The sequence below is a fragment of the Asterias rubens genome, chromosome 17 (assembly GCF_902459465.1).
Source record: "Asterias rubens chromosome 17, eAstRub1.3, whole genome shotgun sequence".
Classification (NCBI taxonomy): Eukaryota; Metazoa; Echinodermata; class Asteroidea; order Forcipulatida; family Asteriidae; genus Asterias; species Asterias rubens.
This window is the reverse complement of record NC_047078.1, coordinates 11,274,410-11,346,314: the sequence shown is the minus strand read 5'-3', so window position 1 is coordinate 11,346,314 and position 71,905 is coordinate 11,274,410. Positions and strand designations below refer to the sequence as shown.

The 71,905-nt window shown below is 39.0% G+C and overlaps 5 protein-coding genes across 6 annotated transcripts; 4 read left to right on the top strand and 1 right to left on the bottom strand.

Moving 5' to 3' along the window:
• The first annotated feature begins 3,904 nt into the window (after positions 1–3,904).
• On the top strand, positions 3,905–4,888 carry LOC117301810 (microfibril-associated glycoprotein 4-like). The gene has a single exon (XM_033785813.1). The coding sequence runs from the start codon at positions 3,905–3,907 to the stop codon at positions 4,886–4,888; it is 984 nt and encodes a 327-aa protein (XP_033641704.1).
• A 7,771-nt stretch (positions 4,889–12,659) lies between these two features.
• Positions 12,660–19,902, top strand: LOC117301415 (TLC domain-containing protein 5-like). The gene is made up of 3 exons (XM_033785389.1): positions 12,660–12,851; positions 16,214–16,447; positions 18,932–19,902. The coding sequence occupies exons 2-3, from the start codon at positions 16,240–16,242 to the stop codon at positions 19,543–19,545; spliced, it is 822 nt and encodes a 273-aa protein (XP_033641280.1). The 5' UTR covers positions 12,660–12,851; positions 16,214–16,239; the 3' UTR covers positions 19,546–19,902.
• A 5,497-nt stretch (positions 19,903–25,399) lies between these two features.
• On the top strand, positions 25,400–31,031 carry LOC117301416 (TLC domain-containing protein 5-like). Of its 2 annotated transcripts, none has more exons than XM_033785391.1 (3): positions 25,400–25,486; positions 28,842–28,962; positions 29,628–31,031. In XM_033785391.1, exons 2-3 carry the CDS (start codon positions 28,857–28,859, stop codon positions 30,137–30,139), a joined length of 618 nt encoding a protein of 205 aa, XP_033641282.1. In that variant the 5' UTR covers positions 25,400–25,486; positions 28,842–28,856; the 3' UTR covers positions 30,140–31,031. The 2 variants fall into 2 exon arrangements, with proteins under 2 accessions (XP_033641282.1, XP_033641281.1); XM_033785390.1 differs by having other exon boundaries at positions 28,842–29,067.
• Positions 31,032–33,730: 2,699 nt separating this feature from the next.
• On the top strand, positions 33,731–56,519 carry LOC117301809 (zinc finger HIT domain-containing protein 2-like). The gene is made up of 11 exons (XM_033785812.1): positions 33,731–33,816; positions 37,147–37,296; positions 39,070–39,227; positions 40,698–40,822; positions 41,818–42,101; positions 44,111–44,180; positions 45,497–45,589; positions 47,132–47,288; positions 48,602–48,781; positions 49,535–49,704; positions 56,443–56,519. The coding sequence occupies exons 1-10, from the start codon at positions 33,731–33,733 to the stop codon at positions 49,651–49,653; spliced, it is 1,422 nt and encodes a 473-aa protein (XP_033641703.1). The 3' UTR covers positions 49,654–49,704; positions 56,443–56,519.
• Positions 50,500–61,161, bottom strand: LOC117301417 (NADH dehydrogenase [ubiquinone] iron-sulfur protein 2, mitochondrial-like). Its single transcript, XM_033785392.1, has 13 exons — positions 61,037–61,161; positions 60,226–60,329; positions 59,391–59,500; positions 58,440–58,641; positions 57,541–57,653; positions 56,498–56,572; positions 55,950–56,027; positions 55,416–55,501; positions 54,935–55,054; positions 53,845–53,974; positions 53,067–53,162; positions 52,264–52,405; positions 50,500–51,602 (listed from the first exon to the last, which is right to left on the bottom strand). The coding sequence occupies exons 1-13, from the start codon at positions 61,141–61,143 to the stop codon at positions 51,565–51,567; spliced, it is 1,401 nt and encodes a 466-aa protein (XP_033641283.1). The 5' UTR covers positions 61,144–61,161; the 3' UTR covers positions 50,500–51,564.
• Positions 61,162–71,905: the final 10,744 nt, after the last annotated feature.

Here is a 71,905-nt window from a genome sequence, read left to right as displayed (position 1 = left end):
TCTCTAACGACACTTTATAATGCATGATGGCCGTTGAGAGTCCTAATAGAGATAGCTTAATCCTACTGGCTAAGTGGTTTGATGCATTAAACTTTTAGTCGGATGGTTTTGAGTGCTCAATCCATTAAGGAATTATTTAATTATTAGGTGTTCGGGCCAACAGCCCGGAACACTTGTTTATGTATTTCTTCTTTTTGTTTTCAAGTTCTTTTTAAAGCCAAGGCACGAGGCATTGTATTTGGCATTTTGCTTAGTTCTTGTTATATGTCCGAATTGTTATCAATTTAAAGACACGTTCAACCCAAATGTTTTATCAACCTTGCTAGGCTTTATAATGTTTAATCCCACACTTACCCGGCTTACTGCATTGATGGATGTTGCATTGACCACTTGAACGAACCACTGTGAGTCTTGTCTCCAACAGATAAAAGTCACTCGCGCCTTAATCTTTCAAAACCATCTAAGTCCTCAAGATGTTTGAAGGATTTCAAAAGGTGATGACATACTCAAGAGCGCAAAAAGGACCCAAGCGTTCTTCATTTAGGTCCATGTTACAGTAAGGTTATTGTCTAAATTTATGCTAACAGCTCTAGCTTCAGTTCGATTATGCATTATGCTTTGAAGTTTTGGATAGAGTAAGATGCAAGGTTGTCAGCAAAAAGGTTTGCCTAATATTGAGGAAAACTAAGAACTTCGGGTTCATGGATTTGAGGAGGAATGGCCCAAGGATGTCCCAATCTAAGAATGTTCTAACCTTAGAAGTACTGGCCCAAGGATGTCCCAGTCTAAGAATGTTCTAACCTAAGAAGTACTGGTCGAAGGATGTCCCTGTCTAAGAATGTTCTAACCTTAGAAGTACTGGCCCAAGGATGTCCCTCTCTAAGAATGTTCTAACCTTAGAAGTACTGGCCCAAGGATGTCCCTGTCTAAGAATGTTCTAACCTTAGAAGTACTGGCCCAAGGATGTCCCTGTCTAAGAATGTTCTGACCTTAGAAGTACTGGCCCAAGGATGTCCCTGTCTAAGAATGTTCTAACCTTAGAAGTACTGGCCCAAGGATGTCGCTGTCTAAGAATGTTCTAACCTTAGAAGTACTGGCCCAAGGATGTCCCAGTCTAAGAATGTTCTAACCTTAGAAGTACTGGCCCAAGGATGTCCCAGTCTAAGAATGTTCTAACCTTAGAAGTACTGGCCCAAGGATGTCCCTGTCTAAGAATGTTCTAACCTTAGAAGTACTGGCCCAAGGATGTCCCTGTCTAAGAATGTTCTAACCTTAGAAGTACTGGCCCAAGGATGTCCCTGTCTAAGAATGTTCTAACCTTAGAAGTACTGGCCCAAGGATGTCTCTGTCTAAGAATGTTCTAACCTTAGAAGTACTGGCACAAGGATGTCCCAGTCTAAGAATGTTCTAACCTTAGAAGTATTGGCCCAAGGATGTCCCTGTCTAAGAATGTTCTAACCTTAGAAGTACTGGCCCAAGGATGTCCCTGCCTAAGAATGTTCTGACCTTAGAAGTACTGGCCCAAGGATGTCCCTGTCTAAGAATGTTCTAACCTTAGAAGTATTGGCCCAAGGATGTCCCTGTCTAAGAATGTTCTAACCTTAGAAGTATTGGCACAAGGATGTCCCAGTCTAAGAATGTTCTAACCTTAGAAGTACTGGCCCAAGGATGTCCCTGTCTAAGAATGTTCTGACCTTAGAAGTACTGGCCCAAGGATGTCCCTGTCTAAGAATGTTCTAACCTTAGAAGTATTGGCCCAAGGATGTCCCTGTCTAAGAATGTTCTAACCTTAGAAGTACTGGCCCAAGGATGTCCCTGTCTAAGAATGTTCTAACCTTAGAAGTACTGGCCCAAGGATGTTCCTGTCTATGAAGGTTCTAACCTAAGAAGTACTGGCCCAAGGATGTCCCAGTCTAAGAATGTTCTAACCTAAGAAGTACTGGCCCAAGGATATCCCTGTCTAAGAATGTTCTAACCTTAGAAGTACTGGCCCAAGGATGTCCCTGTCTAAGAATGTTCTAACCTTAGAAGTACTGGCCCAAGGATGTCCCTGTCTAAGAATGTTCTAACCTTAGAAGTACTGGTCCAAGGATGTCCCTGTCTAAGAATGTTCTAACCTAAGAAGTACTGGCCCAAGGATGTCCCAGTCTAAGAATGTTCTAACCTAAGAAGTACTGGCCCAAGGATGTCCCTGTCTAAGAATGTTCTAACCTTAGAAGTACTGGCCCAAGGATGTCCCTATCTAAGAATGTTCTAACCTTAGAAGTACTGGCCCAAGGATGTCCCTGTCTAAGAAGGTTCTAACCCTAGAAGTACTGGCCCAAGGATGTCCCTGTCTAAGAATGTTCTAACCTTAGAAGTACTGGCCCAAGGATGTCCCTGTGTAAGAATGCTCTAACCTTAGAAGTACTGGCCCAAGGATGTCCCAGTCTAAGAATGTTCTAACCTTAGAAGTACTGGCCCAAGGATGTTCCTGTCTAAGAATGTTCTAACCTTAGAAGTACTGGCCCAAGGATGTCCCTGTCTAAGAATGTTCTAACCTATAGAAGTACTGGCCCAAGGATGTCCCAGTCTAAGAATGTTCTAACCTTAGAAGTACTGGCCCAAGGATGTCCCAGTCTAAGAATGTTCTAACCTTAGAAGTACTGGCCCAAGGATGTCCCAGTCTAAGAATGTTCTAACCTAAGAAGTACTGGCCCAAGGATGTCCCTGTCTAAGAATGTTCTAACCTTAGAAGTACTGGCCCAAGGATGTCCCAGTCTAAGAATGTTCTAACCTTAGAAGTACTGGCCCAAGGATGTTCCTGTCTAAGAATGTTCTAACCTTAGAAGTACTGGCCCAAGGATGTCCCTGTCTAAGAATGTTCTAACCTTAGAAGTACTGGCCCAAGGATGTCCCAGTCTAAGAATGTTCTAACCTTAGAAGTACTGGCCCAAGGATGTCGCTGTCTAAGAATGTTCTAACCTTAGAAGTACTGGCCCAAGGATGTCCCTGTCTAAGAATGTTCTAACCTTAGAAGTACTGGCCCAAGGATGTCGCTGTCTAAGAATGTTCTAACCTTAGAAGTACTGGCCCAAGGATGTCCCTGTCTAAGAATGTTCTAACCTTAGAAGTACTGGCCCAAGGATGTCCCTGTCTAAGAATGTTCTAACCTTAGAAGTACTGGCCCAAGGATGTCGCTGTCTAAGAATGTTCTAACCTTAGAAGTACTGGCCCAAGGATGTCCCTGTCTAAGAATGTTCTAACCTTAGAAGTACTGGCCCAACGATGTCCCTGTCTAAGAATGTTCTAACCTTAGAAGTACTGGCACAAGGATGTCCCTGTCTAAGAATGTTCTAACCTTAGAAGTACTGGCCCAAGGATGTTCCTGTCCAAGAAGGTTAATAAGCATAATACAACGAGAGAACTCGGCATAATACCAAAGACAAATAAGGTGTGTTGCTTTGGCTGCTTAAACATTTGTTTAAACAATCAACAATTACATATACACATTATTGACTGCTCTTCCGTAATGGATTGAGCACTTAAAATCATAGGACCTTGAGTTTATTGCTGCAGACCACTTTTAGCCAGGATGATCAATTTAATAATTCAAACTCTCAACTACCATAAGGAATATCTAGTATCGTTTGAAACACTTTGCAATTAGCTGCTCTAAATAAAAATGCCTTCTCTCTGTAGGATGAATGCACTCAATAAACTAAAAACACAAAGAACTGAAAGCAAGTCCATGAATGATATATTACCCGATTCAAAAAGGCGTTGTCCTTAAAAGGAAGTGCGGTCCTCGCTGTGGCCTCAGAGCACACATAATACTTCATCAGACGAGTAAGACTGTATCGGTAACTGATCAACACGTGAAGATAACTTTATAACATCCGACAACTTTCAAATGTACCTCATCATGAAAACCTTCATAGCTGTTGTCATGGTTATTTTCATTGTGGAAAGTTGCAAATGTGACTGCACAAAAAGGTTCAGTGAAGACTTCAACGAGGCCCACAACCGTGCGTTGGTGAATCATGGGTTTACATGGAAGAATGTTTCATCTCCTGTGATATGTGGGCGAGACTGCTCTATGGATCCACACTGTGCATCATTCAACTACTACATATGTAGCCATGTTTGTCAGTTATGCAATGCGACTCAATCTCAAAGCCCTGATGACTTCATTGAGCTGCAAGGAGTTGCCTACTTTGATGACAACTTGGAAACTCCTTCCCTTTCAGCACCAGACTCTGTACGATTTGGAAGTTGTCTGAAGTTATACCAGGCTGGTAGCTGTCAGAGTGGCATTTACACCATCTACCCTGCTGGTCTGACTGATGGAGTGAAGGTCTACTGTGATATGGAGACAGATGGAGGAGGCTGGATCGTGTTCCAGAGGAGACAAGATGGATCAGTTGACTTTTACCGTAATTGGGCAGAATACCAATCTGGGTTTGGTAACCTCTCTACTGAATTCTGGCTTGGTAATGACATCCTACGTAAACTTACTGAGTCAGGACAATGGCAATTAATGGTGAATATGGCTGATTGGGACGGAAACACATCTTGGGCCAGTTATGATGGTTTTGCTGTATCAGGTGATAATTACTGTCTCAATGTTGGCTCCTACGATGCAGACAGCCCAGCAGGTGATTCAATGGCAGTCCACAATGGCCAGTTTTTCAGTACCAAGGATCAGGACAATGATAGTTTCTATGGTGTCTGCACACAGATACATGAAGGAGCATGGTGGTTTAATGCATGTATGGATTCTAATCTGAATGATGAATACTACCATCAGGGTCAAGTAGAATACGTACGAGGTGTACAATGGGAAACCTGGAAAGGTAACTACTACTCCTTAAAGACTTGCTCTATGAAAGTACGAGAAGTTATGTAAACTGAACAGTGAGCAGTGAACACCAGTTTGAACAGTTGAACACCAGCGAATCTGGAGAACTTGACTGTTACTGTTGGGGTTTTGCATAGAGCCAGCCCACAATTCAGATTTTATCGTGTAAAGGTGTTGTTTTAGGTCTGCTACGCAAATTTTGTGCGGCCATTTTGTAAGTTGAACAAACAGCATCGCGTGAGCTTTCAGTAAAAAAAAACTCAAACGTGTATAGACCTTATTGCAGATAGCGATTTTGAACAACTGCGCATGTGCGCGCAAAGGACTGTGGGAAAAATTTGGCACCTCGCTCAAAAAAGTAAACAACGTTCAACGTTCGTACACGATCGATCGGTTTGCAAAATGGATGTGGCAGGAGTGACCGAGAAAGAGCTGCTTGATAGAATAAATAGTTCTGGCATAGACGAACTAAGGTAATCTTTAGCTAAAGTGAATGTGCCAAGACACAGTAGTTAAAGACAAACTCCAAAGGCGACATTTTTTCGCGATAAAATTACTGTTTTTAGGTTTGCCCGTCTACGTCTGTAGGACGTCGGAAGACTGACATTGACAAGGTCAATGGCGAGAAGTTGCAACACGGATCAGTGACCCTCCCGCAACCATCAGTCACCCTCGAGGGATCGGAAATAACAACCAAAACTTCCCACCAGTGACTCCGATTTGTGCTGATAAATACTTCGACAAAAGCATGGACGACCTCCATGACAAAAGTAAGACATTTTTTCTGTTACAAAACAGAGAAACATTGCCAAGGTCATGATGATCGAGGACTTCATGACTGTTTTACAAAAAAATACAATCATTTCTTATTCCTGGTATAGACTAGAGTCTAGATATAGCTCTATGGATAAAGCCCACTAATCAGCAATGACGTGAACGTAAATAGAATAGCTTTCAATCATACATGGTAGTTGTACATTTTTAAAACTTTCCGTGGCAGATGATACTTTTTCCTTATTTCTCACACCATCAACTTTTTTGGTCTACCCCTGATATGGTTCAAAATTAAAGTGACCAAAAGTGACTAAGTAATTGTGGTTTATACTTATATTTATTAATATAAATCTATTTCTACCTCCATTGTTATACCGTAGATCATGACATGACAAGTACGACAAGGTTCTGGTGTAGGTCCTAGCATACTTCTAGTTTCTAGAACTTATAAGTAGTCCTAGCATAAACATTTTTTTATCAAGGGTTCAGTTTATACAAGTTTGATGTACACGGATTGTACGGACATGATTCTGTGCATAATATAATTACATGCTTTGTGCTTTGTTTTGTGCATGTATTACAAAAATGATACTTTTAGTACACTGTACCATAAAGCATCAAGTTGTAGCTTTATTGTTAGACCCTACTGGTACTGTAATAATGGTATGTTTGTTATGTCTATAATTTTATCATATGATATGAGACTATGAGTTTTTGTAGGTTTGTAATTCGAAAAGCAAGGACTAGGTCACATGAGCGAATTGAAAAAAAGAATATAATTATTTTTACATTTTTGTTTTCAAATAAGTTTGATTTATTCAATAAAAAAAATAGATTCTGCATTGGGCATCCTCAAAAAATAAATCCTTTTGGTTTTACTTGGAAATTGTTACCATTTAACTTTATTATTTTGGGGGCAACTATCCCAATTAATACATTTTTGGTTATAATAGACTAATAAAAAGTCATATTGAGAGGACTATTTATACAGTAATTCGCTTTTATATTCTTTATAAACAATAGGCTATATTTTGTACATCTGTTAAACCTGATTCTAAACCTATATACTGATAGGTCTCATTTTGTAGTTAAAAGTGGGTGAAAAGTCATTTCAAACCTTGCCATCAAAGAAGAAGTATTGTGAGCACTTAAATGTGATTCTCTGCAAACTCTGCATCTTCAAAATTTGGATTTAAATTAACAAGTAAGTAGACTGGCACTGTGGTCAGGTGGTTCAGGGCCCACTAATAATGGGTTCAGTACTGCCAGAGGCAATTTGTAATGTATTAAGCTCTCTCATGACTTCACAAAGCCATCATTAAAACAATTGATATTTATTAAGCTGCAGCCACCTTTGGCAAACACGTCATGCATGTCAGAGTCCTTGTTCACAAAAGGACTCTAGAAGAGGGGTCAGACTAGCTGCTACATCCACCCACAGGTTGGAATGGAATCTAAAGATGACTGTGCCATGATAAAACTGCAGCTATGTATAAAACCTGTGACAAATTCTAGTTTGTGAATGCTATATCATGCATGTTGTGAATTTAACTCCCGGGGTTGGTGTGAAAACAATTGTTCACATTCTAACCAGCATCTGTAATTATTTGACCCATTTTATGGTGAGAGTTTAAAGGTTTCATTGATAACTGTGGGTACACATAATTTAACTCTTGCTAAAAATAAATCCAAACCTGTCACACTTTTTGTTCAATATTATATTTGTTTACAAACACTTTTTTATTTACAATTTCCATCCTTTAATTTTTTTCTTCAAATATTTAAATTGGTAATATTACTTTTATAACACACTTGGTATTTTCATGGCCCCTTAAAAACACTTACATTGCAGTTTACTTCACTCAATTATTATCTACCCTTGTTTGCCTCAGGTATTGTTCATGTTGACTGTACTGAGGCGGTTAACTACAACCCTCTAGATCTTTGCAATTGCAACCCTTGGTATTATTTAAACCTTTGCATTATGAAGTATTATTGTATGATTTAAGTAACCAGAATAAATGAAGCTTTAAACTCTTCAAGACAGTGGAAATGGACGTTTGGACAGTGTTATTGTTTGTATTGTACACTTCTACTTTCTCTGAGAATTGTAGCCTACAACCGCAGGACGCCACGCACAGGCATATTTAGAAGCACTTGCGATACCTTTAGGTGTTTTCAAAGCCCAACAGCCGACAGAACGCTTGCGTCACAGTTCACTCTGCAATTAACATTTATCTCTTCGTCGCCAATTTACGTGTCATCAGTCAAAAATGGCCTCAAGAGCATGAAGACACACACACACAGTCACACACAGCATTTAGTCAATTCAGAAGATGATCAATGAGCTCTCCTGCAGCAAAAGAAGTAGGATGTGGTTGGTCGAGTCCACAAAACAACAGTACAGACCACATCTTTGGAGTGAACACAGAACTGGGAGAATAACTGCTTCCAATATGAGTGCTGTCACGAAGCATGTTGATGCACAAGTATTTATCTGAAAGATAAAGCAGACAAAAACTAAGGGAATAAATGAGTGGTTACAAGTTCTTAAAAAGGCGTTTAAAACAGGCAGGGTCGTGGTCGTTCAGCCCTTGTTTCCTCTTTTACGTATCTTATTTGATGACCTGACATGTGTTGCATTTTAATGACTGAGACAGTTTTCGGATGCATTGTGTGGTGTGTGCGTAGTTAGTCTTGGTGCAAGATGTTTCTTGTTTTGCTTTCACACCCAGCGCGGCCAACTCACCAACATCGCCCGTAACGGTGAAACATCTAGCACCAAGACCAGCGCATATTATGCATCTAAACATATCCGAAAACAACCGGTTATAAACAGCTCCAGCTGGTCTTTATCACTCGTTAAATTTAAACACCCCCACCCCACGTGAAGCGCTCTCCACCACAACAGGAATGCAGTAGCGAAACTGATTGAGGTATTTATGAATGATCTTTTGCCTTGGAAATCATTACCAAACACTCTGCCCTGAAAGTCGGTCATGACTAATATGACTATGAGCTAATTAATGAGCAGTATCATTATCAGAATATTGATATTATATTCTGAATATAATATCAATATCTCCAAAAAAAAATTGAGGAATATAGAATTGAATAGGCCTATGTTTCTTTCTTAGTTTCTACCACCAATCACACATACAATAAACATCTAGCCTATACAATACTCAAATTGTAGCCTACAGCTTGTTGGGCTTGACATGCTTGATGATTTAATCATGACCCGGTCATGATTAAATCATCAACAAGCTTTATTGATATTTTATTAAACTATTTTGTGTTCATTCAAAGACAAAAAAACATGCATGGACCTAGGCCTACCAACGTATGTACGTACTTCTTCCGTTGAGTCGCAAAGCACACTGGTCCGATGGCATTGTCGTAGTTTTTTATATTAATAATAATAACACATCTGACATGGCTAAATAAAGCATGGAGGTACACCCATTCGTGGGTGAAACTGCCTTCCGCCACTGAAGCATGACCGTCCACCACAAACAATGTCAATGTTTACAAACTTATTGTTTACACAAAAACTTTGTATATACGACCGTATAACTGGAGGTGCAAAATATTTCCCACAATCCTTTGCGGGACGTCGGATTTTTGCTATCTGCAATAAGGTCTATTTCATATTCAACGCGCGTGAGAATAACTAAATCGGCCGCGCGTACAATACGCTGGTTCAGCCTGTGCGCTGCCATTAATCACGTGCTGACGGCAACGCGCAACATTTGAAATGATGTGACGAGCATGCTTTCGACGACCAAACACACATTTTGACTAAAACGAAGAGCCAAACGTCTTTAAATTTCCGGATACTGTAGTCTCTTTCCATCCATTTTAGAATAGGCCTAACGTTTACCGAGTATTTCTTATGGTGTATATGAAGAGAGCCTGGTATGTGGTAACCAGCATCGCTCGCCAGTATCTTCGAGTCGGGGCGTATGACTTCGGCGGAAAAAATACAGAGAAGCTTCAAGGCCAAAAGTTCCCAAGCGTGTATTCTAAGTTGGTTTTGTTCAAAGGGCAATAAAACTGCAAAGGATATGACTGGTTTCAGACGATTGGTGATAGTTTTTACAAAATGTTGTAGTCAATATTTAAAAGACTATTAGGACGCCAGTTGTTTAAATCATGACGGGTCCTCAACTTCTTTTAAGTTTGACCAGAGCGGACCTCATAGAATTGCTTTCAGCGAAGCAAAACAGTCATTGTATTATTCCAAGATGTCATTACAAAGAATATACCAAAACGTTTGGTAAAATTCTACCGTGGGGCAGTTTTCTTATAGACTTTTGTTTTCGTTCATTTGAAAGAGAGCATGTTTTATCTCTTCTTCGGGGATTTTTTTATCCGAATCTTCAAGGATACTTTCAGGAATTGCTTAAGCTTCAATGTTTGACACAATTTCATCTAAATGGGCTTTGGATAAATTCTCTGAATTGTACAGGTTACTTTGGAACTCAGTATCAAACATCGATCATTTTATTCAATCATTTATTTTATTTTTTATTTTTTTAGGATGTAAGTTATTTGTTTTTTATTACAATGCAATTCACATTTATCATAAATCATTTATTTATTTGTTTATTTATTTATTTATTTATTTATTTATTTATTTATTTATGTTTTCATTATTTAATTTTGTTTATCTTTTTTTTAACTGTTCTTTTTTTTATCAATATTTTGTTTTTATTTATTGTTAACAACTATTGTTTAAATTGTTTAAGGGGTGCCGTTCTTTATTGAGAACTTCATAATACATGGGGCGTCTTTCGATAATGATGAGTTCGGTGAAGCGTCTCTATAAATCTATCTTGTTTCAGCTGTCATGTCTTATGTTCGTCTGTTCTTTTGTTTGCATGTCTGTCTGTCTGTTTGTGTTTTTTGTGTTTGTCTGTCTGTCTTTTTTTGTACAAGCTTCTACTTATCAAAACAGTCACATACTATTTATATCTTATCATTACATTTATCCTGATTAGGTCTTCATTGCTTTACTCCCTAGCTTCATCTTGTCGACCCTTTCACAGAAGTATGGAAATAAAATGTGTTTCTGAATGGAACTGAATTAATTGAATTTAAAAACTTTACTGGTTAATTGGTTAGTTTGAACTGCATTGTAGCTACCCACAAACATGTTAAGTCAATGTTAAGACGATCGTTTAATTATGTACCCTACTTGTTAGTAACACGAAACTGGCATTGTCAATTATTTTTATTCTGCGCGTTGCCGTCAGCACGTGACATTTTACCGCGTCCATGGCGAACCAAAACTGTTTCTACACAGGCAATGACGCGTATGTACGCGCGGCCGATCTTACTTACTTACGTAGCTGCGTTGGAGGACTGGGTGTCCCTTGGCCTCCTTTGAGAACCGTCCCTATTCATGTCTATTTTTAGCTAAGTGCTCTGCCTCATAAAGTGGAATGTTGGCATCTTCCTGGATTTGCACCTTCCAGCGCAATGGCGGGCGTCCTCGTTGGCGTGGAGTGTGGAAGTCATTGTAGTAGACCAGGTTGGGTAGCCTGTAGGCTGGCATTCTGATGACATGGCCAAACCAGTTCAGGCGACGTCTGGTCACTACATCCATTATTGTTGTGTTCATGTTAAGTTGCCTGCGTATTTCTTGATTTCTCATGTTGTCTCTTAAAGAGACACCTAGTATGGAGCGGAGGCATCTCATCTCAAAGACTTCCAGTTTTTGTTTGGTGGCCTTTTTGAGAGTCCAGGATTCCGAACCGAATGTTGCTATTGGGAGGATGAGTGATTTGTAAATTCTGGTCTTAAGTGATCTTGAGATGTTATGGTTTGACCAGATGGTGTTTTTTAGACGACCAAATGACCAGATCAGCGCGTCTACCAGTGTTGAAGAAAAGGCAGACGCGCGCGATCTACTAGCCGTAGCTGTAGCCGAAGTCGCCGTTTCCGCCACGGCCTTATATATAACTCTATGGTTATAACGCCCTTATTTAGGGCGTAATAACGCCGTATAGGGCGTTATAACGCCATACTGAAAAAGTGTTTATTTTGTTGGCGGAGATTAGTCTGGTTCCCAGACCCAAAAATCTCCGACTAGGCTCTGTCGAATTTAGGGTCCGGTATCACCCAAAATCACGTGACCAAAAATGAGGAATTCCTCCTCTTTCAAAGTTATCCGAAATGTTCCGAACGTGTTGTCGTTAACATTCGGACAGCATCGTTGATGTTCGGTACGGACTCGTAATGTCAGTCCTGTCGGCCGTAGATCCAGGAGTTTTTTGTGCCAGTTATTGCTAATGCAGGCGTTGTGCCTAAATAAAGCGTTTGCAAAGCGATGCGACAAGTTCAAAATATATAAACCTGGGAAATCGCTCCGGGATCTGGTAAGTTTTTGTCCTTTTTCTCATAATATTTTTTCAAAGGTGTTTTGACTTGTGAGTGTTCTCCATGATTAGACATTGATTGAGGATTAAGTTTCATGATTTTTAAAAGTGGTAAAAATGGGGCAAAATCTGGTGACTAGCTGTCGAAATTGTACGTGTTGAACCAGATTGTAATTAATTGACGATCAAGATAATCTCGTAACCCTCCGGCCTGGCGGCCGTTGGGAGGAGGGTTACGTTATCGCAACTAGTAGTACGTGCAGACATGGTTTCCCTGGAGATGACCCCCGACCCTGACAAGTTGCGTCATGCTCTATTTTTAACCGTGGGTGATACCAGCTGACCTAAGATTTTTAACAAAAGACGTCAAGGAATCTTTGGTCAGGGAACTAAGATTTTTAACAAGAGACGTCAAGGAATCTTTGGTCAGGGAACTAAGATTTTTAACAAGAGACGTCAAGGAATCTTTGGTCAGGGAACCAGACTAGGCGGAGATCAGCCACCGTAGGTACGCTGGTCTTGTTTCGTGACATCTGAATCAAGGGGGTGCCACCGCTTGCGCGCCTTGAATAAAGGCTACAATATTCAAGTTGGTAAAATCATACCGTAAGAGGTCGCGCTTAAGCTATTTACTGTCTCTTGTGGTGGTTGGTGGTGCTGTTTATGATTGGTAACAAACCCGCGGGGTCAAGTTGCGATCGGGTCACGTCCAGGCAGCAGTCGAGTATGAAAAGTCACGCCTTGTTCATTCATACTGTGATGATCAACAGATAATAATATTCTACAAAACAGTCAGTAGTCGTACTACAGTGTGTGACTACTGCCCTGGTCACTGATGCATGTTGGGAGAGGATGTAAGTTTCCAAAACATAGATTGGGGAAGTTGCATACATGTATATCGTAGCGTCATATGATATCGACCCTCATATGTTTTCGAACCCCCAACTTTGATTACCGTTTACCGCAAGATTGTGCAAGCTGCACCGGTTGCAGAAGCTATGGAGTTTACTCACGGTCTGTATTTTTATCAGGCTTAATCATGCTGAGAATAAAGTTTCCTGACGTTGGTTATGCTCAAATATTTATAAAATGATTGATTTTTGGTACAAATCACTAGTATAGTGCATTATTATGCCAACATTCAAATGAGTCAAAGAAACATCATCCAACCTCGAAAGTTCAAAACAAAATTAGGATAACTTTCCGTATGGCGCCACCACTTTTTCACAAATTTTTACAAAAAGGGATATCTCATTTAAGGTAAACTAGATACTATATTATTTCATATAGAATGAAAAAGTGGTGGCGCCATACGGAAACTTTTCCCAAAATTACTATCTGCAAGATTGAGTTTCATTCTGTTTTAGTCACTAGATGGATCACGTGAGGTGGTTACTATTTGGGATTCTATGGTGTGCCAACATGAGGAAAAATGTTAAATATTTTAAGCGAAAATGACAAAAAAAAAATTGTTTGATTAACTGCATACTGTAATAAATTCCGATAAGCGTAAAAAAATATTACATCTACATTAAAGAGAATATATCATAGATTGGTTTCTTATCTCCTGAAACAAAACATTACTGGTCTAAAATGAGGGAAAATGGATTGTTATGAAGTGTGTGTGTTTTAAAGCCATTGGACCCTTTCGGTACAGAAACAACAAAAAAAGTTCACAGATTTACAAATAACTTGAAAACCTGGAATCAGGTGAGCCAAAATAGTGTTGCTTTGATCAAGTCCTCAGCCTGATACAAATAATAATAATAATATTGGATTGCTTTTTCGGGGGATACAAGAATATATTGCACTCGCTATGACAATATTGCACTCGTCTTCGACTCGTGCAATATTGTCATAGCTCGTGCAATATAGTCATAGCTCGTGCAATATATTCTTGTATCCCCCTCAAAGCCATCCAATATTATACAATTATTATTCCCTATCTAGAGTCATGAGACTCTGAAGGCTCCCGTGGAGACTAAATAGATTCTAGAAGTAATTTCCATACCGTACGAATTTGAACATGATGATTGAACGAATCATGATGTCTTGATACACAACAATTTGAGAGTAAATTTGAGTAAATCTCGCTTGAATTTTGAAATGGTGAGAGAGTCATTGGGACTGAGTGAGGCTGAGTGTGAGAGTAGGCCTATCTTGTCGATTGTCGGTTCTCATCCATAAATGATGACATTTTTTCTGGCATTTTTCAGATAAGTTTCCGTATGGCGCCACCACTTTTTCAGTAATTTTTGAATTTTACAAAAAGGGATAGCCTATATCATTGAGGTAAATTAGATATTTCATATAGAATAAAAAAAGTGGTGGCGCCATACAGAAACTTCTACCATTTTTCATTTTATGCTGCCATCTTTGTAACGTATTTTTGTTGTACATGCATGATGAACAAGGTCCATGCATACCGGGCATGGTTACGGTTAGCCCCATAAATCGGTCCAATCCACTCCGTATCCTTGGCCCCAGCACCACTGATATAGAAGACTTATATAATGAACGCAGTACGGTCCATTGCTAAATCTGAAGGAACCCGACTAATTATGAGACCATGTGCGCGCTTCGAAAAAAACAATTTGTCAAGATCGTTGAGAAAGTTCACACTCAAAATTCATTTGATTTTTACTCAAAACTTGTGATGCATTGAACAATTCCAGGTGTAGGGCTATCTGCAACTTCTGAAGCATTAATAGATCGGTAAGCTTTATGATGCAGATCGTTGCAGATGGTTTTTCAAAAAAAGCGACAGATTTTGATATCAGACGTGCTGGGGCCAAGGATACTAGAGAACTATGACTCTTGCTTCTTATAAGTTGCCCTGTTCTTTATTTAATTTCAGATCCTGTCAGCATGGCTTTAATCAGCAAATAGTCTTATACTTATTTATGCTGACAGGATCCGAATCTGCAGTAGGGAAGGTATCTTGGAAGTTTATTCCTTGTTTTCTCTTCAATTTCGTTGGAATTTTATGTGTCTTGGAGGGGCAGTGAAGCCGTGGCAACCTAGATGGACAATACGTCCATTATTACTCAAGTCAATCGGGATGAGGAGCCCTTGAATACCTTCCCTACTGCAGATTCGGATCCTTATAAGAAGCAAGAGTCATAGTTCTCTAGATACGGAGTGGATTGGACCGATTTATGGGGCTAGGTTACGGTAGTTGTTGCTCCGAGCTACTCTAGTCCAGGAGTCCTACTCCTAGAGTAGAACTATGAGGCTTGTTAAGCTATCGTCTCCGAAACGATAGAGGAACGAACCTCATAGTTCTAGTAGAGTAGGTAGGAGTTCTCTAAGGATAGCTAGAACTATGAGCTTCAGTCTGCTATCATCAGAATCGCCTGTTGAAGAGACGATAGGCATAGCGGACCGAACCTCATAGCTACATGTATACAGTACTTGATGGGGTCGAAGCATGGTTTTTCAAGGTTTTTCAACCTCGGACAACGTTTCAGTAAACGAGGTTGATGAACGAGGTTGAGTTTCGAGGTTGATAAACCATGTTTCGGCTTTGTTGTACGCGGTTAGTCATAGAGCGGCATGTTCAAAATCCTATTGGAAATTGTTTGCCCATCATGTTTAAATACACAGTTAAGCACGGTTTATACTTCCTGCGAATGCGAAGCGAATTTTACGTGAAATTGCTGTCACAAATATTCTTATTCCCAAGTGAGTTGAGCGGAGCTCAATTGCTGCGAATATTCGTTGCGAATTATATGACACCAACATTCTCTTCGTGATCAGTCCTCGACTAATTGGAGCTCTCTTTAGGTCAGTGGAAGTGTCGTGGCTGAGCGGTTACGAGCTACGAGTTCAAACTCTGGTATTTGTAATCAGCAGAGTCCGGGTTCGAATCCCCCAGTCGTGACTCTTAAAAGCAAGGCATATAACCATTGCTTCTTCCTTCGGATGGGACGTAAGCCATTGGTCCACTGTGTTGTGTAACGCATGTAAAAGAACCCAGTGCACTTATCGAAAAGAGAAGGGGTTCGCCCCGGTGTTTCTGGCTGTGGCTGCTAAATGCGCCTTAGCACCTTGTAAACTCTTATTGTATATTTGATTGGGTCTCAGAATTCATAACTTCCATTCACCTATCTTTCTGTATACATACATGTAAGCGCCTTCAGGACCTTGTTGGTAGACGTGCACCATACAAGACTTTGATATTATTGTTAAATTATATAAATTTGATTCCCAACAGAAACTTTAAGCTGAAGAGATTACAGAATGGAGCTCTCCTCATCTGCTGTGACATTCCTCATCTTGACGTCGTTTGCCTTTTGGTCGTCCCTCTATGGTCTCTTCTGTTATTTTAATCCTCATCGATCGTATGAATGGAACTGTCGTTTTGTTACGTTGATACATGCTGTGACCATCGTAGTGCTATCATATGTGTTTGGCATCTACTACAACCCATGGCCGTTTACACACCCTGGTAAGACCCCTTATAAACAAGGGAATAAAAGAGTAGGTGACGAGGTTTTAAGCTGTTTAAAATCGGCAGGGTCGTGGTCGTCCATAAAGAACTGAGCCGAAGGCGAGGTCCTTTATCAAACGGCTACGACCCTGCAAGGTTTTAAACTTACGCTTAAGACGAGTCACTACTCTTTTATTCCCAGTCATAAAGTTGTAAAATCTGTAAAACAAATTTTTAAAAATGTCAATTTCTGTCACGAATCGCTCTTTGTTTCGCAAAGGGTAAAACTGGTATTGACGGTTGTGCATGTGATACGCACGCATAATTGACGGGTTGTGCATACGCGCGCATGTTAGGGATTTTTTTTTTTTCATTGAGTACCGTCGATTGATCGCGTTCTGCTTCGAATAACACTTTTTACTGTGTTTTATCATAGTAAACACCCCCTCGAGATGCCCTCTCGACCAATCAGACTAGATGAACTATCCCGGGTTTTTATGAATAATTTATAAAATACCTTGGACAGGTTTGCAGACTCTGATCACGTTTGGATGTATTAACAAGTGATAAAGGACCGGCTCTGGAAACTAGTGAACAGATAACCCCTAAACCAGCTTACACTGAGTACAACTAGTGTTTGCACTTTGCACTGCATCGCATGACTGTTCATCTTAGTTTCATTGGCATTTCAGGCCTATATGAGCTTAGTAAGCAATGATAATGTGCATTAGTAGTTCCCCCTTGCATAATGTGACACGCTACAGGTACGCTGAGTTATGTGCACGTTTTTAAGCACAAAGAACTGCATTCGTCCAAGCATTTGCCCCCTTTGACCCCAGTGAGGGCGCTTAACGGACCATACAAAGTCACTAGTATTATCAAAGTATCAGAAATGTGATAAACGCGCGAAAGAGACGGAAGCCATCGAAAGCAAAAATATGGCCCATGAACACACTTCTAGAAGTATCGCCGGGAGAGAAGTCACAACATTTTAGAAATTTTAGCCGTTAATTATAAAAAAAGGTATTTATTATTGGGAATAACAGTGCGAGGTTGGTTATCAGCGGTGAACCACCAACCCGGTCATTACCATGCTGTGAACATGGTGAAAACCGGGCAGGGGGAGACTGGGTCCGCGCAGTCCGTAATTATCCCTAATTATTGTTCTACTTGTTAAATTTATCCGGTGTCGTGGCGGAGAGGTCTAGGGTGGTGGACTCGAGTTCTGTAAATTAAATTACTGAATGTGTATTCGAAGCCTGGTCTGGGCTTAGTTTCATGACTGCTTACGGTAAGCAAAGAATCGGTGTTACGGAAGCAGGGAATTCTGTGATTATGTCAAGCGTATTTCACAGGTTAGCGAGGACTTTTGGCTTGTGCGCATGCGTATTCCAAAATATTAGGCATTCTACGCTTGCACAGCTAGCGCATATATTCGGCGTTTGCAGGTAAGCGGCAAATTGTGATCGTAAGCTCATAATTTCGACGGTAAGCAGAGCCATGAAATTGGGCCCAGGTCAGTTGCAAGACTTTTATACTTTTATGATAAATTGCTTCTCTCCACCGAGGAGTACAATGGGTACCAGTGAGAGCTGGGATGGACAGACTGGTATCCACTCAAGGGGGAATAGAAATTATCGTTTAAAGGCACTGTACACGCTTGGTAATTAAGCAAAATATATTATTAGCATAAAAACTGACTTGGTAACAAGCAACAGAGAGCTGTTGATAGTACCAAAACATTGTGAGAAACAGCTTCCTCTAAAGTAACGTACTTTTTGAGAAAGAGGTAATTTCTCACTAAAATACATGTAATAAAAGACTGCTGGCCAGAAGCTTTTTGTTCCTATCTGAAAGCACACTAGGTTGTACAACAAGGTTTTTTTTTTTTCATCATTTTCTTGCATTTTCAATAACCAATTGAGCCCAAATTTGCACAGCCTCGTTATTTTATGCATATTATGATGGGATACACCAAGTGAGAAAACTGGTCTTTGACAATTACCAATCACGTTCAGTGCCTTTAATACCAAGAAAACTAGATACAAACAATGACCTGATGAGCCAGGACCGACTTTTCTTCACTTTTTACTTTTGTTAAAGTCCCCTGTACATGTTGCTATTATTTTTTTTTACTCAATTTCAAACCACTTGTTATACATATGTACATATGTACATGGTCCCACATTGAATGGTTTCACACAATTTATGAAATTCTGCAAAAAGCCATGTAGCTCACCACTTTTATTACAAAATTTATTAATAATACATTACTACATGTATGTTCATGCTGCAATGCATCTTTGGAATAATAACTTAGTCACTCTTAGGGACAGAGTCGCAACTACTACTGTACTTGCATTACTTGAGGCGCAACTTGGTCAAGTAGTAAATTTCACTAGTCGCCCAGGCTTAGTTTCAACTCCTAAGATGTAAACTTAGATGGAAGATTTCCTGTGATTGCAAAATATTGAAGTGATGTATTTTTGTCCTGCCCATCAGGTGGTAAATCCAGTTTTCATGAGATCTGCACTATGGTGGTATGCCTCGGTTACTTCTTATATGACATCTGCTGGTGCGTCTGGTTCTTTAATGCGCAGGACTCCGAAGCTGTCATCATGCTTGTTCATCACCTCATCACCATCATAGGTATCCTGGCTGCATTAATCTATGGACACTCTGGCACTGAAGTAGGAGCTACCATCTTTGGAGCAGAGTTGAGTAACCCATTCCTACAGATTCGCTGGTTTATGCGTGAATCGGGCTTGAAGGAGACTATACCCTATGAAATCAATGACTTACTATTTGTATTATCTTTTACCATATGTCGTATTGTCATTGGCACATATTTCATGTACTGCGAGTTGACGCATCCTTTACCTGCGTTGTTCTTCAAGTTTGGTGCGTTGGCACTCTATCTTGTGAGTTGGCTTTTAATGTATAATATAGCAATTTTCGTCTATCGTAAGTATTTCAAAGTACTCAGTAAATTTTGGCAGGGGACTGTGAAGTCGGACAAAGACAGTCTCGATATTTCTGCAAATAGTTCTGTGCCTGTGAGTCGAAACGCTGAAGATGTAAGACATCGAAATGGTCATGCCTCTAGCAGTAGATAATCAAAAGTACTTTCTATTATTTTTTTAAACGTCTTTCTAATTTTTTATTTTCTTGCTAGATTAAAGAAACATACTGAATGAAATCCATCTATTAATTTCTTTATTGGGGGGGGGGGGTTGGTCTTGGAAGCGCGTTTTAAATCCTTAGTTTTCACTATAACTGTACCTTGGCTACTTCTTGCAAGACATCTGCTGATGTCTCAATATTTTATGTAGAACTTTATCTCAAAGCACTCACTGTTTGTAGAAACTGTTTTTGAATGTAAATGTGTACGAGAAGGTGCAGCCATAAGCCCCTTTCACACTAGAGCCATTAACAAGGGCCCCTTGCTAAATTGTACCCTGTGTGAAAGGACAACAATTTTTCTTCTGTCCAAGCTCTCTTGCAAAATCTTGTCAAACATTGCTTCATTTTACAACCATGCTAAAAATAAGCAAGGGACCCTTGCTAATTTTGCTTGTGTGTGAAAGGGGCTATATGAGCACAAACAACACAAGGATGGGCCCTCTTCTTTACACAATTAGTTTTTATTTGAATCCACATCCCAACAGCACAATTAGCGCCAATAACTGGACAAATAGGAAACAAGAAGAAATGTTCAGTTTTAGATGTAGGAAGCAATACCCCATGCAATCCAGTAGGGACTGAGGTGAAAGTAGGAATAGAAACTACTGAGGCAACCTAGGCCCAATTTTATAGAGCTGCTAAGCACAAAAATTTGCTAAGCATGAAATTTCTTCCCTGACATGCCTGATATAAACAGGATTACCAACCAAATTTCCATTTTGTTACATTTCCTAGTTACTGGTATTCATCTGTTGTATGCTTATCTTGAAAATCATGTTGAAATTTGGTTGGGAAATCCTGTTTTTATCAAGGCAAAAATGTCTTGCTAAGCAAATTTTTGTGCTTAGCAGCTCCATGAAATTGGACCCAGATAACCAGCGATTCACAACAAGAAATGAAGGGGCCCACAACTTAATTCCTGTGAATAATTTCCCTTGCATAGAATAGCCAGATGCTACACAAAATGTATCAGTTGCTACTCAATTCAATCAGCACTCAGTGTCCAGTTCCTTTAAATCATTTTGGTACCGGCTGCTAAAGATTCGATTTTGCCTCAGGCAAGCTCAATGGTCTAGTGGGAAGACGTACTCTAGCAATACAATGGTCATGGGTTAATTTAGGCCTAGTTCAAATCCCTCGTGTGACATCAAATTGTTATTATTAATCAAAAGCTGTTACACAGGTAAACTCATTTAAAGATGAATCTTTGTGAGATCCAGACTATAGGGCCCAATTTCATAAAGCTGTTAAGCAGAAAATACTGCTTGACAATTTCTTTGATTTATAAGCACAAACCGAGTGGGCCGCCAGTCACAACAATATAAACTTAATGTAATTTTGGCTAGTAAATTGTTACTGTTGAGCAATGTTTTCTGTGCTTGACACTTTATGCTTACAGGCTTTATGAAATTGGGCCAAATGAGCTTTTTCTGTAATAGTAGATTTGCCTGGGCCCAATTTCATAAAGCCTGTAAGCACCAAAACTTGCTAAGCACAGAATAGTATTGCTTAGCAGTAAAGGGTTACCAGCCATATTTACTGGAACTTTGCATTTGTGGCTGGTGCCCCACTCAATTTTGCTTCACAATGAAATTTGCCAAGTAGTATTATCTGCTTAACAGCTAAATGAAGTGTGGCCCTGCACACATTGTTGAAGTAAATTGATTTTTTTTTCTAATACAAGATATAACCATCAGTGAAGGTATTGTGATAAACTGTGAAGTACACTTATATCAAATAATTATGTTCTTTTATTAAGCAGAAAAATGAGGTTACCAAAAATCCTCGGTATGTAATGAGCCCTTGTGTCCAGTTTCATAAAGCTGCTAAGCAGAAAGTTGTACCGAGCAGCTTAACACAAATAAACAGGGAGCCAGTCACAAACAAAGTACATTGGATGATTTTGTGGCTGGTAACCCATTTCTTTTAAGCATGCTTTTGGGGGAACTAAAGCAATTGTTTGGGCTTGGCAGCTTTATTTAGAAGCCCCTATGCTAAGTGCCATTTTTATAATACACTGCAATGCATCTTGGGAAACCATGTAAAAACCTTTCTTTTGTTTATAAACCTTGACCACCATTTTGTATGGAAGGTGTTGACACAAAAACAAACATTAGCTTGGCAAAAGTTTTCCTCTTTTTTTCCCCCCATGTTTTTTCTTTGTTTACTCATTTTGATGAAACGTGTTTTTTTTTTAAACGTTACAAAATTGTCTATAAAGTAATAGGCAAATTTTTTGCTTTGGATTATAATTTTTATTTATTTACAGTAATATTAGTACTAATTTGATAGTCTCATTAGTCAAAACAATGAACTGTTGATTTTTTGTGCAGTGAATGCCCGTCCATACTTTTGCCAACCACTGGTTAGAGTAAGTAAGCCAGTTCGTGTAATATAAAAAGGTTTGCGGTATAAAAACCATGTAATGATAATCTCTAAATAAGTTCTGAGAAAAGCCGTTGGTTTCAACTCGACGTTTCGATCAGTATGCTCTGATCGTCTTCTAGAGAAAGTTTTGTATAGTTGTGTTTTGCACTACTTCTCCATAGTGAGCATTTTATGGTGGTTGCTAGACTTAGTTCCAAGTCTGTGATCTTGGCTTTTAGTCTACCCGGTCCCGATAGCCAATACATTATTGTCTGTAACCTCCGTCATTAGCCTGCGAGCATGATATGTGGGGTGTCTATATGGTGCAGAGGAATGACTATCATGGTTGCCTGTGTGCAATTTTATTTTCTGTGGTACAGAATTGTAGTACAGAATTCTTTTTTAGGATTTCCTTTTTTAAATCGATATAGAAAATCTAAATTCCCCATTGGAAATCACTACAACAGTTGCAACTGACAATGTTGATGTAGAGAAAAACAATTGCGACCAGTGTTGCTTGTTCTCAGAGTTCACCCAGAGTGTTTTGCGCGCCGATCATGCACATAATTAAATGCCACTACTTTAATTGGGGAGGTTCTACACGAAGGTTTCGTGATTAAATGTGCCTTAATTGTCTTCCATATAATGAGCCACTAAATGCTTCACCCATTTCATTCATTGGTAATATCTTCTGATCCACAAGGTAATGGTCAGTACTATGCTTTACACGGTACACAAACTTGTTTTTAATGGAGTTGACTTTTAAAGACACTGGACACTGTTACTAATTGTCATAGACCAGTCTTCTCACTTGGTGTATCTCAACATATGCATAAAACAACAAACCTGTGAATATTTGATTAATATGAAAGAAGAAAACACCCTTGTCACACGAAGTTGTGTGCTTTCATATGCTTGATTTCGAGACCTCAAATTCTAAATCTGAGATATCGAAATCAAACTCGTGGAAAATTACTTCTGTCTCGAAAACTACGTCACTTCAGAGGGAGACGTTTCTCACAATGTTTTATACTATCAACAGCTCCCCATTACTCGTAATCAAGAAAGGTTTTATGCTGATAATTATTATGAGTAATTACCAATAGTGTCCACTGCTTTTAAAGGGAACATAATTTACGGTTCACCAACATGTACATTTGTTTTTTTGTTTAACCGTTCGGTTGTTTGTTCCTTTATGAATGTAAATATATACAAAAACCGGAGCGGTTATGTCCACGCATGGAATAAGAATCCGAATGAGAAGCGTTTCTGACAGTAACGTTTCTTAGAATATAAATGCGCCTGTGTACATTTTATGGAATGGGCGCAATATAAACGAATAAATTATTATTGTATATTATTAAATTTGTGGTTATTAAATCCTTTTTTCCATAACCAAATTACTATGAAGTGAAATGATTCTCCAAATGTGTAACACTGTCGAAAGCTGTTGTACCAAGTTATGGTGATTGCTAAACCAAGGAACATTACAGATTTGTGTTTTGCTAACAAAACAGTGGTTGGCAGTGTTAGCATTTTATGTAATCCATCATATATATAAACTGACCAACATGTAGAAGTTTGCGCTCGATCGGCTCTCGAGAAAATAGTGAAAACTGATTACACAGCTTGCATGACATTGATTCAAAAGAATGGATAAAACGCTCACTGAGCGATAAACTCCTAACGGTAAAGTTTGTTTAATTTATAAGTTTTCTGTAAATCTGTGAAATCAGAAGATTTTTTAACCAATTCTGTAATGTACCTAATTTTTTAATGTTTTTTTTTTTTTTTTCTTCTAGATTATTATTATATGTGATGAATGGAGCAGAGTCTTGGAGTGGATTCGCAATCTGAATTTAAAAAGAAATTAATAAAAGTACTTCTTAAGATTTATTGTTTTATACTAAGTTATTTTTTCCTATAGTATGTTTATTTTGATATAATGGTTTGATTGTGTAATTGGTTTTGTTTTATTAAAATAGTGTAAACACTAAAAACATTGACTCTGATTGTGTTAATTCACATATGTATGTCCGAAAATGTATGTCAGATGTTAAAATACTGTAATAATTTACCGATCGACAAAAAAACCTTGAAACATCATCTTCTAAAAAGCTAATTCTGATCTCATATTTCTGATGAACCTTTAAGGCAGTGGACACTATTGGTAGTTACTCAAAATAATTATTGGCATAAAACCTTTCTTGGTGACGAGTAATGGGGAGAGGTTGATGGTATAAAACATTGTGAGAAACGGCTCCCTCTGCAGTGCCATAGTTTTCGAGAAAGAAGTAATAATCCACGAATTTGATTTCGAGACCTCATATTTAGAACTTGAGGTCTCGAAATCAACCATCCAAACGCCCACAACTTCGTGTTGCAAGGTGTTTTTTTTTCTTTTCTTTCCTTATTATCTCGCAACTTCGATGACCGATTGAGCTCAAATTTTCACAGGTTTGTTATTTCATGCATATGTTGAGATACACCAACTGTGAAGGCTAGTCTTTGACAATTACCAATATAGTGTCCACTGTCTTTAAGAAGTTTTCACAAAGGCTAAAATATTAGCCAAACATTTAGACTGAGAATGAGTGTTTTCCCCAAATAAAAAAAAATGGAGTAGGCTTACTGAATTCCCGTCTGCTCACCACTCGGCCTTTTCGCTATAAGGTGACATGTTACACTGTAGATACTCTAATCTAATCCCCTTAAAGGGCATTGGACACTATTGGCAATTGTAAAAGACCATTCTGTTCACTTGGTATATCTCATAATATGCACTAAATAACAAACCTGTGGAAATTTGAACTCATTTGGTCTTCGAAGTTGCGAGGGAATAATGGAAGAATAAACACCCTTGTCGCATATTGCTGTGTGGTTTCATCATATGCAGCTGAGGTCTCGACATAAATTCAAACATTTTAGTGAGAAATTACTTCTTTCTCAAAAACTACGTTACTTCAACATTGCTCGTTACCAAGTACTTTTTATACATATAACAATACCTTCGAGTATCACAAATAGTGTTCATGCCTTTAACAGTCACGTGTCTGAAACGCTGAGTCCTTGAACCGCGGAAATGAAATGTTCAACATAAAAATCACAACACGGGTCATCCAGATAGAGCTGTTGACAAAACAATGTATCATCGTGGAGAAATGCACAAATAAATATCAGCGCTATTCTTTATTCAACAACAAGATAATTCATCTGTCAAAATTGGCGAGATAAGAATAGTAAATTGACTATCTCGTATCCTCAGATCAACCCTTCATCAACGTGTACAACGGCCGAGCTATAACGCCCACTGAAGCGCCATTAAATATTACATGGACATCTGAGACCTGTGCGTTTTCTCATTGAACTGCCAGTGCCAGCTGCTATGGACTACGGCTCTACTTTAGTGCTATTGTTAATGAAGAATGTAAGAGCAGCGTGGAATGACCTTGCAGTTGAAAACCAACACGTTTGTTCTATTTTTGCAGAGCTCCATCATTTTAGAAGGTATGTGTATAAATTTCTTGTCATTGCCTGTAACCTAACACCCAGTTGAATTCATATTACATGTATTATGAATTTAATTATAATATTTATGGTGCTGTTTAAAAAATGTCCCATGAACTGATGGATGTTTTGAATTTATAAGACATAATTGACGCATCGGTGCCACATTATGCATAATGATGTGGCCTTTGATCCATTGAGCTTTGTATTATTGCTGTTTTGTCATACATGAAATTCAATACAGAACGGGTACTGATCGTTTTCACGTGTTATTCATGTGTACGCCTATTAATTATGTGTTGCATACTGATGATGGTTTTATTGTGTTTTAAAGACACTGGACACTTGGTAGTTACTCAAAACAATTAGCAGAAAAATACTTACTTGTAACGTAGTTTTTGAGAAAGAAGTGATTTCTCACTATATTATTTGAATTATATTCGAGACCTCAGCTGAGGTCTTCTTGAATTCAAGGCATCTGAAAGCTTACAACTTGTGCGACAAGGGTGTTTTTTCTTTCATTATTCTCTCGCATCTTCGACGACTATTGATTTAAAAATTGCATAGGTTTGTTAATGTATGCATATAAATGTTAATTGAGATAAACCAAGAGAGAAGACTTATCTCAGTTTGACTACCATAGGTGTCCAATGCCTTCAAAGGGCCGGGCAGTGTGAGCAGTTTTTGGAAATTAAACATTTCTCCCGGCCGTCTCTTTGGTGGTGAAAGATAATAGTGAAAGAAAAAACACCCTTGTCACACGAATGTGCTTTCAGATGCTTAATTTCGAGACCTCAAATTCTAAATCTGAGGTCTCGAAATCACATTCGTGGTGAACTACTTCTTTCCGCCCACAATGATACTATCAACCTCTCCCCAATACTCGTTATCAAATAAGGTTTTATGCTGATTATTATTTTGAGTATACCAATAATGTCCACTGCCTTTAACCATCATTTTGCTATAAGGAAAGTAAAAGTTGTTTTCTGGGTCAAATTTCAAAAGTTGCTAAAAGGAACGAAGCATCTGCTATTGGCAAACAATATGCAACCAGCCATCACGTAAGTATTACAACAGCTTCCAAGAAAGAGTGCTTAAAGGAACTGGACACATAGCATTTATAACAACTTGCTTGGTAAGGAGCAATGGAGAGAGCTGTTGGTAGTATAAAACATTGTGAGTAACGGCTCCCTCTGAATGAAGTACCGTAGTTTTTGAGAAATAAGTAATTTCTCAGCAAAACAATTATTTTAATCGATTTCGAGACCTCACACGTGATGAGGTCTCGAAATCAAGCATCTGAAAGCACACAAGTTCGTGTGACAATGGTGTTTTTTTTCTATTATTAAACTCGCATCTTCGACGACCAATTGAATTCAATTTTTCACAGGTTGTGTATGTTGTGCATATCTTGAGGAACACCAAGTGAGAAGGCTGGTCTTTGGCAATTACGAAAGGTGTCCATGTCTTTTTCAAGCAAATTTGTCTGCGGCTTAGGGCTTAGACGGGCAGTTTTCTAACAAATCAAACATGTTGGGTAATCTCATAATAACCTTTTCCACTTATTGAACTTCGACCTCTTGATATGCAATGCATTTTATGCGATATACCTGGTTATCAGCTCCGAATATGGTAAGATTTAAGGGGGCACGACGGGTGCTCATCTTTGGCCCTTAAGGTGGCACTTCGATCCTTCCAGGCAAAACATCCATCTCCATTTTCCAGAAACAAGCGTTCTTGCTATAGTCAGATGTGTGCAAAAATGCCTGTTATACGTTTAAATTAAAAATAGCTTATTAGATGATCACATATTTACTTAATAAAAATGTAACATTTTACTCTAAACGGTTGGCTATAGTCCATATTTCAAATGTGGGGGCACCTTGGGCAATAATTTGGGCATCATTTGCCCCTAGCCCCCCCCCCCCCACCCCCTCCGCCCTTTATTTTATCCACACTTTATTTAGTATTACAACCAACCTCGTCAGCTCTGGAGATGATGGTTCGTTTGAATAACTGTTCGTTGAGAAAACCAGGGTTTAAGTTGTCAAAGTGATCCATATGTTGTGTAAAATCCATGCACAAGCCGTTTTCATAATTTTCTGTAAAAGTGATCGAATGATTAAATGGTGAACATTATATTTGTTACGGTGGGGATGTGTTGATGCTTCCGGGTGAGTATCCTTTCCCTTTAAAACTATATCCCCGGGAGTATAATCATGGAGAAAGAAAAACTAAATTGTCTTCCTCCGTAATATAATACACAGCAACAAACATGAGCTTCATGCATGTTGGCTGCATAGTCGAGTAGCTTTAAAGGGGCACTTTGCATTGGATTGGGCGGTGTGGGGCTTTTACAAGCGTTCGTTATGACATGAATATTTGGAAAGTAGATTATATTAAAGACACTGGACACCTTTGGTAATTGTCAAAGACCAGTCTTCTCACTTGGTGTATCTCAACATTATGCATAAAATAATAAACCTGCGAAGAGAGTTGCGAGAGAAGATTGGAAGAAAAAACACCCTTGTCGCCGCACAGTCACCTTGAATGTGAGACCTCATCTGAGGTCTTGAATTCAATTCAAATATTTTCGTGAGCAATTCATTATTTCTCAAAGACTACGTTACTTCAGAGGGAGCCGTTTCTCCCAATATTTGTATACTATCAACCGCTCTCCGTTGCTTTTTACCAGTTAAGTTTTTTGGCTAACAGTTGTTTTGAGTACCCGTACCCTAGGGCCCACTGTCTTTAAAGGCAGTGGACACTATTGGCAATTAGTCAAAATAATAATTAGCATAAAACCTTACTTGGTAACGAGTAATGGGGAGAGATTGATGGTATAAAACATTGTGAGAAACAGCTCCTTCTGAAGTGACATAATTTTCGAGAAAGAAGTAATTTTCCACGAATTTAAAAGCACACAACTTCGTGTTACAAGGGTGTTTTTTTCTTTCATAATTATCCTGAACTCCGACAACCAAACGAGCTCAAATTTTCACAGGTTTGTTATTTTATGCATATGTTGATACACACCAAGTGGGAAGACTTGTATTTGACAATTACCAATAGTGTCCACAGTCTTTAAACACACTGCAAACAAAACCAGGGGTGTCAAAGTTGACACAAAAAACGGGTGCTTTCGCTATACCGAAGAGAGAATTAACGTAAACATCATAGGTCGTTACGCCAATCAGATTTAGCCGATATTAGTGAACATTTTGACTTGATTTGTGTGTATAAATGACAACACCCATATTTGAACACTTGCAGTGTATTCATTGCCTTGGTCATTTAACTATATATAAGCATACCCAGTGAATTACTAAACACTCATGACGTCCTTCTTTTGCAGGTGAATATTAACACCATGGATGAACTCAGCAGAGAGTACATACTTTTACTCACCATTATTTCAACTACGATATGGTCCGCCCTCTACGGCGTGTTGTGTTACTCCAATCCAACATGGTCTTGTGAGTGGAATTGTAGGATTGTAACACTCATTCATGCTCTCGTGGTTATCACTATGTCGTCAACGTTTGGTATTCTGTACAATCCATGGCCTTTTACACACCCAGGTGGGTATACTGTACATAAGACGTGCGACAAATATCTTAAAAGCACTGGACACCTTTGGTAATTGTCAATGACCAGTCTTCTCACTTGGTGGAGCTCAACAATAGCATAAAATAACAAACCTGTGAAAATTTGAACTCAAGTAGTCGTCGAGGTTGCGAGATAACGGCAGAAGCATTTTTAGTTTATCAAGACCTTGAGATCGGGGCCTAATTTTTGTATCGATAATTTCTTAATATTCAGAAGTGTACACACAATTAATATCCAAATTACATAATACATGCTAAATAAACACATTAAACACATTAAAAGAAGCACTCCCGTTGAACATTATGCACCCAGGTAGCTTTATATTAATTCATATTGCCATTGTTGCCATCATGTTAGTGTAAGATTTATGTATCTTGTCTTCAAGTTTAACACAGAGTTGAGACCTTTAAACAAAATTTCTGCTAAATTTGCATCGGAGATAAAGTACATCAAGTACTGATACATCGGTGTATGTGTAAAAACCCAAATTGAAATCTATTGTATTTGTTCTTCTTTGTTTATCTCACCCAAGGTGGTAAATCTAACATTCTTGAAGTATTCACAATGGTGGTATGTCTTGGATACTTCATGTACGACTTTTGCTGGTGTGTTTGGTTCTACGACAGCTCTACAGCAGTGATGTTAGCCCATCATTTAGTCTCAATCGCCGGTATATCGGCCTCTCTAATGTCAGGCTACTCCGGTACCGAGATTGGGACATGTATATTCTTAGGTGAACTGTCTAACCCTATGCTACAGCTGCGTTACTTCATGAGACAGTCAGGTATCAAAGATGGGATCCTCTACGAGTTGAATGAACTTACGTTTCTCATGACGTTCATCGTTTGCAGAGCCGGGATTGGCTCTTATCTGACCTTCTGTCACGTGATGCACCCGCTACCGCATGTGTTTTTTAAGATAGGTGGGGTGGCGTTGTACGTCGTCAGTTGGATCTTTATAGTGCAACTTTTGACCATTGTTTTCCACAAATATTCTTGTCGATCCTCGCATGACGTCAAACATGCCATCAAAAAGGACAACTGATGGACTGTTTTGTCAACCAATACTCTAAATAACTTATTTCACTCGTTATGAGACTTCTTTTGAGAATTACTGTTCCACTTCAACATTCCGGTTTCTCAATGGGGGACTTTCAGGACGCTTGGTGGCAGCAGACCTACCAGGTAAAATCCATTGTTCTCGGTAATGTGCGCATGTTCAGAGTTAAGTTAACAATGGAAATTTACCTGGTAAGTCTGCTGCCACCTAGCGCCTCAAAGTCTCCAATTGACTTGCATGTTTCTACTTAATGATTATAATGTTAATTTATTCAAAGTGCTTTCGAAGTTTATTGTAACATTTTGATAATATGCAAAATCCTTTAAATGAATTGGGTTGTACATAAAGCGTGTAGACGAGTTTCCGTAATGTTAATATTAGTTATTAATTCAAGATCATTACTTAAAGGTGCACGTTGCCTTGGATCGGGCGAGTTGGTCTATGAAAAGTTGTTGAAACCGGTTGTTATAAATACATATGGTTAGAAAGATGTTTTAAAAGTAGAATAAAACGACCCACACATATGCCTCGAAATATAACGGTTTTCATGTTACTCTTCGAACTAACAAACGGTTGCCAAACGCCTTTCATAGACCAACTCGCCCGATCCAAGGCAGCGTGCACCTTTAAAAGATTGAAATGTGAAACAAAATGTAAAGTTTGCCCATGTTTTACAGTGAAATTATTTCCATTGCGTACCGTCAGACCAAAAAGAAAATTCACTAATAATAGTTGGATTCATGCTACAATGCCTTTAAGCTGCACCACAAACCGAAGTCTTATTATACAAAATCTTATTATTATGAATGGTATTCGAGGCAAGGTTGCAAAGTTAAACAAAATAATTAAAAAGAATGACGTCAATTTTTGCCATTAATTTAGACCAAGTCGTGGTGTTTCTTTGACATAAACAATAGTTAATCTATGGCTGACAATCTGAAAACTAACGCCATTATTTCATTACACTCAGGAGGAGTCCTATATAGGGCTAGGTCTGGCATAGACATTTCTTTCGAAAATACCCATTGAGCAAGCGCTAACTGTTGAATGAGGTGCATGCTGGTCTAGCAGGATCAAACTTAAAGGATCCGGGTACTTTTTCAAAATGTCCACAGATTTACATTTAACTTACAGGGTTTGAAGATAATGATTAGGACTAATAATGATAGTGGAAAGCTTTTTTTAAAATATTACTAACTAAGGTTGTGTAGTTATTGAGAAACGAGTAAAACAAGTCACAAAATAGTTTTTGGTCTCATGAGACCAAAGTTATTTTAGCATGTACAATCCCCTTAACCAGTTATGATATTATACCGAAACCATAGCATAACTGGTTATTACGTTTTTACATGCTAAAACTGAGACGAAAATTATTACTTTTACTCACAAACCTGGAGCTCTACGGTGGGCTGCCGAGAGTTAGCACCAAGATTAGGGCAAGAAGGCTGAGACTAGCAGGTCACTGTCTCAGACATGATGAGCTGGCAGCGAGCAAGCTTGTGCTTTGGGCCCCTACTCAAGGTCACTGTTCCCGAGGTAGACCACAAACCACCTATGTGGACACCTTGTGCCGGGACTCTGGACTGCGTCGGGAAGAGCTACGTACAGCAATGGAGGACCAACGTGTTTGGAGGGCCATCATCCGATGCTCCGCATCGACTGAATGAATGAATGAATGAATGAATTTACTCATTTCTTAAAAACTACAGCACCTCAGTAAGTAAAATTTCAAGGGAAGCTTTCTACTATCATAATCTTCAAACTGTGTAAGTTTAATGTATATCTATCTGTGGACATTTTGTTTTTTGTTAGGAAAAAGTACATTACCCTTTAACCACTAGCTAGCCCAGCATTCACCTCATCCCACGCCCATTGTGTGCGTACCGAGTAATGCAATGAGGTCTACGTTCCTCAAACCCCCTTCTTACTGTGCGTAACACATAAGATTCATGGTCAAGCTATCGTTAAAAAAAACTTAATCTTAAATGACACCTACTCTGTTTGGTGTGATGATAAGCTAAAAGTAAATTTTTGAGGTAATTTGATTGAAAAGGTGGACCTTTAATTGTATCATCATCATCTTAGCGGTCTCAACCGAGTTTGCTAATTGTACACGAAGTAGCGTGCATTATAGACTCGCGACATGAAAGGTTTGGTCGGTGAAATGGTTGGCTAATCTACTAAGAGTGGAAACCAATGAAAAATTTGCCAGATGGCTAATTACACAAATAATATTACCTTGCTTGAAAAGGATTTGTTCCCAAACTAATCAATCATTCCAAATGTATAAAGCGCTTAAGTCAAAAAGGTTTTTCCTAAAGGCGCCGGTGATCGTGAGGCACAACAGAAATAAATAAGTCATTGATGTTAACCCTCAGGAAACAAGTGGCATCAGAAGTGTCTTTTAAATGTATTGAATGGGTTGTATCCCAAATGTGATTTGGAAATTTAGTCCAGAGTGTGGGTCTATAATAAAAGAGTTATACCAATGGCACGAAGCATTCGCGAACCTACGCCTAAAGTTGTCACACATAATGTGTTTGCACGCTGTTTCACTTGAAATGTGCATTTTGTAATGCAATTGTTATTCATGTGCAATGGGATGAGGAGAATATAACGTCCATGTGTTGAGAGGTGGAATGTTCCATTCAACAAAGCATTTTGGCTTTTAGCGAAAATGTTTAGGTTTTTCTCAAAACCTCCTTGAGCCTTAAAGGCAGCGGACACTTTTGGTAATTGTCAAAGACTAGCCTCCACAGTTGGTGTATCTCAACATATGCATAAAATAACTAATCTGTGAAAATTTGAGCTCAATCGGTCATCAAAGTTGCGAGATAATAATGTAAGAAAATAACATCCTTGTCACACGAAGTTGTGTGCGTTTAGATGGTCGATTTCGAGACCTCAAGTTCTAAATCTGAGGTCTCAAAATTGAATTCGTGGAAAATTACTTCTTTCTCGAAAACTATGGCACTTCAGAGAGAGCCGTTTCTCACAATGTTTTATACCATCAACCTCTTGACCCTATTACTCGTCACCAAGACAAGTTTTATGCTAATAATTGTTTTGAGTAGTAATTACCAATAGTGTCTACTGCCTTTAATGTTCTTGAAAGAAATAAAGCAGTCACCAAGGTAAAATCTTTTATAAAAGGGTGTGACAAAATCTGTATTCTGTTTGTGATGCACTGCCATGTCTTTACCTTAGCATTAAATAAGAGATTCCGGTGTCGCGGTCTCAGTTGTCCGGTGTGCTAAAAGCTCCGGATTACCAAATACGGCAGTATTACGTCATTTCATACCTGCACACAGCACGCGAAAGTGGTCGATTTAAGTGCCGGGCTGAGTCGATTAATTAATGGGTGCGTTCGTTTAGCTTCCCTGGGTCGACCCCGGTGTGTGGTGTGTTTTTTTTCAGGACGAACGTGTGCGAATAATTTCCCACGTTCGTCCTGGGAAAACACACCGCCACACACGGGTCGACCCAGGGAAGCTAAACGAACGCACCTATTGGGTGCGTGCGTTTTATTGATCCAGTCATACCGCCCTCTTTTGACCCTGTTGTTCCCAGTTTAAGATGGCAGCCCCCACGGTTAGGTTGACTGCCGAAAATCCTTCAAAGGAAACAGGTGCAGGCGATGATTCTACAGCTGTTTGTGACTTGTAAGTATTTATTTAGGGTGTGTAATGGGCTATAGTCAATGAATGTCTGTTACGTATTTTACCGCGAGACTGTGCAAGCTCCACCGGTGACAGAAGCTGTGCATGCTGTTTACTCACTTCACAATCTGACTGAAGTCTGTATTTTCATCAGGCATGCTGAGAATAAAGTTTCCTGCATTAGTGCATTATGCCAACAATTAAATGGGATAATGTTTAAGACCCAAACATCATCCAACCTCTAAATTTCAAATCAAAATTATCATCTGCTAGATTGAGTTTCATTCTCCTTCAGTCACTAGAACTAGTACGTAGATAGATCACTTGATGTGGACTGTGGTTGCTATTTGGGTACTTCATTAGGCTCCCCTGTGACTGTGAGCCTTATATTATAGGGGTCACATATTTAGTTTTTTTTTAACGCTACTGTTTCAAATCGGCCAGCCAGAACTGAAGTTTCCTGTGTACTGTACACCTAAAGCATTCCCCATCCTACTCAATTATACATTCATAATGCTTGTATTCCCTTTTGTTGAGTTACGTTCAATAATTTCTTCAAAAAAGGCAATTTTTTACTCGGTACTCACTTTTTTTTTCCTGCCGCATCACACGTCTTTTGACTTCTCCAAGTTGGTTTGAACTTGCCGCCGCTTGGCGCTACTTGCCGACTATATAAATACTGGCCAACGGCTACCTGGTTCAGACCCTCCTCAGCTGCAGTTTGAGCCACTACACACCACTAGGCACCTTATTGGCGACACTAGGCGCCACAGTAAATTGCATTGGCGCAAACTGGCACCAACTGGCGCTGGCCCAGTGGACTCCTAGGGGTCTGCACTTGGAACCGTTGATGAGGCAAGGTACCTGGGAGTCACCATCAACAAAAACCTCAGCTGGAAACCACATGTCCAAAACATCTGCAACAAGAACAACAGCACTGAGCACCCTTGGCTTTCTTTGGTGCAACCTCAGAAAATGCCCTCCAAAGATCAAGAAACTGGCCCCCAAAGGGTCACACTAAATACCGGCAACTCACAACCCCTCATTATAATCATAAAATAATATTACTATAATTTTGTATATCGTAGGACGTCCTGTATTCAAGGTGTCCCTGAAATCGTGGCAAATCTTTCAGTTTCACCTCTCTGCGCGCGATGTAAACAGTCCCTAGATACATTTTGTGGTTTGACTTGCCAAGCACAGAATCTCCTCTCCTTTGACCAAAACTTAGAAATACGTAGATGTATGTAAGGCTCCACTGGTTAGTTGCTTTTGTAAATGCAAAAAGTTTTAGTACTTTGCATCTACTACAAGGTACAAAAATATGTCATAATGTTGGGGCCAAATCAAAAAAGTGCCCACCAAAAATTTCATCAAACACTTTTTCAATTCACAATTCAAGATGATCCAATCATGTGACTGAACAGGTTGCTAAGCGTTCTGGGAAAAAATACAGGGAGGTTTAAAGAAGCCACATTGTGTCTTGTATGTCATTTTCTAATAATAGTCTGGAGAATTTGTTTGTAACCCTCATATCATTGTTATTTTATAATATTAAAATTTAAACTTCGGCTTCGTGATTCAATTATCACTGTTTGTTTAAACGCTTTATTAAAAATATTATAAACATAAAAGACACAAAACTAAATAAAAATCAGATTTGAAAGCCAAGAATTATTTACACTTTTTATTCCATGTTTTATTTGTAGTTTTTGCAAAATACCATGGTAATTTTTAAAATGTAATCAAACATATTTTGAATAAAATGAAGACAACTGCTGGCTAAAGAGTCACACACAAAGTCTCATAGAACACTTGAAGTCACTGCAGATGTTTCTTTCACCGGGACACCATGCTTTCTTGTTTGCCTCGAAAACAGGTAAAACTCAAAACAAATGGTTCGTGGTGTGAAATAAGGGTCCCTCAAGTTTTAGAATATATTTTTTACATACTTCTTATAAACAACAGAAGGTAATTAGGGCATCAGTTGATATATCATCATTATTATTTTTTTAAATCTGAAGAAAAAGGCATGGTACCTCGAAAACAGGACAGAGGAGGATAATATTATTATTAGACATGTTAGAGTTATGAAGCCATGTTACTTGTTTCTACGGAGCCTTATAGTTTCTAGTATAGAACTTAGTAGGCCCATCTAATTTATTCAAATTAGTTTAATTAGATATTCCTTTTGGTAAACATTGACTAAAATAAAAATAGTAGGTGGCTTCTGTATTCTGCCACATGGCAGTTTCTGGAAATCTTTTTCAGCCGATCTGTAAACAAAAAATGAAATATTTAAAAATTGGTTTTTATTTAATATTGTTATTTTTTTTTCACTATTTTCTTGCCAGGATGAAATGTCACTGACCGTGTCTATAAAAAATGGCAATTTGTTTTATCAAACGTTTTTTACCTTAAAAGTGTTGTTCTGTGCATTGAAAAAATGAGTCGAGATTGTGTTCCACATCATTTAAACAAAATTTGCCATCAAAGGTACATATTTTCACCTCAAAAGTATAAAACAATGTCCAGCGTCGATCTAGGAAACTAAAAAGGCTATCAAATTTAGCACCTTTGCAAATGGCGTCCTCAGTAACTTTAAAACTTAACACAAAGTAAAAGATCTCTAAAATTACAGACACGCTTGAATTCTACCAACCCTGTCTTGGTAGAGCAGATAGTAGGAGCACCAAACTCAAGCTCTAACGTTTCTGATCAGCAGAGTGTGGGTTTGAGTCCTAGTCGTGACACTTGTGTCCTAAAGCGGGACACTTTACCATTATTCCTTTGTCATTCGGATGGGACGTAAAGCCGTAGGTCCTATGTGTTGTGAATGCACATAAAGAAACCCAGTGCAACTTGTCGTTAAGAGAAGGGGTTCACCCCAGTGTTCCTGGTTTGATTGGCTGCATCTAGGTCTCATACTTCAACGCGTACATTCTAGCTCCACATACCTTGTAGGAAAATACTGATAGGACAGTGCATATAGGCACCTCACATTGACACACCTATGCCATATATAATGTAAATGGTTTCTTGTATTACTATTTGGAAAGGTTTGCGGTAACACCATGTAATGACTATCTCTACATGAGTTTGGGTAGTTCTGAAAAGAACCGTTGGTTTCAACTCGACGTTTCGATCAGTATGCTCTGATCATCTGCTGAAACTAACAGTTCTTTTGAGAACTGCCCCAACTCATGTAGAGATAGTCATTACATGGTGCTACCACAAACCTTTCCATATCGAATTTCCACCATGCAAAGTTTAAAATGCTACTTATATTACTAAATTATTATTTACTCCCTTCTTTCATATCTTATCCCCCAGATGTCTAAAGAATTCCTCCAAGTATCGATGCCCTCGATGCAGTGCGGCCTATTGTTCACTAGCATGCTACCAAAGTCAGAAACATTCCGGCTGCTCGGAGAAATTCAGCAGAGAACACTTCCAGGAAGTTTTGAAAAACAAGAAAGGAAGGTTGGTTTTACAATTACATACTTAGACTTGTGAACAAGTCGTTAAATGTCTGTCACGGTGATAGCGTTCCGACTCTCCCCGCGATTCCCACTGTATTCTACTACTGCTGTCTACTACTACTATCTCAGAGCGTGGGACCATTAACGACTTGTCCACAAGTCTATATTACATACCCTGGGCTCAATTTTGGAGAAAATCCACAAAACCACAGGGCTTGTAGCTCAAAATTTGTACCAGACCCATAGAGTAATATATAAGAACTAGAGGGCGCCCTGGTGATGCCTCTTGCACAAACGCGACACGACCGTGTAGAGACACGCGCGCGCCATTCTGTACATGCGTTGAATATGAAACACACGTTTGAGTTTGTGTTTATTGAACGCTACACCATGCTGTTTTGTCAACTTACAAAATGGCCGCACAAACACTTGCTGTGGGATGCCTGTTGTGTCAACTTAGAAAATGGCCGCCTGCGCGCATGCCGGGGCGCGTATATAGGCCAGTGCGCGCTTTAGTTCTTATATACTACTCTATGACTGGACCGGAGATTTTGTTATAAGACCAGAAGCAAAATGAGAAGAACACTACAACGCTATCTACACAGTTTATGAAACAAGCACTAAAGCCCTGTTCGCATTGGACTTAATTTGGCTAAACTAACCGAACCAATGGGTAACTTACCCATTTTAAGTCCAATGCGAACAGCCCAGGAAGTTTTCCTTCCAGGTAACTTAATACCTGACCCGAATGGCTACATGTAGTTTAACCGAGCCAAAGGTGCCCGGTTAAATTGACCAGGTTAGTTTAACCGAGCCGAAAAGTCCAATGCGAACGCGATCAGGGTAAAAGCCGTCCCGGTAAAAAGCCACATCCGGTCCCCGATCTACCTGCAGCCACGTGATTGTGTGATGACACATCGTACATCGTGCATTGTGAACATGGACGGAAGCTCGGTTGCACTGAATGCATTCTCGCTGTCGTACACCCCTATCAAAGGTCACTGCGATAGCCCCCTCTTGTGTTTTTCTTATGTTAGTGGATATGTGTTTTACCGATCGTGTCGGTTAGTTTACCCACGTCAATAATCCAAGTGCGGACGCTGGTAAGTTTCCCCTTTTGGAATGTTAACCACTGTCTCGGTAAAACGTTAGTCCAATGCGAACACGGCTTAAGAGAAACTTAATCTCATTTATCTTTATGGGTAAAAGTTCAGAATTGAAAGAGTATTCATGCAGTGTCGTTGTTATTCAAAAACACAAGACTGCCAGAATTGTTAGGTTGTAAGTCTACTGGCCCAATACTAAAACCACTAGCCTTGTGCCTGGCCGTCCAGTTTCCACCTCAAATTAGTAAATATGTCAAATAGGGATTGAGATCTTTTAGACTTGTAAGTGAATTCAGATGTTTTATGTCTTACAAATGTACGTCTAATGTGGCTGTTTTTGCTTTTTATTTGAATCAATCCTGGGCTCAATTTCTTAGAGTTGCTTAAAAGCAGTGCACAAAAAGGAGCTAACCAAAATAAAATTATGCGATAAGAGAAGAGGTTCGCCCCGGTGTTCCTGGTATGATTGGTAGCATACTGTGCCACAGCACCTTGTAAACCATTACATGGTGCTACATGTATGAAAAAAGAGTAGGTCTCATATTCAAATGTAGTTGCACATACCTTGCAGGTAAATACTGTTTTTTAGAGTGCCTTGAGCGTCACTGAGTGACGGATATGCGCTATATAAGAAACACTATTATTATCAATATTAATCTTGATTTTAGTGCAGCAGACCGTAAGAAGATGCTAGAGATCTTAGAGAGGGTAGAGACGGACTATAAACCCTTATTTCAAGATGATGAGGAGGAGGATGAGGAAGGGGATGAAGAGACGGAGGGCGGAGCAGCAAGTCTTGAAGAAAGAATTGCAGGACTAGATCTAGGTAAGTAGGATCTGAACCAATGGAAGTAAAGTGGTGAGGACAAAGGATGGTCAGTAGGAAAGGATGGATATAGTAGAGATTAAATTAATAAAAACATGAAGATAAAAACCATATAGAATGCCCTAGATTAAAGAGTAGGCTTTTAAAACCAAAGATAAATTTATGTAAGCAGGCTTCGCGCTCGCAAGGTTTTGTGCTCCCAAGCTTTCATGCTCGGCGCTCACAGTTCAAGCTTTTTTTCTAATAAATATGCGACTTTTCCAGGACGAACGTGGGGTAATTATCTGCCCTCGTTTTTTCCTGATAAAAAAAAATATGCTAGCTGGATGAGCACACTGGGGTCGAGCCGGGGAAGCTAATCAAACCACCCTAAGAGATGTTTGAGGTAACACCATGTGAGAATATATCTCCTGAAGACGATCAGAGCACACTGTTAACCACCAGGGCCCAATGTCATAGCGCTGCTTAGCACACAAATTTGCTAAGCATGAAATTTCTTTCCCGATAAACTGATAAAAACAGGATTACCAGCCAAATTTCCATTTGTTGCATAGTGCTTTTTACTGGTATTCAGCTTTTGTTTGCTTATCCTGAAAATCACGTGAAAATTTGGTTGGTAAACCTGTTTTTATCAAGCAAGAAAATTTAATGCTTAGCAAATTTTCGTGCTTAGCAGCTCTATGAAATTGGGCCCAGTTCTGTTAAGAACCAACACTAATCAAAAGAGATATTCACATGGTGCTATTCCAATCTCTCTTTCCATGCTCACTTAGATCTAGGTTGTGAAAAATTCCACTAAGTCTCTGTTATTGAAAGCTTACCTTTGTTTGATGCGTTTGAATTAGACCCTGGGCATTGGCCGCTTCTCTGAGGTTGAACAATGCACTTGTGCATGCATGTACATGCCCCGCACAAGTCTCAGCCATTGATTGGTCTTCCTTTGATACCAGTGAGGGTGCTTTGTGGCTTACACATCACATGCTCAAGGACTATTGGGTGGCTAGTGCGTAAAGCACTTGCTTTTCACCACTGTGGCCCTGGTTCGATTCCCGACTAGTGATTAAAGTTGATTCTCCTACTCCACAAGTGTTTTTCCCCGGGCCCTCCAGTCTTCCTCCATATTATTTGCTTTGTCCTTTGGATGAGACGTTAACTTGTAGGTCCCGTGTGTTGTGTAAAGTATGTAAATGAACCCAGTGCACTTGTCGTTAAGAGAAGGGGTTCTCCCCCATGTTCCTGGCATGGTGGCTGCATATTGTGCTACATCACCTAGAACCCTGACAAATTATGTAAAATGGGTCTTATAATTTCCTTAGCTCTGGAGATTTTTATTTTTGGTGGTGTCTTATTGTACATGCTGTGGTCGGAAATGCGGTTGGTACCCACAATCTTCTAACATATGAAGTGGAAGATCTTAAAACTATCTATTTAATCTTATAACTTATCATTCATTTTTTCCCCAAACGCTAGATGTGGATATTGATGAGGTCTGGGAGAGACTAACTGACAAAGAGAAGAGAGATTTTGAAACTGTTCTTCACGCGGGGAAACTCGGTGCCCTAGTCCCTATCTGGAAACCGTGGTGGGAATCCCATGTGAGTATAAAAATAGTTTGTCTCTAGGTAGGTTGTGAACTTAACATGGTGGCAGTATAATCAGGGCCTAATTTCATTGAGCTGCTAAGCACAAAAATTTGCTTAGCGTGAAATTTCTTCCTTGATGAAAACAGGATTACAGACCCAAAAAATGCTATACTTGAAAACCTGGTCATTGAAGACAATCTGATCATACTGATCAAAACATTGAGTTTCCAACCAGCGGTTCTTTCTAGAACCAACACTACTCAAAAGAGATTTACACATGGTTCTACTTCAAACCTCACCTCAGCCCTAATTCTTCATAAAGGCATTGAAGATGATTGCTTCAATGTTGTTTGCTTGTCCTGAAAATCACATGGAAATTTGGTTGGCAATCCTGTTTTTTATCAAGGGAGAAATTTCATGCTAAGCAAATTTTTGTGCTTAGCAGCGCTATGAAACTGGGCCGTGCTGACAGGCCTGTAAGCTTCGTTTTTGAAAAGGCAAGAGCACCAAGGCATTTCATCTTGGTAAAGGACACCCTTTGAGAAATTGTGAATTTCTGTTGTGAAAGTATCAAGGCTGAGGTGAGGTTTGCGGTAGCACCATGTGTTATAAATTGGTTTATAGCGCTGCTAAGCACAAAAATTTGCTTAGCATGAAATCTCTTTTGCGTAGTGTTGGTTCTGGTAGTGTTGGTAGTCTTGAAAAATGACCAATTATTCAAGTATAAAGCATTTTGAGAACAATTCACTTCAAAATAATGTGGTTAATATTAATAAAAGTAAAAGTTCCTATGCCCCAAAATTTTAATCTGAGTAGCGTTACTGTCGGTATTATTCCTCGGTTGTGTAATCCTTTTAAGGGATTATTTCCTGCGTGGACATTGTGACCAAATGAAAATTTTCAACACTTATAGAGAATTTAATTGATCTAAAAGGTTCCAAGACCCAAAGTTTATTACATTACCTTAAGTAAAATAAAAACTAAATCTTTGAATCTTCTTTCCACAGGAAGCAGATCTGATCAAAGTGATTGATAACGACCCCCCACCATCTTCCAAAGCTCCGCCCCAACCTCCAAGACAACCCTCCTACATCGATGAAATCGAAGAGGACTTGGAGAAAGTTGTCAACGATTTGGGCATCAAGGATGACCAGACGACGGATCAGGACCTCGTGGAAGAAGCAGCGTCTTCTAATCCCCCGAAGATTCTGAAAAAGATTGCAAAGTTGAGCGAAGTTCTTCGGAGCAAAAAGGCGTCGGACTCCGTGATCTATAACCTTCTGAATATATTGTATCCTTTGAAACCATTAATAATAATAATAATAATTGTGCCATCTTATATAGCGCACATGTCCGTCACTCAGTGACGCTCCTGGCGCTGTAACATACAGTATTTCCTGCAAGTTAAATATGGACAAGAAACAAAATGAGAAGAAAAACAAATATCTATACAGTATCTATGATTCAAACTGCCTCTAGCTACCGGGCAATCTCGGTGGTCTAGTTGGCAAGACACTGCTCTAGAATTGCAACGGTTGAGGGTTCAAATCCCACCCTGTGGCTGTGATTTTGTTCACATAACTCAGAGCGGTACCGAGTATACAGTGCTAACCGAATGGGCAAAACCAAAATTACAGTGTCACATTTAATTTTTAAACAAACGAGCACAAAGGGAAGAGTTATCTCATTTAACTTTTATTATGTTTAATACATTTAGATATTGGACTTAAAAGTCAACATTTGAACAAAGTTTGTCAAATTATAGATGAGATCAGTCATTATAGTTTAAAAAACACATTACCTCTGGACATGTCTGGTCACAAATTCACTGTTCCTATGCTTACAAAGTTTGTCAAATTATAGATGAGATGAGTCATTATAGTTTAAAAAACACATTACCTCTGGACTTGTCCGGTCACAAATTCACTGTTCCTATGCTAACAAAGTTTGTCAAATTATAGATGAGATGAGTCATTATAGTTTAAAAAACACATTACCTCTGGACATGTCCGGTCACAAATTCACTGTTCCTATGCCAACAAAGTTTGTCAAATTATAGATGAGATGAGTCATTATAGTTTAAAAAACACATTACCTCTGGACTTGTCCGGTCGCAAATTCACTGTTCCTATGCTAACAAAGTTTGTCAAATTATAGATGAGATGAGTCATTATAGTTTAAAAAACACATTACCTCTGGACATGTCCGGTCACAAATTCACTGTTCCTATGCTAACAAAGTTTGTCAAATTATAGATGAGATGAGTCATTATAGTTTAAAAAACACATTACCTCTGGACTTGTCCGGTCACAAATTCACTGTTCCTATGCTAACAAAGTTTGTCAAATTATAGATGAGATGAGTCATTATAGTTTAAAAAACACATTACCTCTGGACTTATCCGGTCACAATTTCACTGTTCCTATGCTAACAAAGTTTGTCAAATTATAGATGAGATGAGTCATTATAGTTTAAAAAACACATTACCTCTGGACTTGTCCGGTCACAATTTCACTGTTCCTATGCTAACAAAGTTGGTCAAATTATAGATGAGATGAGTCATTCTAGTTTAAAAAACACATTACCTCTGGACTTATCCGGTCACAATTTCACTGTTCCTATGCTAATAAAGTTTGTCAAATTATAGATGAGATGAGTCATTATAGTTTAAAAAACACATTACCTCTGGACTTATCCGGTCACAATTTCACTGTTCCTATGCTAACAAAGTTTGTCAAATTATAGATGAGATGAGTCATTATAGTTTAAAAAACACTTTACCTCTGGACTTATCCGGTCACAAATTCACTGTTCCTATGCCAACAAAGTTTGTCAAATTATAGATGAGATGAGTCATTATAGTTTAAAAAACACATTACCTCTGGACTTGTCCGGTCACAAATTCACTGCTAAAATCACTGGCCTTGGGGCTATGGTCTGTTGTACATTTAGAGCCCTGGGCCCAATTTCATAGAGAAGCTTAAGTAGCTAACACAACAAATGTTTGCTTATTAGAATAAGCTAACCAGCCAAACTATGGTATACCATGTTTTATGTAAACATTTTGATTGGTATCCTGCTCATTTCTGCTTTGTAGATGACTGTTAAGCAATGTTTTCTGTTTAGAAAATGGGATCTGTTGTCATGCAATTTAACTCTGTATATCTCTCTAGTAAAAGGTAAAACTTTGCGATGCCAAGTGGTTTCTGTGCTTTGTGATGTTCGGCCATGTCATTGCTTATCAAAGTGTCTTCTCTTGTTTGGTTGTTTCTACTTTTTTTTCTTAACTGGTTCACTCAGATATAGCTATGCTTATGTTGTCAGACTCTACAATGGTGCACACAGAGATCTACCAATACAACTTGCAAAGGTATGATATGTGGCGTGTCATGACTCAGCGGTTAAGAGCACCAGCCAGACTCTAGGTCTGGGCCCATGTTCATAGCGCCGCTTAATGGTTAGCAAATTTGCGTGCTTACTGTAGTAGAAAAATTTGCTTAAGCCTTAGCGTATTTCACAGGTTAGCAGAAAAATTGGTCGACCATATTGCGCAATTTCCATGGATTTGCATTGTGACGTCATTTATTTTCGTGCGGTAAGCACCGGAAGGTTAGCATGCCTTTTCGTGTGCTAACTGTTAGCAGCGCTATGAAATGGTAATTGGACAGTAAGTACAAAATCGGACGCTAAGCAGCGCTATGATGAAATTGGGCCCTGGTGTTTCTGTTTAGCAGAGTGTCCTGGTCGTGACACTTTTGTCCTTATAAAGAAAGACACAAAACCATTATTACTAAGAGAGGTTTTCGGTAACACCATGTGAATATCTCTATTGAGTAGTGTTGGTTCTGAAAAGAACCAATGGTTAACGTCTCAACGCTTCGATCATTATGTTCTGATGGTCTTTCATTGTTTCAAGCAGTATGCTCTGAGATTTAGCTTGGTAGGCCACACGTTCATATTCGTTGCATGTATACTCCCCTTGGGAGCTGATATGGCTTAAAGCCATTATACACTTTCGGTAAACAGTATTGTCCAAGTCCCACACTTCGTGTATCACAACTTATATATAAAATAACAATCCTGTGGAAATTTAGGCTCAATCGGACATCGGAGTTGGGAGAAAATAACGGGAAAACCCACTCCTGTTTTCGCGCGTTTCGCCGTGTCATGACATGTGTTTATAACAAATCCGTAATTCTCGTTAACGAGAATTTATATTGTTTTACCGTTTTCTCAAAAAGTAAAGCATTTCATGGACTAATATTTCAAGAGAAGTCTTTCACCATTACCTTCTGTAAACCCTGTAAATTATTTGTAAATCTGTGAACTTTTTTTTGTTTGTTCTGTACCGAAAGGGTCCAATGGCTTTAAGGAGTTCAATAAAATGGGCCAGTGACCAGGGGTAACAATGTTGGAGCGCCATGAGGGTCACTGAGTGATATTTTTTCCTATTTTAGTCTATACAATTGTTTTGCCCTTGCAAAAATCTGAAAAATTGAGATTAAAAAGCATTCTATTAGAGCCTACACCATGTGTACATGTAGGTTAGTCCTTGTACTCAATAAAATATTCAAACTTTTTTTTCAAGGACCCAAAATTATAGAGTGTATAAGAAGCTACTGATTACTTTTATAAGCTTCACAAGCTATAAATTTTGTCTCATTTGCTGTTTTATTTTCTACACAGAATCTTCTGGAGTTATCTGCTACATTAAGTCATAATGTAAACTTTACAGACACAGAAGAATCACTGGCTAGTGCTGTACATAATGCATCAATAGTAAGTTGATTTGTTTATTGGTATCTGGGTATCTGTCAAATACTGCAACGTGCTCTAGAATATCTGTCTGTATTTTGAGCAGTCGCTGTTCCATAGCAACACGTTCTCTTCATAATGCAATACTTGTATTTTGAACAGTCGCTGTTTAAGCGTGGGCGACTAATGCGACTTTTGTCAAAGTCGCAACTTTTGATTGCTTTGTCAAGTCGCGACTCCCGTTTTTTAAAGGCAGTGTACACTATTGGTAACTGTCAAAGACTAGCCTTCACAGTTGGTGTATCTCAACATATGCATAAAATAACAAACCTGTGAAAATTTGAGCTCAATCGGTCATCGAACTTGCGAGATAATAATGAAAGAAAAGAAAAAACCCTGTCACACGAAGTTGTGTGCGTTTAGATGGTTGATTTCGAGACCTCAAGTTCTAAATCTGAGGTCTCAAAATCAAATTCGTGGAAAATTACTTCTTTCTCGAAAATTATGGCACTTCAGAGGGAGCCGTTTCTCACAATGTTTTAGACCATCAACCTCTCCCCTTTACTCGTCACCAAGAAAGGTTCTATGCTAATAATTATTTTGAGTAGTTACCAATAGTGTCCACTGCCTTTAACTACTTGATTATCGTAATCATGCCACCACGACAAAAAAATTGAGACTACCTGATTGGTGAACCAACTTTGTCGCTCGCTACTATTCCAACAATAAGACATCAGTGACACAATCGTTTCAGCAGGAATTTTACTATTGCGCCTGCGGCATATTGTTGCCGCAATGCATCTTGAGATTTAAACATTTGTGGCGACTAGTGTCTAAGTTGGAACTATTTGAGGCGCAGCTAGTCGAGTACATGTAAATTTCACTAGTCACCCAGGCTTCTCCCTGTTCAATGGCAATGCATTCTCTTAATCAGTGTTGAATCACAATTCTTGCCCAGCAGAAAAATACACTGTGTCGCCCAGCACAGATTTCCCCTGGAATAAACCAAAATATTGTTTACTGTGCATTGATCTGAGACACAGCTAATGATAAGGACTATCCAATGTCACAGAGAAAGAACACAGTCAAATGGCCATGCGACTTTATATAGCATGGCCCCATAACGTGAACAGTTTGGAAATCTTGCACCATGCCAGAAGCTTGCACTTCAGCAATGATGGCCCAATATCGTTTTAGCCATTGTTAAGTGACCCTTTCAGTTACTGCTGCTGGTCATTTTGTTTGGATACCAATGAATAAATCAAAATATTAATAATGCGCCATAGCACCTTTTTAACCCTTATAAGGTGCTACATAATTGGGTCTCAGAATTCATCACTGCAATAACCTATTTTTCTGAAAGTTTGTATATACTCAGCGCCTTGAGTACCTTGTTTGGTAGATACGTGCGCTATAAGACTTCAGTATTAGTATTATTATTATTCAATAATGAAACAAGCATAATTTGGTTGATCCGCTCGCCCTGAGTGGACTTAAACAAAATTGCTTAAAATTGGTCTTGCTACAACCCTGCTCTTCACCCAATATCCATTTGTTTTTGATCAGTCGCTGTTCAATAGCAACACGTTCTCGTCCTCCATCCTTCGTGACGTGACACACCTCCTCCTGGGGCAAGCTTCAGACTCACCCACGGCCTACATCCAATCCGCTCTCTCTGATATGCATCGGTTGTTCGGAGCAGCCAGAAAGCAACTTGCCAAAGGTAAGTGTCTTCATAAAATAGTTAATACCTGGGACAGTTCGTCCATTCTGATTGGCCAAGAGGCGATCACATCATTATTACATGATAATTGTTTTGATTATTTTGTTTGCCCGCGAAGATTGAGCCATGCACATGCTAACCAGCTGTATTGTGAAGGGCATTCTGTTCGAGGCAACAGTCCAATGTGATGTACAGGCATACATCTTACTTAAAGGCAGTGGACACTATTGGTAATTACTCAAAATATTTATGAGCATAAAACCTTTCTTGGTGACGAGTAATGGGGAGAGATTGATGGTTTAAAACATTGTGAGAAACGGCTCCCTCTGAAGTGCCATAGTTTTCGAGAAAGAAGTAATTTTCAACGAATTTGATTTCGAGACCTCAGGTTTAGAACTTGAGGTCTCGAAATCAACCATCTAAACGTACACAACTTCGTGTGACAAGGGTGTTTTTTCTTTCATTGTTATCTCACAAGTTCGATGACCGATTGAGCTCAAATTTTCACAGGTTTGTTATTTTATGCATATGTTGAGATACACCAACTGTGAAGGCTAGTCTTTGACAATTACCAATGGTGTCCACTGCCTTTAATGAACATGAACAACTCTTAAATGCACTGAACACGTTTTGTAATTGTCAAAGACCAGTATTCTCACTTGGTTTATCCCAACATATGCAAAAAATAACAAGCCTGTGAAAATTGCACTCAATTGATCATGGAAATTGCAAGAAAATGATGAAAGAAAAAACACCCTTGTGTCTGGCCAGAAGTCTTTTATTATGTTAGTGAGAAGTTACCTCTTTCTCAAAAACTATGTTACTTCAGAGGGAGTCGTTTCTCACACAGTTTATACTATCAACAGCTCTCCGTTGCTCGTTACCAAGAAAGGTTTTATACTAATATACATTTTGAGTTATTACCAAACGTGTACAGTGCCTTTAAACTACACAAGTGAACTCTTGAATAGAAGTGAGTGCGCACTTAACATGTTCAAAGCTGCTTCCAGAGTCCTGGAGCTGTGTACATCAAAGTACATGTATTTGATTGACCTTCGACCGTAACTGTGTTCATGATTCTCCATAGACCATTATCATGGTGCAGCTATCTTGAATTTCTCCCATTAATATCAATGTTACCAAACCGAGGTTTGAAGAACAAAATAGTCTGGTTCCTATTTGCAAAATGGTTAGCGTCCATTATTGTTCGATACGAGGAACATGACCAAGATGGAGGCAGCATGATACAGGTCTATTGTAGTAATGGCAGCAGCGTTTGATCTTGGATAATCGAGCACCATTTACTTTCACAGAAAACAAGAATTCTTCAAAAAACTCTGAACCAGAAGAAAACAGATCATCGAAGGATAGTAAAGGAGAGTTACATAAGACTTGCTTCAATTGTCAGAAGAAGCTGGAGTTTTTTCTTGCCTGGAATGTTGAGCATAAAGACGAGCCGAGGATGTTGATCCCTGAAGTAGAAGCAATGTACAGTAAGTTGAAGCTCTAATTTTGGGGTAAACATTACGGGAAAGCACCATTAAAGAAAGAGGCTTGAATAACACATCCTTTACCTCAAGCAACTCACACCTGTTATCCGAATGCAATTCCTTTTCCAAGCAGTTAGAGCTCTAATTTTTGGGTAAACGTTACAGGAAAGCACCATTAAAGAAAGAGGCTTGAATAACACATCCTTTTCCTCTTGCAACTCGCACCTGTTATCCCCATGTGGTTCCTTTTCCAAGCAGTGGAAGCTCTCATTTTGGGGTAAACATTACAAGCAAGCACCATTAAGGACAGAGGCTTAAATAACACATCCTTTTCCTCAAGCAACCCACACCTGTTATCCCCATGTAATTCCTTTTTTCAAGCAGTAGAAGCTCTAATTTTGGGGTAAACACTACGGGAAAGCACTATTAAAGAAAGAGGCTTGAATAACACATCCTTTTCCTCTTGCAACTCACACCTGTTATCCCCATGTAATGCCTTTTCAAACAGTAGAATCTCTAACTTGGGGGACATGCATTACGGGAAAACTCCATTAAAACGAGGCCAGAATAACACATCCTTTTCCTCAGCAACTCACACCTGTTACCTTGTTAAGTTGTTATTGCCGTTGATTTTAAGAGAGATCATCCATTGTATACCTTCCCTTTAATCAGCTCTATGAAATTAGACTCTAGTGGGATTCATGCTTCTACTGTCGAGTCCGACTGTTTATTTTAACCTCCGATTATTTATTACAGGATCAAGACAAGCTTCAGAGGAGCAGCATAATTTAACCAAGTCAGCTTTTGAGATGCAATGGGGTGACAATAAACCCCCACCCAAGCCTAAAAACAGACTTATTGAAGAACTGAGCTGAGTTTCATCAGGGACCAGGATACCGTGTTGCGAGATGCATGCCTGGCTTAAGGTAACACTTGTTCCATCACCTCACTAGAGTCAAAACTGTTGCCCCTTTGCAAACAAGCCTGGAATTACACTGACGCCATAGACCTTTATCATGGTGCAGCCATCTTGAATCTCTCCCATTGATATCAATGTTATCGAACTGAGGCTGGAAGAACAAAATAGTCTGGTTCCTAATTTCAAGACGATTATTAGCATGCATTATTGTTTTTCGATATGATGGACATGACCAAGAGGGAGTCAGCATGATAACGGTCTATTGAGGCCTCCCCTGGCCTGGGCCCAATTTCATAGTGATGCTTGATGGCAAGCAAAGATATCCACATTTTTAACGCAAGCAAATAATGTCACTTTGTGATAACAAAATTTGTTGACATGCACGCAGAGCGATATGTAGAAATATGGGATTTGAGGCATTGCATGGTGAGTTTTCAATATATATTTGGTTTGTTGTAACACCATGTGTGCATCTCCTAGCTAGGTAGATTCTGTTCGCTTGAGAGCTTGTCTTGCTTTATAGTCTACTACAGCGAGTAGATTTTTTACAAAGAACTGTCCTGCTTTTTAACTACTACCTAGGCAGAAGATCGGCCGGGACTACTACTTAAAGCTTTAGTGGATATTTCTCGTTATTAACTGCACTACCGAGGACGAGTTCTTAATAGGTCTCAATGTTTCGACTAGCTTGCTCTTGTCAATGTCAGGAGATCAATGGTGTTGATAAACTTCGCAATGAAAAATGTACAAGTAAACAGCATTGAATTTCCATAACCACTCAAATAAAACACAAGAAGCTCACTTATGCTTCAATCAAATCAATGTTTATTAGTTTTTTGTTTTTTTAACAAATACGAACTAATCCATATGAAGTTTGACTAAATTTGTAAAGTACAGCACGAGTATTTCTTTTTGTGTAATTTAAATTTAATTTCTACAGTGAAGATGCATTTGCCATTTTGTATCATTTTAAAGCGATGGTCTCTCAAAACATTTGAACTGTGTTTTTAATACAAGGTCCGGGATGGCTTTTTTTCAAAGACTTATAAAAGTAAACAGGTCGATGAACCGATTCTTCATAAATAAATCCTACCCCAAAACTCCATATTTTCTTGAAAAATACAGAAATTTCCAATGATGTTATTTCCCTTTTGTAATTACATTTATATGTGTAGATCACAAGAGTGTGGTCTCTTTAATAATAGTGTCAGCCCAAATCAAGTTTACTGGGGCAACCAAAATAGAGTCCAGAATAAATATTTACATTGTCAACAGCAGAAAACGGCTTCCTATTCAACTTTACGAAACACCTTTCTTATCTTGCCTTGGTTTTAATTCTTTAATTTCCAGAGAGCAAGTTAAAGCACACATGTATACCAGTATCCATACTTAATGTTAAACCCAACATATACATGACATCATAAACCTGTGAAAGTTTAAGTTCAATCGGCCATTGGAGTAGCAAGAAAAAGTGGGAAAATCCTTAAATGTTTTCACTGTTTTCAAACATCTTCATACCATTAAGTTGTTTGCAAATCTGTGAACATTTATATCTTCACTTTAACCTATTTTATGCACATTCTTCAAAGCTAAGCCTGTCCAGAAAAGTACATGTATTTTTTCCCAATCATAGGAATTCACTTTGTACAATATTAAATGTTAGTTTCCTACTGCACCGTATGTTTGATTTGATTCAACCCATGCTATCAACTTTAAGGAGTGCAAAGAATTTCACTGGTTGTTTCAGGCCAAATATTTGCGTTCTCCCTCAGGAAGGAAAGGTCAAGATGTATAATTGATGAGTCTTTAAAACCTGTCCCAGTCTAAATAAGACAACTGTTTTCTTATGGATGACCTTCTGACGTCTTTAGCGATCAATCTCTCCAAACACAACATCCAAGGTTCCTGCAAGACAACAAGAATATGATAGAATTGTGCATCTACATAACTTGTGACTTCTGTTTACTGGTTTAAATCGATTCCAAACAGAGCCCATTAAGACATCTAAGGATAGGGTGTCATGGCCAAGTGGTTGAAGAGCATCAAATTAAAGTTCTGAAGGTTACGTCATCAGAGTGTGGGTTCGGGTCCTCGACACAAGATGTTTTACTACGTATGTTGCTTCTTTCCAACCAGGGGTACATGGGTATAAAAGTGCACAGCAGCTCAGGCTGAGAATATTGAAATGTTGGTTAGCTTGGACTTTGGACTATGTACTGTGTAGGCACTATGCATATACTGCCGGTGGGTGACCAAATGTAGTGTCATGCGTGGTGGATACCCGCAGTCAGCACAATATGGTTTATGTGCATTCTGATCGAGATCACGACGACATTAAATCTAGTAAACATCCAGACTTGCCAAACTGTTTGAATAGCTTTAGTAAAAGCTTTCTTTTGGGTTTTGCCACTATACCCTCATTTCTATGTGAAAAGGAACAATTATTTGTCTTGCTAGGCGAGTGAACGAAGGCTTTTTGACTCCGCTATTTTCACTCGCATTTGGCGACCAGCAACTGCTGGTTTCGAGCCCTGACTATTATGAGGAGTTTTCAGCATGAACTTACCGATAATAGCGACAGCATCAGCCAGCATGTGACCTCTGGACACTTTGTCCAATCCTGCTAGATGAGCGAAACCAGGTGCTTTGATCTTGCAACGGTATGGGCGACTAGACCCATCGGACACAAGATATACACCAAACTCACCCTGGAAATCAGATATTTGAAAACGAGTCACTTATATGACGACCTCCCTAGGGTCAGAGACAAAATCGCAGCCCATCGTCAGCAGGCAATTGTTACAGGCACCCGGCGTTAGAGGCACACAAAGTAATTCTCTGGAAACCAACTCACAGGCACAGGAGATGAGGAATATCAAAAATATCTTACACCGGGGTGCTGCAAAAAGACATCGGTGTAGAATCAACTGACACACACGCCACCCTCATGCAAGACCAAATTACTTGGAAAAGCCATACTTGAGACCCCCTGTAGACGACCAAGTGAGTGACTTATTTATGAAGTGCAGGTCTGGAATTTTGTTCTTGAAGGGGCATGGCAATTGTCCTCTAAAAATGGCAATTCTATGAGGAACAGGTAAATTTGAAATGGAACTTAGTAAAGGGCACCATGGCAAATACCATGGCAAAAGCACAGGGCACCACTTCAATTGAAGTGGGTCATTTGGGTTTTTTCTCGACCTGGAAGTGTCATAGCCAAATGGTTTAGTGCACCGGACACAAGGTGGTGCTGTCAGGGAGTGCGTTGTGCTTCCAGTCGGGTGCCCTTGAGCAAGATTCTTACAATTGCTTCAATCTTTGAAAGAGACATTATGAACAAGAACTGAACTGAGTAACAGCATATCTTACCTTAGGAGCTTCAATAGCGGAATACGTTGCTCCTGGTGGCACTTGGTATCCTTCTGTGTACAGCTTGAAATGGTGAATCAAAGCTTCCATTGAATCCTGTGGGTTTCAAAATAACACCAAAGTCAGGAATGAGAAACTAAATTTGAATCTGAAGTCGGACTTTTAAAGTCTGCCTGGTTTCTTAAGATTTATGGAGAAATCCTGTTTTTTTGATCTACTTCGGTAGCACTGAAGACACTGTTCCTAAAAGCTCCTTGAAATCTATAACTTTTTCATTTCTGTTTTATTCTATCCCACCTTCTTTTCTGTGCTCTTCTAAAACTATTTATTCTTTCCCACATTCATTTCTGTTCTTCTAAAAACGGTTTTATTTATCCCACCTTCATTGGCGTTCTTCTAAAACCATTTTTTAGTCTTTCCTGTCTTCATTTATATCCTTCTTAAACTTCTTTAACTTTTCCACCTTTATTTCTGCTATTCTAGAACGATTTTCACTATTACTTTCTTTCATTTCTGCACTTCTAAAACTACTTTTTACTCTCCAACCTTATCTCTTTTCTTCTCAAATATCATTTACACTACCTTCATTTCGGTTCTTCCTATACTACTTTCACTCTTTACTTTCTTTCCTTTCCGCTATTAGTTATTTTGTCTTACCCTTTTTTCTATTCTTCTAATAGTATAACATGTTTACTCTTTTGCTTAATTTCTGCTCTGAAACTTCTTTTACTTTTCCACCTTCATTTATGGTCTCTTAAACATATTTAACTTCTTTTACCTTCATCTCTGCTCGTTTGGGTGGAGACACCTTGTTGTCATCTATTTTGATCTCTCCTTGAGGCATCCTATTGAGGCATTGCTCAACGATGCGGAGACTCTGTCTCATCTCTTCAACACGACACAAATATCTGAAGAGAAATGACCAAGAAAGACATTCTTACAACCACATACACGCCGACCACTTAATAATAATAATAAACCATTCTTATCGAGCATTTCATTGTGAGGTCCCTATGCACTGTCAGTATTTGCCTACAGGGTGTTGAGCTACTTGATGGAGTATGATACCAATTCCTTTATAGCACCATGTCAGGATTTACAAGGTGCAGTGGCACAATACCCAGCCAATCAAACCAGGAACATCTCATGGCGTGAGCACAAGACCAAAAACCGGATTTACGGAGACATTCCACTAATCTCTGTCACTGTTGCTCAGCGCAGAGTCCAATTTGCTGGCCATTGTTATTGTGCTAAAGACCCAGTCATACCTGATTGGAGACTTCTGCGCCTTATTAAGGAACGTTATCCTCTGAATTACACCGACATAATTGGTAGACATACACAGTCTGAAATTGAGGACCTTCCGAACATGATGAGGGATAAACACCTTTGACGTGACGTCAGGAACGGGATCTCGATTGCGTCCGCTAATTGATGAAGATGACTAAACATCAGGCAGCCTTGTTCCTCTCAGATTTGGCACAGGATGGATTTATAACTTATTATATCCCAGTACGCGCTAATCCACCAATCAGATGCTCGAACTGGGGGGGGGGGTATAAAAACCTATAACCTACTTCAGTTTTTTTATTGCACACTGCGCATTGTGAGTGTCTATGCCTCACGCTCCATATACGGACAGTGCAAAAGTTAAATTCTATACTTTGTGCGCGTGCATGCTGTTCGTCACGAAATAACAAAAAATTTTACTTTGCGTATTGCACATGAGACTGGATGATAAATTTTGGCCTCAATGGATATGGGACGCAGAAGCGCTATATTTTTCAGTATTCCACTTGCGCTTGTGTATTAGATTGTATTATACACATTATGTCTTTAATACACACTGGGCCAGACTGTGGTCTTACCTATCATAGCAGTCTCCGTGTGTCCCGATTGGTACGTCAAACTCCAGCTGATCATAAACCTCGTATGGCTGGGTCCTACGTAGATCCCACTTGATCCCTGATCCTCGGAGCATCACTCCACTGTCAAACACAAAAGGCAAACGTCATCAGATACTTATTTATTAGGGTTGTGAAGCCAAGGATTCTCAGAAAAATGAATTTGATCATTATAGACCGTATTGAAATATGACGTCACCGTTCAAATATCTGACCTAAAAGATGGCGTCTGCGCGTGTGCATGTGTGTGTGCGTGCATGTGCGGTAGAAATCAAACCGGGAATGTTGGTGCTTCGTGCTTCGATGATGTACGCGTTGGACGCGCATACGGTTTGCTACAAGATGGCGACTTTTCATAGCAAAAAGGGGTTATTCAAAACCTCAGAGAATTATTCAAGGGAAAATTCACAATGCAATTAGGAAATGGAGTTTGATTTCAACTTACCTGAATCCATAATTAAGAGCATCCTCTGCCGATATAACCCCAATATCGGTCAGTCTGTCCTTCCAGATGCGGTTATTGGTTAGCATCTAAGGCAAAGGAGATAAACAGTTGAAATCCATCACTTTAGTAGTCCACCCCCTACACTTCACTCCCCTCCCCCTCAACTTTAAGCCAGGATGTGGGAAACAGTGTCCAGATTTGCTGGAAATTTATAACTGGGTGTCCAAATTGTTCACTTACAATACATTTATGTGTAAATTACAGACACCCCTCTGGCTAACACTGTTCCCCTTCCAGGCATTTATTTTTCCTGGTTTTTGGATTTTTCACTTATCTAGCGCAATTAAATGTTTTTTTTAATTTAAAGTAAACAACCTTTTTTTCACTGAAAAAATGTTCTCTACCATGACCATCTTTATACTATGTATAATATGAGTAAATCTGTAATAATTCTAATTTCAATTTTACCAATATTGTGCTCGCCCTTTGAGTTAACACAGGCTGCTAATAACAAACTCCAAAAAGCCACCTTACCTCTTCAACTTCATCGATTCTTAGAGAGAAGTTCTGGGCCCACTTGTAGATATCATCCATCAAGCCAAGGGGCATGTCCTATAAAACATGGAGTCAAACAAAATAAGCGTCTGTCAATCTAAAAAACTTTTAAGAACACAAACAAATTGTAAAGGGAAGGTAGACGTTCGGTAACCACTCTTAAAATTAATGTCAATAAAAATTTACTTGGTTAAAGGATAAAACTTTCACAGGTTAGTTTTATTGTGTATACCTATATGTAGAGTAGGGTAGATGGCCTTAGCCTTCGATCCAAACCGGACCTTCTTCAGAGGTATAAAACAAGTACAAACAAATACATTCCATTTATAGAAAACAGGGGAAAGGGATTAAGGAAAAGATCCAGAAAAAAAACCTAATTGTATATTTATATAGGATTAGAACAAAAACCTAAGGTGTCTATTCCCTTGAACAAAAATGGTCTTTTTTTGTTTGTCTGATTTCTACTTTACAGACTTAGTCAACAGGACCGGAAACATCAATGACAGACATCTTCACTTCTGGCTTACCTGCTGGACTCCGCCCGGTCTGATGTAAGCGGCATGCATCCTAGCCCCAGATACTCTCTCGTAAAACTCAAACGTCTGCGTTGAGAAAAAACGTAAACATTATAGACCTTATGCACATGACGTCATTTTGGTAGGGCACCCTCGCTCAGAGCGTACAAGTCGGTGCATTCCTATTGTTTCAATTACCTCCAAGATGGCTGCTTGATGACGTCAAGGTCTAGTAACCAGCCTCGTTTCCAGTGAGTTTACCAACTAATTGAAACCATTCCACTGCACGGGTCAGATATGGTGGCACAACTAGTTGGCGCACAGAACTAACGGTGTATAAGTGTTCGGTGTAGCATTCTTTACATGATACCAGGGTCCAATTCCATGGCTCTGCTTACCACAAAGTTTGTCGCTTACTTACAGTACATGTGAAGTCCATACTTCCAGTATGTCAAGTAAGCGTAGAATTCGGCAGTAAGCAGAGCCATGAAATTAAGCCCTGTTCCCAATTTCATAGAGCTGCTTAAGCAGAAAACTTTGCTTACAATTCAGATATTGGCAGGATACCAGTCACAATGTGACGTCACATGGCAAAATAAAATGGCTGGTAACCGTATTCTGGTTAACATAATTTTATTGTGCTTAGCTACATTTTGTTCTAAAGCAGCAAGCACTATGAAATTTTGCCCTAATTGCAGGTTGACATAGTTTATCTGCCTGCCATGGCTGGGTGATACAGGACCTCAACACCCAATGAGAACAATTTGGTGGTTTTTAATGGCCATTGAAGACCTCGTCGCCACTCTTGTATTCCACAATGGATGATATTGAATGCTCACACAGTGGGTGGGTTGATTATGCACTGTGTTTATACGCACTCGCCACACAATGTAAACTTGTTAACTGTTACAGGGTGCAACATTTATGGCTCTTATAATTCTGCTTGGGACACCCTTCTGGTGTAAAAAGCGCTATGTAAGAACTGTGTATTATTGTTATGATTTGAAATTATTATTAAATCATTGACTGAGGGTAATATTAGAAAACTGTCTGACCTTTTCACGCTCCTCAAACATCCAGAAGAATGGCGTCATGGCTCCTACATCCAGAGCATGAGTCGTAACTGCCATGATATGGTTGGCTATGCGTGTGATCTCAGCGAACAACACTGACACAAACAAAAACACAAACATTTTATGACTGAGTGACTTATACTTTATAATGGTTCTGATCGAAAAGTTGAGTTGCCAACCACCGGTTCGCTACAGAACAAATACTACTCAAAACAGATTTACAACTACAAGCCTTTTGGAGATATGGCGGACACAATGCTACAACAGTATAAGGTTTGGGTAAATTTGTGTGTATACACCCAAATCAAACGGTACACTTCTGTCATGTCCGCCATACCTCAAAAAGGCTTATAGGATTCAACCGAACAGTGGGTTCCAATGAAAACAAAATCTTCAAACAATGACTAATTTTGTTGCGTCTGTTTTTCTTTGTGTTGTGTTTTGTTTTTGTTTTGTTTTGTTTTTTGGTTTTACTGCGCCTTGAACACCCAGCAGGGTGGATATGTGCGCATTAAAAGTCTTATTATTATTATTATTATTATTATTATTATTATTATTATTAAACAAAGAAACGAAAGTCATGACTTACGTTTAACCATTTAGGAAAATCACTCTAGTGGTTAACTGGTCCCCTTACCCCGTATCCACTAATCCCAGGGCTGATATTTTATGATTGCCTCCATACCCCCTATTCATTGCCATGGTGCCCTTTAAATGCTCCAGTAGAAATTTACAATGTCCTCATAGGGTGCCCTTTGCCAAAGAGAAAATGCCTTGGTGCCCTTGCCCTTTCAAAGATAGGTAAGTTTTGTGTAACCGAAAATAAACATAGACCCACAACTCTAGGTGACAACTGGCCCCCACTTCCCTGGTCCCCTTACCTCTTATCCACTTAGCCCTCTCTGGGATATCAATATTGAGTAACTTCTCCACAGCGAGCGAGTACGCTTGCTCGTTGCACATCATGGAGACGTAATCAAGACGGTCAAAGTACGGTAGGGCCTGGAGGTACGTCTTGTACTCGATGAGTTTCTCGGTACCTCGATGGAGAAGACCAATGTGAGGGTCGGCTCTCATGACAGTCTATGAAAAAAAAAAAAAAAAGGACAAAATGTAGCACCTTGTAATGATCTACAAGGTTCTGCTGTGCATTCAGCAGACACTGTCAGAAGCACTGGGACAAACCCCTTCTCTTAGTGATAAGTGCACTGGGTTCTTTAACTACACAACACCTACATGTATGATCTACATGTCTGGCTCTACCATCCATGTCTGGCTCTACCATCCATGGTGAGGTTTCTTGCTTTAGTGTATGCAGTCCATGTGCATACTCAGGAATACTTATCATATCAACTTATAGATTTGAGGTTGTATATACATGTATACTATCAGTTTGAATAGTAATTACTTTTTGTAAGTTCATTATAATAAACAGACATGAAACTTCGGTTTTTGCCAAAATGAGAACCCCCCCTCACTCAAATCTTTGTACAGTGTTTTTTTTTTAAGTAGATTTTTCTTTTCAGTTTTCCGTTGCACTTGCAAAGAAGAAAAACAAAGAGGAAATCATCTGTGAAAACGTTGTGTTATTGTAAGAAATAAAGATCCTGGGGTTTGATTTCACAAAACACAAAGGTTCATCTTTAAGATAAATTGTCAATATTGATTTATTAAAGTGTATCATGACAACACACTTTGCTCAGCAATTACGATTATTACATAGCTCTTTGTAAAAAAGTGGCACTTGGCATTTTGGTACAAGCCGCTAGTCTAGTGACCGCTACCCCCGGTATAGTCTTTACATACAGAGTTAAGTATAATTATTAACTTACTTCCCCACTGAGTTCCAGAACCAAACGCAGCACACCGTGGGCAGCTGGATGCTGCGGACCAAAATTGATGACCAGATTGGAGACTTCTTTCTCCGGCATTTTATCCCGATCTGTAGACGGGAACAACAGTCAAAAATTTTCATACTAATCATCAGAGATATAATTGAAGAAATGGAGACGGTTGTTTTCTTGCTCCTTCACAAGACAAATTTTAGGTATCACCATAGTGGTTTGCATTGTGACATCACACTTTTCTTAGCAACTAGGATTGATTTGCAGTTACGATCAATCTTAGATCTTTGTGAAATCGGCCCCGGTGTTGTAGCCACAGAGGCTGTGTCGGGCCAGCCTGGCCAGAACTACTTTCCCCCAGCACTCGGAGCAAAATACACTGTACCACCCAGCACATGTTTCCCATAGATTGCACTTCAGCAATGATGGCCCCATATCTAAACATGAATTATTATTTTTTGAACCGCTTGCCCTTGGTGGACTAAATTAGATTTATAGCCGAACACTAAAATTGGTCTAGCTACAACACTGTGCCCCTTGAATTTCAATAGAAATTTACATTTTACCCAAGAACCACTGGCCTGACCTTACATGAATGATCAACAGACCCATCTTTAAACAGACTAGGCTGTTTGACTAGCGTTGCGTTCATACTTCCTGAGAATGCCATTAATTTGCAATAATTCGCAACAGTTGAACTGTGCTCAACTCCTGCAAACCATTCGCTGTGGAAATAGCCCTGTGACGTCAAAATTCGCTCTGCATTCTCATGAAGTATCAACCAGGCTTTTTGATAGGATTTCTTTTTGACTTGAGCTCTCACCATCCCAAGGGGGTGCTGGCCACTTGGATGTGACCTCATCTGGCATCATAACGGCCTTGGCGTATTGCTCCACATCTTTCACTTCTGGCTGCCATTGCTTCCCTCTACAAATAAAGTAAGTAAAAATGTACGTGTAGTGTAGAAAAGTCAACAATATTGAACAATATTCAGGGCTGGAAGTTCATCTTTGAATTGAAAGGGCAATTGCATTTTCATTAAACAAATTTTAAACTTAAAAGAAAGGGCACTTCCATAGGAAATTCTTTCTTAAATAAGTATTAAGTAAGTCAGTTGCAAACTTTTGAATTGAATGGGCACCGAGGCCAAGCAAGGTACCAGGGCAGGGGCAATAGGAATAGAGACCATGGCCTCTGTGGCTCGAGTGTTATTCCAGGCCTGCAACAGTACTTACTTTGTTGGATACAACTAATTAAATGCTAAATAATTTTAATTAATATTAAACAAATAAATAATAGGCCTAGTTCAAACTGTTTACCTTTTTTTAAGTCAATTTAATTCACCTTTCATTTCATTCCTGTAATTTATTTCAATCCTTTTTGGTCAGGTTGTGTGAATAAGTTTTCATTATTTCAGTACATTTTCTCGTTTATATAGTTAAGTAAGTAATTATCAATATCAGTTAGCAGCTTTTAAGAAAGGTACCAATTGGCCTATGATAGTGTTGGGATGGCGAATATGGCTATACCAGTTTACACCAAGGAGAACTCGAGTAATTTTGACACCGTTTTATACTCGAAATTAACTAGTAACAACCTTCCTGTCCACACGGAATCACTTAAAGTATACTCACCTTGAACATGCAATAACAGGCGAGCGATTGACGACATTTTGACTGAGAATTCCCCGAAAAGAAGCGCTGGGAATTTTCCGCAACTGCCGACCCAAGAGCGCCGCCATGATGTTTCGTAAACTATGACCTGGTAACCGTCGCGCCACACGTGTATGTACGCTTGTTATTACAGGGTACCAACAATATTTCAAGGCAAGTAACTTTATTCGCACAGATCTCAGGGGGCGGCGCGGCACATTTCAAGGGGGGGGGGGGGCTTCACCTTTATTAATATTATTTTATTTTTGCAGGATTCCTGATTGGGGCAATGAAACAGGGTGACATCGCTGTGCCCTTTTCCCTACCCTCTCCTGCCCATTTTTTTTAAACTTACATTCACACACAATAAAAAGTGCCTTAAAATTATTACCCGCTCTCGAGGTTGGTTTGTTCCTAATCATCATTTTTTTCCATAACCTCTGATGAAAGAATGAACTTAAGTTTCATAACTATATTAGGGTTAATGTGTTCTAGTGCTTTTCTTACTGCTGTAAGGCCAAATAAACAACACCACTTAATCGTCCCCTCCCTCCCTCCCTCATCTGAGGCCGCATCCCTTTTTTTTATTTTACACTCTATTTTCAAAAAGACAACCTTTTTATGTGTAATATTCTCCCCTAACTAACAACCTTTTAAGAACCTGTAACAACATAAGGTAGGCCTAAGTGGTGACTGATGAATTTGTGGCCAGTTCGAATTAATGCTTATATTATTTTTTATGGCGCCCACCTTTGAAAGAAATAACACATAAAACGGCCCTCATCCTCCTCTTAAAAAAATAGAAAACAGACGCTCGCGTGTCAATAATACACTCAAAAATTAATTTTATCACACTATTTGTTAATTGACTATTAAAAAATAGTGTGATAAAATTTATTGGTGTTTCTCGAAATATTGTGGGTGGGTGGGTCGAAAGAAATAACTGGAAAACGAACTTCAGTTTTTATTTTTAAAAATACTACATTTTAGGCATTAACTATTTTATTTACAACTTATGAAAAAGAAGAAGAAAAGACAACTTACCCATCAGCAGCTGGGAAGATTAATTCCTGACTAAACAACAAAGTTTTTTTTAAGCCAGGAAAATCCAATCGGAAAACAACTCGTGTTGGGGACCTTTGAATGTTTGAGGCATTAGCATTATATATTATTACTTAATATTTCGAAAACCAAATCGAATTGTAACATCGACTATCCTTTGGCCAAACGTGAAGTCAATCAAGTCACGCTTCTAATAAATAGCGCCCTCTATTTTTATTGTTTGTAAACTGACACCTCAAGAACGCCGCACGCTGGAATTCAATACCAAGACGAAGAGTGAAAACTTTCTTTCCTCTCATTTTTGGACAAAACTCAACATTTTGTCGTTGTTTCTGCTGGTTTTCATCCAACCCCTTAAAATATTAATTAATCTTCACCATTTTTAAGAGCCTTCAAAAAATAATATCTGGCGGCCACCACCAGAAGTGGGTCAAGAAATGGTGACCCCGGGGTATGTTTACCACAATGATTTGCATAAGAGCGTTGACCCCGGTTGCTGTAAAAGTTGAACTCACACAGAGTATGCAATACACGACAACATGGATGGAAAAAGACTTTTGAAGATGTCATCTTTACCACTGGAATTCCCTACTTTATGAAGGTCCGAGGACTGTACAACAACGTGTGTAGAGTAAAGGTAGGTAGCATACACTGTTTGTAGTGAAATTCCTTGGTCTTTTCTCTTTTAAAATTGTGGAAACATAGGTGGGAAAATGCGAACAATGTGTGAAGTTTTACCAAAGAAAGTGGTAGGACTCAGGAGTGGACGCAACGTCTTTGGACGAATTCGAAGGAGCTCAACTTGTTTGTGTGTAGTGCAATGAGGTGCACGTAAGAAAACTGCTCAAAATGGTTGATGGTCAAACGGTCCTTTTGTATGAAATGGTAAAGCTGAACAACTACAAGATGACTATTATTTTTTTATATAGCTGAATTTTTTCAGTATTTGTTTTTATTTTGATGTTGAGTATTTCCTTTTGTATTAATTATTGGCTGACTGTACTCTCTCTGACTCTGTGAATGTGATTGTGAAAGTGAGTGTATGTGTACTAATGAACTTGCAAATTTGTATTCTTATGTGTGTGTAGTGTCATGACATTGTATTGTGAGAAAATATAAATTTAATGTAGCTGTTGCAGTCTGCAATTGTGCAACAGCTATCAGTTTTTATAACACCGCATACAAGTATTCTGCCTGCTCATTGGTTTAGAGCCCGTCACATGACATGTTTTAGTTTTGCTAGACGACGGCTGTGTGATAGTGCGTCGGTTTGCCGTGTGCTAGTCCGAAGACTAGCACATGGCGTGGCGAACCCAGAGGTCCGTTGCGTGTACGAGGATGATAACATAGTCTGTAACCATTTCGGATTGCACGACACTACATGCAGCACAGTAAAAGTTTTTGCAATCTGTAATCGCGTCGTCCGTGGATTGTAGCATTCAGGTCTGTAACTTAATAATAGTACAGTATTTAGAAATGTTTGGGGTGCTATAAAACAAATTGACTGCTTTTACTCGTGCAATGGTTAAAACTATGACTCCCGAGGTGATCCCATAGCGGTGATCCCCGTAGCGTTCTATTTTCCCTCGGCTTCGCCTCAGGAAAATAGAACGCTCCAGGGATCACCTCGGGTGTCATAGTTTTAACTATAGCACTCGAAGCAGTCAATATTTGTATACTATTTTAGGCTTAAAACCTACAACAATTAGACCCAGTAACTGGGGCGCTATACTCCTTTCTTCGAAATTTTGACATTATTACGCCCGACTATGTCAACATTTCATGCAGAAAATAGTAAATGGCCTGATGTTAAATACACTACTAGCAATAGCTTAGTCTTTCTCGTAGTAGACTCAAAAGAGTGTCGATCACTTCGTTCCCAAGTCACTTCGTACCCTAAGCCATTTCGTACCCAAGTCACTTCGTACCCAAGTCACTTCGTACCCAAGTCACTTCGTACCCAAGTCACTTCGTACCCAAGTCACTTCGTACCAAAGTCACGTCATACATGTATGTGTATGAATCGGGTTCAGTCAGGACGGTTGTTGAATCATTGAAACCAAAGTAATAAAAAGTTGTAAAAAAGTAATAGGCCTGATGTTTATCAAGCAGAGTCTTTTCTGAAGGAAGACTAAAACATTAAAAGTGTTGTATAATGTAAGACGGATGGTAACTACCAAAATAACTGTGCAGCATTCTTGCATGTATCGAAAAACAAAACAACACAAGAGAAGACTATTATTTGTGCTCACCGTAATTTGGGCCAATCCACCTTGTATCAAGTGGATTGGATCAATTTAGCGGGATATTTTTGTATGAATCAAAATTGTAATATAATGTTTAATTTAAAGTTTAAATTTTAAATTGTTAAAAATACAATTTAAGATTTAATATTAACATTGAGGTGAAATAAAATTCTCACTTGGGTCGAGAATAGTTTTTTTTATAGAAACTTCATTTGCCAATCAACCCAAATTTGTGTGGCCATTATGATTACCCCCCCCCCTTTTTTTAAGTTTAATAATAACGTGTTCACACTAATTGGGCACAGTTCTTTATTGTTTACAAGTGACTGGATGTCCACAGATTTTATCTAGGCTATCGGTACTGAAATATAATTGTATTAATTTTTATTTATTTAAATGTTTTCCATAAATAAATGTAAAATTCCTACTGAGATAACATTTCCTTGACCATGTCCATCAACAGTACTAATTATCATATAACTTTGACCTTAAATATTTTGTTGTCCTTTGAAATAATTGTGTAGACCTGGATCCCATTCGTTCGAAAGAAGTTGACCATTTTGTGTCAGCAAAATAAGTTCAGAAAAAAAAGGTGTGGTACAGAAGACTATGTAACGAGCGTCCGCTAATGGGCAAATCGAGTCTGATTGTGATGTAGAGCAGTGTAGGAAATATGAAGAAGTTTTAGAAAGCTGTGAACAAGTGACTGAAAAACCAATGCTTCAAGTATTTTAATATTGGTAAGTTGCCAATATAATGTAGGTTAGATATTTTCATGTTATAGGCCTAGATAGTTTAGAGGAAGACGATTTTCCAGTTGGGCAGTTAGCGGTTAAAGGGTGGCTGCAATGTTTTTTTTTATTCATTTAAACGATTAAACAGGACTTTTTAAACCTAACATATTTGTTATTATTTTTTTATAAATGCGCAAGTATGTTTAAAACGGTTTTAAAGAGAATAGGGGAACCCGCCCCGCACCCTAAAAGGGAGCCTTCATTTGCATAGAAACGTGACGCCATGTCGGTAACCTGAGCTGTACGTCCGTGTGCATAGTACATACACACGTGTGCAGTGTGTGGCCTGGTACCTAGGCGCGTGTAGTTAGGGACCAGACTTTTTTTGCCGATGATTTTGTTCGTATTCCCGACATGACGTTGATGGTAGGGGGGGGCGGGGGGGGGGGGGGGGGGGGGCGGTTACCATCCACTTGTTTGCTTATGGGGGGTGGGGGGGGGCGGTAACAATCCACTTATTTGCTAAGTACACAAGTCAGATAGATCGGGAATAAACAAAACACATTTTATTGATTTTCAAAACATATTCCAGAAGTAAATGACAGCAAAATTAACTGTTTTATTTGAATTCACTGCAGCATCCCTTTAACTGACCGATAAATAATACAGTTTGAATGGACCCAAAAAACTTCACTCAAAAGGGCAGAGTAACCAAGGCTTTATTTGATGTTGGAAGCACCAAATGCTGTCCCAATAGGTCCTCCACGAAAGAGCTTTTAAAAGCCAGAGTCCAAAAAGGCCCTTGGTGTTCAGGAAAGAGTTTTTAGTCAGATAGTGTTGCAAGGCGCAAGATGCAAAACTACTGAGAAATCAGTTACAAAAACTGTATCAGAATTTTCACATGAATGTCAAATCCATCCACATGTAGCAAGGTGACAGCGGGTACCAACCGCATCTCTGGCCTCAGCATTCACAAACGGACACCATCCCTCAGAAATCTTAGAAACGATTCATGCACGAATTGTTTTTCAGATTCAATGTTTTCCAGTGAACGGAATGCTTTCTCAAACATCAGCTGCATTGGTTTGCACAAAGGAAGTAAAGGATACATTTTAACGATCTGAGACAAAAAAAAATGTTTTGATAAAATAGTCTTTGTGTGGAGTGCCCTGCCCATTTTTTAGAAAAAGAAGAAAAACAAAAGCTCTGCAATCCAGTATAAAACCATGGAAAACTTAGTGTCAGCAACCACCAAATGTTTTACTTGTTTTGACCTCATTATGGGAAGGACCATGTACACTGATGGGCTAGCTCAGGGTGGACGACTCCTCAATTGCAAATAATACTCTTGGTATTCACAGCTTTTAATCAGCCTGGGATCTTTTGTAGGCAGTAGATGGTTATAAATCCAATCATGGAAAACTTAGTGTAATTACTACAGCAACCACCATTTTGTTTTACTTGTTTTAACTTCATTGTGGGAGGGAACATGTACACTGATGGGCTAGCCCAGGGTGGACGACTCCTCAATTGCAAATAATACTCTTGGTATTCACAGCTTTTAATCAGCCTGGGATCTTTTGTAGGCAGTGGATGGTAATCCACGCCCTGTGTTGATTCTAGGCTATTTCCACTGTTGTGTAATGTTGTTAGAAGCTAGAGTTGTAGTAAACCAGTGTCCTTGAGGTGTAGCTTGGGATAGCGTGGCCATAGACACCCCCTTGGCATGTCCATGCACCTGGTGGATTAGTGTTAAGATGGTGCATCTGGCATGTCTACATAGTGCAATCATACTACATGAATCCTTGTAGTAGCGTCCATGTGGTCTGCTCGTAGCCAAACCCTGCAAAACATGGAGGTAGAATAAAATACAGATCTGTGAACCGGTCAAAATCACTCTAAACAGTGTGGCTGTCCAGTTGAGTAATGAAAATCATCCATACCACCAGTTTACCATGGAGGTAGATGATAACACGTTTTGAGAAGATATCTTGCTTGGAATGTTTCTAGGCATACGTTGTCGCATAGTAAACTTCATCGAAGATGTATGCCGTTCCTCATCACACTTTCCTTCCCCCTACCACTCATCCAATGCCCTTCCCTCTCTCTTCAGTCAAAATTTTTGTTTAAAACAAAAACAAAAACACGCCTCCAATAGTTTCAGAATAGCCTGTAAAAGTGCTCTTCACTTTGATAAGCATGGTGGAGTGTGTGGTTAGTGTCTGCACTGTACTTGTCAATGGGATTAGATGGGATAGTCATTTATGGTATGCATTCATAAGCTCCCAATAGTAAATAACTGCCCCTGTCCACATGAGTGAAGAATGGATGAATTGAAAGTGTATTTTCCTTCCTGGATGGTTGAAGCTGCTCAGGGAGGGATCTCATACTAACTTACACATTTCATATCATCATTCTTTCTTAAAGGCAAAATTGAGTTTTTGAAACCTTTTGATTGTTTTTAAGTAAACACTTTCGCTCTCTGGCTGTGCTCTGTGGTCATGGGTTAATGTGGCTGGCTGACAAAGGTGCCCTTGCATGCCTGCTTCTCGAACACGTTGTAGCCGCATCCTTTGCAATTCAGCTGCGAAGAAGGATGATTAGCCTCCTAAATTATTATTATTATTATTATAACGATAATAAAACTAACTTGTGGAAATTTCATTTTAAAAGTTGTAGCATTTGTTTTATAGATATTGCCAAAATCCAGTTTAGCAGTCTAACATGTACATGTACTAGAAGTTATTTCCAAGGAACAATAATCTGCTAACAGACAACCAATTGATCTTTAATTTATATTTTTTATTTATTTTATATTTTTTTAAACTCTCATCAGATAGAATCCACTTAGGCCCGACCACTTCCCCTAAATTACCTCCTTGAAGTATTGACTTTGTAGGTCAACAAGTGTTATTTTGATCTACATTCTGCCCAGAAGGTCAGAAAAACCTGGACTTTTCACTGGAAACTGTGGGTTAATCACTCATTTTATCAGAGAGTGTAGGTTTGATTTGTGTAGACTTTACCAACAGCAGACTACAAAGGTATGAAGGACTTTGGGTTGTTTTGGGAAAACCCAGTCAGTGTCTCCCTCAAAGACAATGGACACTATTGGTAGTTGTCAAAGAACAGTATTCACCCTTGGTATCTCAACATGCACAAAATAGCAAACCTGTGAACATTTTGAGCTCAATTGGTCGTCAAAGTTGTGAGATAATAATGGAAGAAAAAACACTCTTGTAACACAAAGTTGTGTGCTTTCAGATGCTTGATCATGGGACCTCAAAATCTAATTTTGAGGTTTCGAAATCAAGTTCATGGAAAATTACTTCTTTCTCAAAAACCAAGTTACAGAGTGAGCCGTTTCTTAAAATGTTTTTACTATCAACAGCTCCCCACTGCTTGTTACAAATAAGTTTTTAAGCTAAAAATTAATTTGAGTAATTACCAATAGAGTCCACTGCCTTTAACTATGGGGCATTCTGAACCAGATTTTGGAAGTTTGGCCAGTGATATCAGGGGTCAAATTGTTTCCCTGAATCATATAATGCTTTCTCTATTTGTACATTTAAATTTGTTAAAAAAAGAAAGCTTAGCATTCGTACTAATTGCTATTCAGCAGAACTCCCAACAGGTGGAATAGTTCCTTGGCCTATTTTCTTACGTTGTGGGTGGCCTACTTGTAATCCTCCTCAAGTATTACTTCCCAATTATTGATCATTCTTAAACGTAAAAGGTTATAATCAATAATAACCCCCCTTCCAAGTAAGAATGCTAATACCCTAATCGGATAATCAAAGCATTTGTTACAGGAGTTGAGCCATTGATCTTTGGATATTTGGAAATCCGAGATGCCTGTACGCCGGTCGGTAGGCTGGTCGTTGTTTCCATCCTGTTGTGTTCGCAAAATCCAATATGTGACCCGTTGGCTGTAGAGGGCGCTATTGATTTAGGGATTGATGTCGAACCTTGCATCCTCCGAGAGAGAGAGATCAAGAAAGTCTTCTCAGTAGGCCTATTGTAACCCGTTGATCTGGACAACGATCATAACCCTTTAAACGCACTGGACACTATTGGTAACTACTCAAAACAATTATAATTGAGAGCTGTTGATAGTGAAAACATTGTGAGAAATGGCTCCCTCTGATGTAACATAGTTTTCGAGAAACCAGTAATTTTCCATGAATTTGATTTTGAGACCTCAGATTTAGAATTTGAGGTCTCAAAATCAAGCATCTGAAAGCACACAACTTTGTGTGACAAGGGTGTTTTTTCTTTCATTATTATCTCATAACTTCGACAACCAATTGAGCTGAAATTTTACACAAGTTTGTTATTTCATGCATATGTGGAGATACACCAAGTGAGAAGACTGGTCTTTGACAATTACCAATAGCGCCAGTGTGAAGTTGCAAGAGAATTTAATGAAAGAAAATACACCCTTCTTGCACCAATGTTTGTGCTTTCAGATGCCTAATAAAAGGCTTACGGCCTGAAGTCTTTGAATATTTAAGTTAGAAATTATCTCTTTCTTAAAACCTATGTTACTTCAGAAAAGGCCCCCAGGCCATTTCTCAAAATGTTTTATCAACAGCTCTCCATTGCTCATTACCAAGGTAGTTTTTATGCTAACAATTATTTTAAGTAGTTTCTAATATTGTCCAGTGCCTTTAACTCAAGATTTCTCCAATCAATTGTGCAGAATGTGAGAGGCTAGAGCGTGTTAAACGGGGGCGTTTTGTAGTCCGAGTAGGAATCAGTTAACCTTCTGCATGGAGGGTTAAAACTGCTCAACCTTTGGGACGTAGGTGGAGATAATGGTAATGATGAGAGCTCCAGAGGGCGCTATTGATCGGTGGGTCATAGGAGGGAATCCAAGATGATGATCGCAATTGATGTGACTGGCTTTCTTGACAGGTGTTTTATTAGGGCCTAATTAGTCAGGCCAGTTTTCGAGTTTGGGGGAAAAAAACTGGCTCAAAGACTGTAGGGTTTGTTGCTGTAAAAAAAAATTGTTACAAGACTAGGGTAAGATTCAAAATGAGAAGAAAACTCGTTGACTACATGTACAGTATGTACACAGAGCACTACAATTACTTTGTTTTTGGAGCTTGTTTATTGGAACTTTTGTGTAATACTTCCAAACTTTGTTCAACTTAAAAACTAACAAATTATTCAAAAACGCAAGATCGTCGGACGGTAGTGCCAAAATCACTGGCCTCGGGCCTGCTGTCCAGTGTTACATCATTGAAATGTTGAGCCCTGCTTGCGCTACGCTGTTCACAGAATTGGATTAAGACCTTGTTTGTAAACCTGACACTTATGACAGTTTTGTAAACAATGCAAGTTCAGGGTGTATTCACTGGACTTTTTTGGGTCTCATTAAACAAATCCTGAGATGGGATGATGTTCAAAGGCAGTAAACACTATTGTAAATACTCAAAATAGTTTTAAGCATCAAACCTTCCTTGGTAACGAGTTGATACAAATAGTATAAAACAGTGTGAGAAACGGCTCCCTCTGAAATGAGGTAGTTTTCGAGAAAGAAGTAATTTTCCACGTATTTGATTTTGACACCTCAGATTTAGAATTAAAAAATCAAGCATCTGAAAGCACACAACTTCGTGTGACAAGGGTGTTTTTTTCCTTTCATAGTTATCCGCAATTTCGACGACCAATTGTGCTCAAATTTTCACAGGTTTGTTATTTTATGCATGTTGTGTTACACCAAGTGAGAAGACTGGTCTTAAATGACAAATTACAAATAGTGTCCAGTGTCTTTAAGTTATGTCTTAATCGGCGGCTACAGCTACGACTAGGATTCCACATTATCATGTGTTGAAGTAGCCTATAGGACACCCTCAGGAACAGCCATAGCTTGAGCCGAAGCTGCCAGTTTGGATAGGCATAATTAAAAATTCTTGCTCTGTAAACCTCCGGAATTGGAACAACTTGGAGAGTTTCTTGGTCTAGAATAAGAGAAGATCCAGACCGTCAGCCACTCAGAAAAATCACCCTGGTCACACAAAGTTGTGTGCTTTCAGATGTTTGATTTCGAGACCTCAATTCTAAACTTGAGGTCTCAAAATCAAATTTGTGGAAAATAACTTCTTTCTCGAAAACTACGTCACTTCAGAGGGAGCCGTTTCTTACAATGATTTATCAACCTCTCCCTATATTCTTTACCAAGTAAGGTTTTATAATGCTAATAATTATTTTGTGTAATTACCAATAGTGTTCGCTGCCTTTAAGTTAAAAGTATCTTCCAATTGTATTGAAGAATACTTTTAAATACCATCATAAGACAAAATTATTGAAACATTTTCTTTGTGGTTGCTCAATGAAAGCGGGTCATTATGACATGTTCATTTTAAACTGCACACATAAAGTTCTCTCTCATTACCTTCTGATCTTATAAAAAACCTGTAACCTACAAGCTCTTGGGTCTTGTGGATTTTCCCCCTGAGTTTGACATCCCCCACACCTTTCTTATGAATATGCCCTTAGCTCCGTGCACTGACTTGGAAACTTGTGGCATTTTTATACACGTGTACATTTAGGGCCTACGCTCATTTTAATCCGGTAAAGTTTAAAGTTGTGAGATTACAAACACGTAGACCGAGCATTAACTTGTTGAAATTCCTTTCCAAGCTTTGTGGCGGGACCACTTCAAACCTTCTCGTGAAAAGCACACCGTGAACTTAAAAAACACTCTTTAGTACCAATGAGTTCCTTTCCCCTCAGAAGTGCCGGAAGTCTTTGGGTCCCCCTCGGGTTACCTACCCCGGTAATCCATCCTGGAGAGCTCT

Bases quoted from the DNA above. Each gene is read 5' to 3' on its own strand.
- LOC117301810 (XM_033785813.1), top strand. From the start codon at position 3,905: ATGAAAACCTTCATAGCTGTTGTCATGGTTATTTTCATTGTGGAAAGT.
- LOC117301809 (XM_033785812.1), top strand. From the start codon at position 33,731: ATGGCAGCCCCCACGGTTAGGTTGACTGCCGAAAATCCTTCAAAGGAA. The intron at 40,823-41,817 runs GTGAGTATAAAA...TTCTTTCCACAG, and splicing joins AACCGTGGTGGGAATCCCAT to GAAGCAGATCTGATCAAAGT. The intron at 45,590-47,131 runs GTAAGTTGATTT...GTTTTTGATCAG, and splicing joins CTGTACATAATGCATCAATA to TCGCTGTTCAATAGCAACAC.
- LOC117301417 (XM_033785392.1), bottom strand. From the start codon at position 61,143: ATGGCGGCGCTCTTGGGTCGGCAGTTGCGGAAAATTCCCAGCGCTTCT. The intron at 56,573-57,540 runs GTCAGACAGTTT...TTCTCAACGCAG, and splicing joins TGTTTGAGGAGCGTGAAAAG to ACGTTTGAGTTTTACGAGAG. The intron at 52,406-53,066 runs GTAAGATATGCT...TCTGATTTCCAG, and splicing joins CCGCTATTGAAGCTCCTAAG to GGTGAGTTTGGTGTATATCT.
- LOC117301415 (XM_033785389.1), top strand. From the start codon at position 16,240: ATGGAGCTCTCCTCATCTGCTGTGACATTCCTCATCTTGACGTCGTTT. The intron at 16,448-18,931 runs GTAAGACCCCTT...CCTGCCCATCAG, and splicing joins ATGGCCGTTTACACACCCTG to GTGGTAAATCCAGTTTTCAT.
- LOC117301416 (XM_033785390.1), top strand. From the start codon at position 28,857: ATGGATGAACTCAGCAGAGAGTACATACTTTTACTCACCATTATTTCA. The intron at 29,068-29,627 runs GTGGGTATACTG...ATCTCACCCAAG, and splicing joins ATGGCCTTTTACACACCCAG to GTGGTAAATCTAACATTCTT.